This window comes from Canis aureus, chromosome 8 (genome assembly GCF_053574225.1).
Source record: "Canis aureus isolate CA01 chromosome 8, VMU_Caureus_v.1.0, whole genome shotgun sequence".
NCBI classification, from domain to species: Eukaryota; Metazoa; Chordata; class Mammalia; order Carnivora; family Canidae; genus Canis; species Canis aureus.
In genome coordinates this window covers 48,348,933-48,421,021 of record NC_135618.1, presented here as the reverse complement: position 1 = coordinate 48,421,021, position 72,089 = coordinate 48,348,933, and the positions used below count along the sequence as shown (strand labels likewise).

The 72,089-nt window shown below is 40.1% G+C and overlaps 1 long non-coding RNA gene across 2 annotated transcripts; it reads right to left on the bottom strand.

Moving 5' to 3' along the window:
- Positions 1-30,359: 30,359 nt before the first annotated feature.
- Positions 30,360-48,528, bottom strand: LOC144318113 (uncharacterized). 2 transcript variants are annotated; one of them, XR_013383957.1, is made up of 3 exons: positions 48,447-48,528; positions 45,654-45,684; positions 30,360-30,974 (listed from the first exon to the last, which is right to left on the bottom strand). It is a non-coding gene; the product is annotated as an uncharacterized LOC144318113 (long non-coding RNA). The 2 variants fall into 2 exon arrangements; XR_013383956.1 differs by lacking the exons at positions 45,654-45,684; positions 48,447-48,528 and adding exons at positions 31,217-31,399; positions 31,658-31,902.
- Between the last annotated feature and the right edge of the window lie 23,561 nt (positions 48,529-72,089).

The following is a 72,089-nucleotide window of genomic DNA, read 5'->3' as shown; positions in this document are numbered from 1 at the left end:
TTTTTTTTTAGTACTGAGACTGTGATTTTTTTTTATCATATATAAATGAACCACGAGTCACAGACGACTCATAATCTCCATGATAAACCCTCTTCATCTGACTCTGAAATATCATTTCCATTGGGTGACCTCTCACAGATGCTGAAGATGTCCTTCGTTTGGCCTTGTGGTTGTTGCTGAAATTGTTCAGGCCTGAAAAGAAACAACTAAACAAAAACTCCATGAGCCCCTCCTTGACATTGAGTGAGGAATTAATTCACTTTTTCTGGAATTTACCTTATCTTAATGTCTTTTTAATCTTTTAGAAGAAGCATAACAATTTAGTCCTGAGCTTGAAAACTACCCAACACCTTTCCCCAGTAGATAACTGTGTAATCGAATAAGCTTTCAAGGTGTCTCCTAGTTTTCTTTAAAAGCTGATGTTACAACTACTTAAAGTGTTGTTGCTTTTTTTCATCACCCTGCTGAACAATGAGAAGACCAAAAGGTAAGCTGCTTGAGACAAAGCATTATTGGTGAATAATACAATCGATGATATCTTCAAGATGTGTAATTATAAAAATGAAACTCTGTATGCTCAGATGCAAATGTTTCCACCCTCGATCCCCAGGGTAACATGTTTGATTAAAAAATATATCATAATATAAAAACAAATGTGGAAAATTCATTATAGTTTTATAATCAAGAATGAGATAAATTAACTGTTAATATAATTAACAGCCTGTAAGACAATACCTTTATCATCAGAGAAAGCAAAGACATTTAAGATGGCCAAACCATTAGTGGATTTTTACTTTATCTGCGGGTTAGAGATCTGCTTTCATCCATGAGGGGATGAAAAGGAAAAGCTGGGATTACGAGGACCTAGGAACTCAGAGGTGGTGTTGGGAATGTTGAAACTAGAGATTGGAACCAACTCCAGTGGTGGAAACCCTGATACTGATAGAAATAAACCAGAGAGAAGCCATCGGTATCCCTTCCTCCTCTAGTATCTATTAGCAGAACCTAAAAGGAAGCCAGCTGGCACAGGAACCTGTGAAGTTTGGTTTGCAGAGTCCCACTTAGATCACAGACAGAGTACAGAAGGGTGAATTTAGAGCTAAGAGGAAATAAATAACTGGCACAATAATAATCTTTACTGTGAATAAAACATCTTGGATCAGTAGGAGCCCCTTTCGGCTGGGCTAGCCTCTGGGTCCTCTTGACTTGATTCCATTAAATTCTGATAGTTTCCTTTCTTCCTGGCACAAAATATTCCAAGCTCATCTTAAACATTTCATGCTGCAGACCTCAAGTCAGCTATTTCTGTGTAAAGCCTAGATTCCCTTTTAACAGGGTATGGTATTTAGAGACCAAAATCTGGGCATCATCGGTATTCATCTAAAACCCTTATATATATTTTTAAAGATTTTATTTATTTATTTAAAAGAGAGAGGGAGGGAGAGGGAGAGGGAGAGGGAGAGAGAGAGAGAGAGAGAGAAAATGAGTGGGAGGGCGGTGAGGGAGAAACAGACTTCCTACTGAGCAGAGAGCCCGATGTGGGACTCCATCCCAGGACTCTGGGATTATGACCTGAGCCAAGGCAGACACTTAACTGACTGAGTCTCCCAGGTGCCCCTAAAACCTTCATTTTAAGTAGCAAAATTGGCTCTATTCATATTGTATGAGATTTTAATTGTGACCTACCACCATTTAGGAATGTTGTTTCAGAGTGTTATTCTTGTTTTTTCTCTTAACCTTAAGGATTCTGGGCTATTTAAGGTTTTCCTCACAGTTGTACTTGTTTTTACTGGTTTCATGCTTAGTCATCAAGCCTCTGGTTTTTTAAAATCTCAAGGCATATTCCAAGTTGACCATATAATTTAGAATTTACTATTCTGTAAAAAGATTGTTGAAGATTGGGGCACCTGGGTGGTTCAGTCAGTTAAGTGTCTGAATCTCGGTTTTGGTTCAGGTCATGATCTCATGGTCCTGGGATTCAGTCCCGTGTTGTTGGACTCTGTGCTCAATGCCAAGTCTGCTTCAGATTCTTTCTCCCTCTCTCTTTCTCTCTACCCCTCCCTACTTGAGTTCTACCTCTCTCGTAAATAAAAATAAATAAATAAATAAATATCTTTTAAAAAAGATACATGAAGATTGACACTAACTTCAATCAATCAGGTAAAAATAATAAGTTATGGTGTATATGTGTTATCAAGAGCTCACTATTGTCATGTCAAAAACCAGTGACATTATTCTGAGCTCAGCTCCCCTGTAGACCCTGTTTGCTTTGATGCATCTTTGGACTATATTCCCATAATTGAAAGAACTTAATTATCTGATTGCTTCTCTGCACATAAAAGTTACATGCTTCATAATTTCAAATGTGAAAAACTCCATGATATTGGTCAACCTGGAAAAATCCTTGGGTATGACTATGACGAAACCTTTTGAGAGCTCAAAAATTTGAAAATGCACTTCCCAAATCTTTGAGTAAAGTGAATGTTTCAGGAGGATATGTGACATTTATTTGCAGCCTTATTTTTATTTTTTTAAAATTTTTATTTGTTCATGAGAGACACTGAGAGAGAGGCAGAGACACAGGCAGAGGGAGAAGCAGGCTCCATGCAAGGAGCTCGATATGGGACTCAATCCTGGGACTCCAGGTCTTCTGTTACCTTCCCCAACATTAGGTCTTGAGCCAGCATCCACGGATAGCACTGTGTGGCAAAGCAACTTCTGAATATTCTCATCCAGTCAGCTCTGTGGATAATCTCTATCTGCTTTGGCATCTCAAGGTCTTCACAGGAGGGGGTCAGAGAGCACCTGTGTGCCTGATCTGGGGATGTTGACTGCAAGGAAGCAGAAAGGCATCTGAGAGCAATATGGGCCATTGAAAGGAAGTGGATGAAGCCTTTTTCCTTGCTTTTGAAGCAACTGAGCCCTACCCTGGAAGGCAAACCCTCATGAGTCTCACCAATCAGTTTTGTTACTCTCACCCTCAAGGGAGGAGCAAGGAGAAGATGGGATCAGAGATTGACACTGTCTCATTGGGGCCCTCCCCAAGAGGGTGGACATCTTGGTAGACATTCTTTCTTCTTTGGAAATCTTAGGATAGGGGAATAAGTAATCTTTCCTTTTGAGAAATAAGGACCACAAAGTCCAATGCATCCAATGCCTCCAGGAGCGAGGAAGGTGTTATGAATAAATGAAGGGTGCCAGGTGGGATATAGACCCAGAGACACACTCACTCAAAGCCCAGTAGTACCTATTCCAGTCCAGTGGGTGCTGGCATATAAAAATACGGGTTCAGAGTTGCCAGACCTTCTAATTTTTCAAGAGAAGCCAGGAATTTTTTTATATAAAAATTTTTAATTTAGAAATTTTAGCAAGTCATTCCACTTAAAAAAAAAATACCATGCAGCCCAAACAGAATATTTCTACATACCAGACTTGACACACAGGTCACCAGTCTGTGGCTAGTTTGTAGCATTATAAACTAAGACAATGAAACCTCATTTTTTAAAACATCTGGTTAGGTATGTGGAATGAGCCATCCTAACAAGGATAAAAATAAGAGGAAGGAGGCTTTTAAACATATTGTGTATTGGTATTTGTATTTCCTGGACTCTCTTCTATCTCTCTGCCCTATCTCTCACTCAAGACAGACAGTCTTGGCCTCTTAATATTGCTTTGCTGTGTCCCTTGGTGGCTTCTTCATTTTTAGATCATGTGATCCTGGCACCACAGCCTCAACACACTGACTTTGGCTGAAGTTTGCTGTCAGTCTGATGAGCATATGGAGGAACTTGGAGCTGCTGTCCTCGACAGCTGAGACATGGAGCCCCATTTTCAGCTCAGAAAGGCCAAGCCTTCATCCTGTGTCAGTACAAATGTCATTCTGCATCCTGCAGGGACTGGAGCCAAGAGCATAGGACAGCTTTGGACAGAACCCATCTTCAGCACATCAGTACCTCTTGCAGCTGGTGATGGCCTCGAAATGTTACAAGCAATTAGAGGGCTCCTCCTTAAGTCCACTTGACAGTTTGCATGTGGCTCTGTGCTTTCTGGAGAGAACAGATTTCAGATATTCATTCACCATTCAACAAACATTTAGGAAGTTCCTTGCTGTTAACTGGGGATTGTTTAAAGCATTGGATATTCAGCATTAAATGAGATAAACTTGGTCCCTACCTTCACATAGTGTACATTCTAGTCAGGGGAGACAGATAAGCAGACACACAAATATAAGATGATTGGTGATGTTAGTGACTGAGGGTAGGGTCTCCTTTCATTGATGGCTGAGGGTCCTCTCTAGGGGGATGACACTAGAGCTAATAACTGAATTATATATACTTCTTAAGTGCTCAAGTATGTTTATTTATTTTTTTAATAGAAACTTAGTCCAGAGTTAATGAAGAAACAAGATTCTTAAAATTTTATTTATTTATTTGAGAGAGAAGAGAGAGAGAGAGAGAGAGAGAGAGCATGTGTAGGAGGAGGGGCAGAGGGAGAGAAAGAATCTCAAGCAGACTTCCCACTGAGTGTGGAGCCAGACCCGGGGCTTGATCTCACAATTCTAAGATCATGATGCTCAACCTACTGAGCCACTCAAGTACCCCAAGAAATAGATTTTTAAAGTTAAATATGAATAGGGTCCAGAAATGGCACACACCAATGTATTCACTGTGGGTATCTCTTAGTAGTGGGGTTGACATATTCATTTAACTTAAAAAGCATTTACTGAGTGCCTAATATGACCTTGGTATGATACTGACTGCTGGAAATGCAGTTGTGAGTAAAAGAGATGATATTATATGGTTAAAATGTGAACAGGATTCTGAGGGAAATGGTGTAGGTGTATAATGGTAAAGAATAAAAAAGGGAAGCACCTAATTTATAATGGTGGCTCAGGGCAACTTAAACTGAGAATGAGGAATAAGAAGGATTCAGTCATGTGAAGAATGTTGAGGGTGTGGACTGGAAGAAGTATCCCAAGTGATGAGAGAAGCATATACAAAGGCCCTGGGGCTGGAAGGAATTTGTTATATTTGGAGAACTGAAAGAAAATTTGTTAGGATAGAGCAAAGGGATCAAGAGATAAGATTGGAGAGATTTTGAGGATCTAGGTCAGCTCTGGAGTCATGGGGATTTTGTGGGAAGAGCAATGAGAAACTATTGAGGGGTTGGGGTTTCAGTTGGAGAGTACTGTGACTTCATGTACATTTTTGAAAATATCATTCTTGGTTGTTGTTGGAGAATGAATTTTTAGGGATAGAGTAGAAGCATAGAAGCCTGTCAGAAAGCTGTTGCATTCATTCTGGTGAGAGATGATGGTACCTTGAACTAAGGAATCAGAAATGACCTTTATGGTCCTATAAGCTGATCATTGTACAACTCCAGGGGGGTACCATTCCTTAGAAAATAACATAAACAGGGGATCCCTGGGTGGCTCAGCAGTTTAGTGCCTGCCTTTGGTCCAGGGCGTGGTCCTGGGATCTGGGATCGAGTCCCGTGTCAGGCTCCCAGCATGGAGCCTGCTTCTCCCTCTGCCTGTGTCTCTGCCTCTCTCTCTCTCTATGTCTATCATGAATAAATAAATAAAATCTTCAAAAAATTGTTAGAAAATAACAAAAACAGGGTGCCTGGGTGGCTTAGTGGTTGAGCTTCTGCCTTTGGCTCAGGTCATGATCCTGGGATCCTGGAATCGAGTCCCACATCAGGCTCCCCACATGGAGCCTGCTTCTCCCTCTGCCTATGTCTCTGCCTCTCTCTCTGTGTCTTTCATGAATAAATAAAATCTTTTAAAAAATAACACAAACAATGCTTCCTGGAGTTAAGCCCTGGAGTGGTCCCAAGTGTGGGGCAGTAGCAGCAGGAGGGGGATGCGGAGAGAGGGAGAAATGGTTAGATTCAGGATGTGCTAATAGATTAGACTGGCAGGATTAAAAGGCGGAAAGGACACTTTTGGATGACTCCTATGTTTCTGAGTTGGATAACTTCAGGGATGTTGTTGGCATTTTCTTAAATGGGGAAAGAATGGATATGGAACAGTTTGCAGAGGAAAACGCAAGAGATTTTTCTTAAATTTGTTATGTGTGAGATTTTGGGAGCCATCCAAGGGAAGATATCAAGTAGGCAGTTGAATATTACAAGTCTGGAATTCAGAGTGGAAGTCTAGGCCAGATACAGAACTTTCAAGTCATCAGGATAAAGGTTGCATTTAAAATCATTGAGTTGGAGAGAGAAGAGATGAGATCCTGAGTTTATGATTTGAGGAACTTGATAGTTGGGGCAGGAAGAAGAGGAAGAGTTGATTAAGAAAGTGGAGGAAGACAGGTGCCTGGGTGGTTCAGTCATTTAAGTGCTGGATTCTTGATTTTAGCTCAGGTCATCGTCTCAGGGTTGTAGGATCCAGCCCTGTGTTGGGCTCCATACTCAGCATGGAGTCTGTTTGAGATTTTCTCTCCCTCTGTCCCTCCCCCTGATTGCTCTCTCTCTCTCCCTCTCTCAGTAAATAAATAAAATCTTAAAAAAAAAAAAAAAGAAAAGAAAAGAGAAAGTGGAGGAGGAGATGCTGTGAACTAGGAGAAAATTAGAAGAGCACAGTATCAGAGAAGGACCATGGATAGTTTTTATCCTATGGAGTTGTTTTTATTTTTTTATTTTTATTTTTCAAAGATTTTATTTATTTGTTCATGAGAGACAGAGAGAGAGAGAGAGAGAGAGAGAGGCAGAGACATAGGCAGAGGGAGAAGCAGGCTCCATGCAGGGAGCCCGATGAGGGACTCGATCCTATGACTCCAGGATCATGCCCTGAGCTGAAGGCAGATACTTAACCGCTGAGCCACCCAGGTGTCCCATGTTTTAAATTTAAATAATAAATACAAACACATGCATTTTTTATCTCTGGTGATGCAGTTGCATATACATTGTTTTTCTGTGCCTGGTGGGTATTAAGCTGACTTCACTCCACAGGGTGACCAGTTATCCTTGTGAGTGGTGGTGGGTATTAGTGAGATGTGATTCAAGGGTGTGTGTCACCTGATACTCTCATGTCACTCCCACGATGTGGAGTCAGGGCAGCTGAAATCTGCTTGTTGTAAGGCAGTAATCCCACAGGGGCACTTCTGCCCCCCAAGAATATTTGACAATGTCTGGAGACATTTTCATTTGTTACAGCTGGATTGTAGTGGTGGGGGTGCTATTGGCACCCAGTGTGTAGAAGCAAGGGACACACTGCTAAACATGCAGCAGAGCACAGGACAGTCCTCGAAACAAACAGCTGTCCAGCCCAAAATATCAATAGGGCTGAGGTTGAGGAATCCTGTTGTAGCGAGTGCAGAGTTATTTGTTGATATTTCATTGTTTCTTCCTGAAAGTCTTCTTTCAGGGAAGAGAGAAACCTGTCAAAGCAAAGGGTCAGCTGTCCTTATTTCCCAGGAGCATCTGTGTCCAGACACAGAGAATTGGTTGAAATGATTTTTTTTTTTTTTGGTGGATGCTTCACACATCGTCATCTCCAGGCTGTCAGAGGTTTAATTTGTAGAATAATATTTGTGGCTCAGAAATGCAGGATTTTTGCTGTTGATGTTGTTGATGTGTGTGTGTGTGTGTGTGTGTGTGTGTGTGTGTATGTGTGTGTTTCCTTCTGGAGAGAGACAGAGATGGAATCTTTGGGAGAGAATGAGACAAAAGCACCAATGTTGTATTTTGTGCCAATTATTCAAGATGCCTAAAACTTATCCTTTCTCACTCTAAAAAAATGGCATTTATCATCTATTCTCTTGGGGATGATTGAATTCTTCCTTTAGTTATGAAAAAAAAAAAGGGCTTGGTGCCTGAAGGAAAATAAAGTGACCAAACTAATCTTGGTCTCACACGTGGATTCAAAGGCAATGTGGCATTTTTATATTGCCCAAGATTTTTTCATAATGGGAAGTCTGCCTGTGGGGAGGGGGTGAAAGGCAATGGGAGAAAGAATTATGCAGAACTCAGAATTTTAGATCCATAGGGAACTTCACAAATCATTTCATCTGACCTCTCTACAACCAGATACCTTAAGTTTTAAGAGAATCACAATTGGCCTCATATGCTTCTTCCCCAACTTTGGAAGAGTTTAAAAGATGGCATGAAAACCTTGAATAATGATACAAAACTAGCCTGAACTTTCCAGGTTCTGGAGGAGATCAGCTAATAGGTACTGATTATGGAGGGAAGAGGGGGAACAGAGAATTAAGAAAGGCTTTAGTGCAGGGTATTAGAGATCATGTTAGCAGGTAGATTCACACAGGAATGAAGGTATATGGGTACACTGAGGAACTTTTTTCATTGCAGACTTAATCCTTTGAGATTGCCTACTCATAATAGGCATCTTAGTAAGTATCTGTTGAATGCATGACTCAAGGAAGTTGGTGCAAAGGAAAATTTGATTTGTGGGGGCAGGAAGGGTAGCAAGCTCATTGGGAAAGCCATTACCTTTCCCATTCTTTGCCTGATAAGGTAATTCAGAGAAATATATGGTTAAGAGAGACACTAGTAGTAAATATTTGTAGGCATTATAGATAACAGATAATATTAATAAATATAAATATTAAAATGCTAAAATAAATATCATATATAAAACATTACAGTTAATATATTGATGTTAATATTAAAAAATAAAATATTCATGAATAGATAATATTTGTATTTAACTTCATGAAACAGAGTACCTAAAAAAATAATGGCTTATACAAGGAAAAGGTGTGTTTTCCTCATGTAGTGGAAAGTTTGGAGATACTGAGGAAGTCCAGAGCTGATGTGGTGACCTAGAGATGCTCCTGGGGACCTGGCTCCCTTTGTCTTTGTTCTTCACCAACCATTCTTTGCCTTTATCTTTGTCCAAATGGATACAAGATGGTCATTCTGCATCCATCCTTCCACCAAGGAAGGGCACGAGTTGTTGAGTCTATTCTACATTTATCAGAAAACAATGTTTTGTTTTTTTTTCCAGAAGTCCCACCCAGTAGACTTCTACTTACATCTCACTGGCCAAAACTAGGTCACATGCTCATTCCTAACTGCAAGGGAGTCTGGGAAGGGTGTTTATAAGCCATCCTGGACAAAATATAAATTTTGTTGGTGAAGAAGAGGTTCTGTTAGTACAGGAGAGCTTGGCACACATCCCTAATTCCACAAGTGAAGGGAGCAAGGCTCACATCAGGGAATGGACTTGCCAGGTCCCTTCCAGCGAATTCGAGTCAGCGTGGAAACCTCATTCCAGGCTATGGCTTGGCTCCAAATCAGCATGCAGAGCAGCATGGAGCTTCAGTAAAACAACATCTGTTTGTCACCACCTGGGAACTGGGCTTTGGTCTCTGCAAAAGGTCACATGGTGGGGCCCAGTAAAGTCCTCAGGAGTCTGGGAGATATTAGTGCCCAGAGAGACAAAATCAATACAGTAGTGGCTATGCTGCCTTTTGTCATCCTGAACTCAGTACTTACCGCAGACACCACATTCGGCCAAAGGAGAATAAACCTGGGCATCATGCAGAGCCCAAGGGAAGAATGCCAGACATGACTGAATTTTTCTAAGTTCTAGAATGCAGCTGGCCAAGTGAGAGAAATGGTTTGCACGCACCAAGCACTCAGTACCTGGTAACTGTGGCTATTCTCATTTGATGGGTAATATTGACCAAAAGAGAAATCTGATGCATTGTAGGATGGAATTACATTAGAGTAACTAAGAAGGATGTAAAACCTGTGTAGTTAGGTTGGCTAGCATATAATTATAATTTTGCATCCGTGTGGAGAGAATGGAAGGAAGGAGCCAAGGGTTTAGGATTTTTTTTTATAAGTAGGAATGAGAACCACTGGGGTGAAGAAGGGAGGATGTCCAGCAGGGGTGTGACATGATCAGATCAGTGTTTTGGAAAGATCTCCCTGTCGAACTGAGAATGGATAGGAGGAGTGAGCGTGAAAGTAGGGAGATGGAGGTGGTATCAATAGAGCAATTGAGATATGATGGTGGCTTGGAGCACAATGCTAATGGTGGAAGCAGTGAAGAGTGGTCTGATTTAGAATGTATTACATATATGTATTTAAAGATTTTATTTATTTATTCATGAGAATCACAGAGAGAGGCAGAGACTTTGGCAGAGGGAGAATCAGGCTCCTTGCAGGGAGCCTGATGTGGGACTTGATCCCGGGAGCCCGGGATCATGAACTGAGCCAAAGGCAGATGCTCAACCACTGAGCCACCTAGGTGCCCCTCATATATATATAGTTTGAAGGTAGAACACACAGGACTAACTGATACATTTCCTGTGGGATTCGAAAGGAAGAGGAGGCAAACATACTTTTGAGCAAATGGCAGGATGTAGTTGCCCTTCACTGACGACGGGGGGCGACTGCAGGGGGAGCAGGTTAGGGGTAAGGGATGGCATCAATAATTTTTGGCCATGCTAAATTTCAGATGCCTGTTAGACACCCAAGTAGAGACTTAGCTAGGTAATTGGAAATTTGAATCTGAAGTTAGAGCAGAAGAATTACATTGTAAAGTCCTTATTATATTGAGGGGATTTAAAGCCACAGTGCTGGATGAGGGAATTGAGAGATTAAATGTAAAGAGAGGTGAGAAAAAGATCAAAGACTATATCCTGGGATGGTGAGAAGGAGCAGTAGTGAGGAAGGGGGAAACCAGGTGCGAAAGCCCAACAAAAAAGGATGCTCAACTGTGTCAGGGGATCCCGAAAGTTTGAGCGCAGTAAGAGTGGAGGTGATCATTGCATTGGCATCTTGGAGTCACTGGGGACTGTCACAAGAGCAGTTCTATTGGTGTACGGGGGATGCCAGCCTGATTGAAGAGTAGAGCTCCAATGCCTTCTCCAAGGTTCTCTGGGAAGATTCATGACAAGATTTGTTTGCTGAATAGAGGAATTTGAGCTTCATCATGAGGCAGTGGTGTTTTAGCAGGACGAGTGATGCAGCCAGAGTTGCATCATATTAACATTACTCATATTAACATCAGCTATGGTATGGTCAGAGGGAGGTCATTGTGGGATGATGGTGGTCAGAGCCAGGCTAATGGTAGCAGAGATGAGAGAATAATTTGACTTAAGGGAGATTAAGAGATGGAACCCATAGAACCTGAGGACGGGTTAAAGATAGAAAACAAGGAGGTGGGTTCAAATCCTCACTCTGATACTTGGTAGCTCTGTGACCTTGAGCCACTCTTAGTATCTCTGTGCCTCCGTTTACTCATCTTGTAAGATGAAGCTAATGACATATCTATTTCATAAGGCTGTTCTTGAATTAAACAAAATTAATGCATGTGAAATGTTTGGGACAGGGTCTGGCATGTGGCAGCTATTGAGAACCATAATCAGAACCTCTGAACTTTTTAGATGTGTTTAAGCCCTGCTACGCCTTCTCTTCTTGGGACTACTGCCTCCTTTTTCAGCAGAAAGAGCTGACTTATCATCTGTGAAGAAGGCACCATCAACCATTTGTAAGAATCCACAACTCAGGCATCACTCATTTTTGCAAGGAAGGTGACATGATTCATATTTAATACTAGGTGTCATAGAAGCTATACATTATTATTTTATGTCATTAGTGAGACTCAAATATCAAGAATCACTTGGCTAAAAGGATTCACTCAGAAAGAGGTGGATATGATTGGCTGTCCCTGTGATTGACATCCAGCGACAGTAGGGTTTAATGGGACAAAAATTTTACAAGCAGGATGATTTGCATATATCATGTCTTCAATTTGCCCACACAAATCGGGCACTTAGGTACACAATTACCCAATTAGTGGGTGTCATTTTCTAATTGCGGGGGCAAACATGATAATTGAGACCTCAAATGGCTATGCGCTCACAATTTGCTTCCTTTTAGGAAAGGTGGCACTTTTGAGTTTTATGGTAGAGTTAAAAGCATCTGATAGCAAGAATTCTTTTCTTGATGATAGTGTTATTCCAGTACAGGCTGAACATGGTGGTTAAGAAACTCAGGGAGCCATTAGATCTAGAGTTTTCACATGGGAGTTGATGATGTTTCTAGATACCATGTTGAAATTCCATGTTTTGGGATGCACCACTGGACCATTACTGGAATTTTGTCGGTAGATGCTGAAATGTCTTCCTACCTTGGGAATCGCCTTTATCCTGGCGGGGCAGTAACACCTTTCCTCTGGCTTGTGCTTCTCTATTGAGTGGATTGCTCTTGCCTCAAAAGCAGAGGTGTTTTCTCTATCCATCTGATATGGTGTTCTGTATCACTTCACTATTTCTTACATTCATATAGACCCAGAGGGGTTTCTGTCTTTGCCCGGCATAAAAGGAGCTCCTTGGTGGGACCAGGATGTAATATTAAACTTGGAAGTTTGAATCTGACTCCAGATCCCAGTTTGGCAGGGAAACAACTGGAGGTTTTTGTGGAGTTGCTTGATGGAAGAACTGATCTTCCTTCCTTCCTCCCTTCCTTGTTTTGTGTTTATTAAAAGAAACCCAATAAAGTAGAGCATAAGATTTAATAGATGCTATTACACAAGGAAAGACACACAAATGGCCATTAAGTACAGGAAAATTCTGAGCATCATTAACCACCAGGTAGAGGCAAATAAAAATCACAACAAGATACCACCATATTCTCTAGAATGATCAATAGTCCCAAATGTTGGTGAGAATATAAAGCAGCTAGAATTCTCCTATATTGCTGGCATGAGAGTCATAAGGTACATCCACTTTAGAAGATAGTTTTGACAATGTCTTAAATAGTTAAATGTACACCTAGCCTATGACCTGGCAATTCCATTTCTAGGTTTTATTCAAGAGAAACAAAAGCATATGTCCACAAAAGGTTTGTACAAGAATGTTCATGGAAGGGGATGGAGTTGAAAGTCCATGACTACAGAAGAGGATGGGGTTGAAAGTACATGATGAGTACAAGGGGGTTTTATGGGGCTGAGAGCAATATTCTGTATCTTGCTAGAGGTGTGAGTTACATGGGTGCATGCATTTGTTGAAACCAATTAAAATGTTGAGGTCTTTGCATATCACCATGTGTAGATTATGCCTCAGTAAGAGCAAATATACACCAAAGGGAGTTTTATTAAGCCTATGAAAATAATATGTATGGATGATTTAAAATCAAATGCTTTGAGAAATGAGATTAAAAATATCTCTCTGGATACTCAAACATAGGGAGGTCTTGACTCAGAAAGATTTGGGCTCAAATTTCAGTTCTACTTCTTGTAAGCTGTATGTCCTTAGGTATTGTATTTCACTGTTCAGAGTCTCAGTTTCTTTGTATCTAATATGAGGATAGTAATACTTACCTTACAGAGTTTGAAGGAGGAATTAAATGAGAAAATGCCAAGTGCCTGAAATATAGGAAACATTCTATAATTTTTAATGTGATTTATCTATTCATATTTTATTGAGTGATAAATATATGTCAGGCACTGGCGATAAAATGACAAGACATCCTGCCTTCATTTGGAGTCTCGTTGGGAAGATAAAAATTAATCAAATAATCACACAAATAAAAATAAAATTATTTTTTTGTGTTAAGTGCTAAGTAGGACAACCTAGTACTGTGAAAGCTTATGATGGGACCTGATTATCTGGGTAGTCAGGGAGGGGTCTCCAGAGGAAGTGATGTTGAACTGAGATCCAGAGGATAATTAAGAATAATATGGGTGAAGGGTCATGCAGTTAAGCTGGGATTTTAAGGGCACTGATAAGGATAGCAGAAGAGCAAGTGGAGAGGACATTGTTAGCTATATGTGGAATATATTGGACATGATGGAGCAGCACCCTGAGAACAGGAGGGTAAAGAAGAAGGTGATTTGAAAAGTGTGAAAAGCATACAGGTTTGTCCTGAATTACCATGGCCAAACCAGGATCATCATCATGTCTTCGAGTGTCCTCTTTTCTACCAAAGTGTTTTGCTTTTTGTACTAATCAAAGCAATATTAACTGTGGTAACTGATATTTCTCGGAATCTCAATGGCTTCATGCACGAGAAATTTATTTATTGCTCACTGAAAGACCTTTGAAAATGGACAGCATTCCAGGAAGTCACTCAGGGACCCAGGCTCTTTCCATTTTATAGCTCTGCCCTTTTCTTGGGCTTGAGTCCTTTCTGGGTGTGTTGCTTATGGGGATAATGAGAGTGGAGAATGGACACCGGCTTCTTATTCACTTTATATTGGAGGATGTTCCCATTGCTTCTGCTCACACCCAATTTGGTGAGAACAAGTCACATGCTCTCACCTAGATGCAAAACATGCTGGGATATGTAGTCTTTGGATGGATGGCTACTTCCCAGCAATAATTCCGCATTCTGCAAGCGAAGAAACCGTCTTTGGTGGCAGCTAGCCATTTGTGTCACAATTCAGATCTTTCAGTGAGGAGCACCCGCTCTGCCCCATTTCCCATCCAGTTGGAGCTCACTTCAGTATGCTTTATCTGGAGGCTTGCATGCCCAGAAGAAGTTTTGCCAATTGAAACAGAAGTGCCGAGTTCTCCAGCCAGACAAGCTCACCATGGGAACTCTGAGGTTCATAAATCACAATGCAGATGCAGTTCATCATCTGAAAAATGAGGAGGCTCTAGCTGCCAGAGCCTAGCTCATAAAACAGATGTTCTTTCTGTGGAGAAGAGCAATGGAAACAAGGCCACAAAAATTGAAAACCCAGGAAACTGGTCATCCTATCTTAAAATTAAAAAAAAAAAAACTCACTTTCTACTTTTTGGCATACCTGCCCTCTAGGGAAGAAAAAGTCTTTTTTTTTTTTTTCTGTTTAATTATGTTCCATTTTAAACTGGGGCGGTAGCTGTTTTTCTGTGTTTGCAAAGCCAGAATGTATGGGCCTTAATTTTTCTCAGTGCATGACAAATGCAATGATGCTGCAGTATACCACAGGTATGATATGCTTCATGATACACACTGCTCCGCTAACCTTTTCATTAAATCCCGCTCGGGATAAATAAGCCTCATTGCAGTTGGAGCCATTTGTTCTTGTTAGGGTGCTGCCAGCATGGCATGAAATATTAAATGACGAGGGTTAATTCTGTTCTCAGCAAAGAGCTCCTGTCCAATTTCCCATGAGATCGCACAATGGGTCAGTGTGTCAGGTTTGAAGTAATAGCCCATGCTGGCCTTCCCAAGAAGGTTTTGCACCACAGCTATGTTAATGATTCTAGATTTTGCACTACAAAAACAAAGCTGATTCCTGCTGCCCCTGGGAGGAACGGGAAGCACGGTTCCCAGGAAGCACTGTACAGCAGTGGCTGCGAAAATTTGTCTCTAGTGATTGGTGCTTCATCATCTTCTGCTGGCTTCCTTGTGACTAATGGGGATGTCTGGGGTCTTCCATCCTTTGGACTTGGGCATCTTATACTTGTTTCTTCCTGCTTCTTATCCAGAGATTGTTTGTGTAAAATGAAAGGGTTGTTGTTTGAAATTACACTGATGCTTTATTAATATGTTAAATGATCATACTCAAACTATGTTCACTTATTACAGTGCATTATACAATGCATTAGTAATGAATGGAAGCACTTTACTTAAAGATCTGCCTATAAATCAGTTGAACGTGGGGAAAAAAAGAGTCATTGTTTATTTATGAGGTCTGGGAGAGAAATTATAGAGAGCAAACCTTACATATCCTCCTATTCTGAAAACATTATGAAACATTGATTATATGTTTGCCATTAAGTTTATGCTCCTGTTGCCTGTATGTTCCTGATATATTATTAATCTTTCTTAAAGAATCAAACCTCTGAAACCTGCTTTAGATATGAGTGGAAAGCTTCAGAGCCTGGCAGTAGAGTTTGTTTGGGCAGAAATTAGATGTGCCTTTTTTTTCGCCGCGCTGAAGGTATACAGGAAGAGTCTTCAAAATGTGCTGCCCTGGTGGGAATGTTTTTGTCACTGCCCAGGGGCCATTAAAAGTCTGCTTCCCAGTAAATGCAAATTAATAGACATTCACTGGGTGTCTAGTCTTAGAACCAATGATGGGATCAAGGTGCTATTAGAACATATAAAATAAAAGCTATGAGAGCCAGGCATTCTGGGATATCCATCCCTACCCTGTAACAGTCCCTCTTCACAAGATTCTGGGAGTGAAATGCTCATAAAATTATGTGAGAAACAAGTCACCATTTCATCATTTTATTAAGATCCTACTGAAAGCTATTATTTTGAAATTTGTTGGTCAAGGGGGTTGAAATATGTGGCCTTGGATAAGAATCTATTGGGACCTCTATTAACTTCTAACCCCCCAAATATTAGTATAGCAACCAGAAGAAGTGATTAGCATGTTACAGGATGTGTACAAAGGTAAAAGAAAAGGGCTTAAGATGAACTGACTTGGCTGCTCGGATGGACAAAGTAGAGGAAGAATGACCTTATCCACTGGTAACCAGGGCCCAGTCATTGCCAAGGAACTTGGTCTACTCTAATGTTAGTAGTCCCTTCTCTTGAGGATGAAGAAGAGGGGATCAAATAAGAGCTGATCTGAACCCTCTATTCTTCCTGTACCTACTCTGCTGAGTTTGGTACTAAAATGATGGACATGCAGAATTTAATAGTAATCAATAACCATTCATTAAATGCTAAGTCTTGTAGTAGAGGTGAATATATACATAGTAAGTTATAACACTTTACAGTAAAATAATAAGAAAAAACTAAGAATATTCATAACTTATGGAGTGGTTATGATGTGTTGGTACTAAGCTAAGTACTTTATAAGTGTATATAAGTCATGGAAGTAATGCAGAGAAGGGAATTATTGGCTTTGGCAGGCCAGGACTTCTGGAGGAGGTGACATTTCTGTTGCAGCATAAGAAGGAGTAGGAGCTCTCCAAGCGGAAAGAAGGTAAAGGACATTCTAGACAAGTGAAACAGTGTGTGTGTAAGGACACATCCTTTGTACAAGAGAGATCCGTAAGTGTCTTGGGATCTCCGAAATGCATTGGGAGGACAGAGCTGGTCCAAAGTGAATTTGAGAACAGATGGATGGGATTGCATTTTATCCTGCAGCTGGTAGTCAGTCAGATAAGGCCTATATAAATAAAGGAGAGAAAAGATTGAGTGGGGTCTTTGAGGCTCCCTTGAGGAAGATGGCTAGAGGAAGGGAGGCAAGAGATAGGAGCTAGATAAGTTGACAAGGGTCTGAATTCCATAGATGTGATCACTGAGGGTAGAGAATGCTTTGGAAAATGTGAGAGAAGTAGATTGGATGGCAGGGAGGCTAATTGGGTGTGAGGACTGAGGAAGAGCAAGGAGTCATGATGACCTCATGTTTTATTTATTAGATGGTGGCCTTAGCAATAAAGGTGGAGTCAGAAGTAGTAGGCTGTAAGCCTGTTGTCAGTCTCTACCAGAGGTCTTTGGTTGGAATAAAAATGAATTGTTCTTCTGATTTTTTTAATGTAATAAAATATACATAACACAAAATGTATTATCTTAACCATTTTAAGCAGACAGCTAAGTGGACAGTGTACATGTTAAGTGTACTGAGCGGTATTAAGTACATTAGTAGTGTTGTACAACTGTTAGCATCACCCATCTCTAGAATTCTTTTCATCTGGTTAAAGTTGAAACTCTGCCCCCATTGCATGCTAACTCCCTTACCCCTCCCCTAGTCCCTGGCAACTGCCCGTGTACTTCCTGTCTCTACTAAGTTTGACAACTCTAAATATCACATCTAAGTGGAACCATACAGTGTTTGTCTTTTTGTGACCAGCTCATTTCACTGGGCACAATGTCCTCCAGGTTCATCCACGTGGTAGCAGGTGTTAGAATTTCCTTCCCTTTTAAGACTGGATGATATCCCATTGCATGGACATACTACATTTTGCTTGTTCATTCATTTATCAATGGACACTTGGGTTGCTTCTGCATTTTGGCTCTTGTAAGCCATGCTGCTCTGAACATGGCTGTATAGATATCTCTTTGAGAGATCCTGCTTTCAGTTCTTTTGGGTACATGGTTAGAATTGAAATTGCTGGATCATATGGTAATTCTCTCTTTAATTTCTGGGGAACTGCCATATTTTTCCATAGTATCCCCAATAGTGGACAACAGTACCTGATGAGAAATGCAGGTTTCCAGCGACTGATGTCTGGAGTTCAGTTTCTTGGTTCAATCCTGGTCCAACTGTTTATTAGCTCTGTAACTTTGAGCAGATCAGATCACCTTAACTCTCTCATATGCAAAATGTGGATTAAAAGTACCCACTGCTGAGTTGGCTTTGACAATTAAGAGGAATGTCTGGCATGTACTGAAAGGTCAATTAGTAGTCATTTTTATTATTTTATTTATGTATTTATTTGAGAGAGAGTGAGAGCAAGAGTGAGAGAGAGAGAGAGAGAGAGAGAGCACATGAGCAGGGGGAAGCGGCAGAGGGAGAAGCAGACTCCCTGCTGAGCAGGAAGCCTGATGCGAGGCTCCATCCCAGGACCCCAGGATCATATCCTGAACCAAAGGCAGATGCTCAACTGACTGAGCCACCCAGGCACCCCATTTTTACTCTTCTTAAGTTAAACAAATAACATTCCTTGTGGTGGGCCTTCAGAGAGGGAGGTGGGCAAAGATTATTGTGGTTTTAAGATCTGACCACCCGCTCTGAGATTTTACATTTTGCAGTGGTCCCTAACTCTGCCCATGTGATGATGTCTTAGTTAGTTCAGGCTGCTACAACAAAAATACCTCACACTGGGTGGGTGAAACAACAAAGATTTATACCTCACAGTTACAAAGCTGGAATTCCAAGATCAAGGTGCCAGGAGATCCAGTGTGTGGGGAGGGCTCACCTCCTGACTCCTAGATTACCTTCACACTGTGTCCTACAAGGTGGAGAGTCTTATAGGCTGTTCATTCCCTTCCATGACCACAAATCCCACCATTGTGGGGCTTCCATCCCCATGACCTCATCTAAACCTAATTCCTTCCCAAGGGCCTCACTTCGACATACCATCACCTTGGGGATTAGGCTTCAACACACAAAATGAAAGTGGGGGAGGTAAGCATTCAGACTATTGCAAGTGGTTCTTTGCCCTGTGCTTCATCCTCTCTTTCACGGAACCGTCAACTAAGAACAGGTGCAAACTCTGATCTTGCATACAAGGAACACATTTGACATTTTGAACACATTTTTCCTTCACCTCTTAGGTAAGAGCTTTCATACAGGATAGTTGTGAGTCAATTGCAAGATTGAGAGATTAGGTTGCAGCCACAGAGGCCATGATAAGAGCAGAATCACCCTAGCTTAGGTGGCCAGAAGCACTTGGAAAAAGAGAAAAATCAGCATTGTGTTAACCTGTGTGCTCCGAGTGATTATCCTTGTAAAACACTTGCAGAGCGTGTAATGAAATGAGTGTTGCAGATACTGTCAAAATCCCAGAAAGAGGAGAGGGAAAATATTTCTAGCACAGAGATTTTCATTTATTTCCATGTAAGGGAAGATGATATAGGTTCACTTCGTGATTTTTTTTTTTTTTGCCTGACCTCATATAGGGCAGTGCTCAGAATACAAATTAGGAAATCTGAACAATTCCTATTCTTTATGTAATTCCATGGGAACATATTACAGTGATCTGCCATAAATGCTTTGAAAATATAACAAAGATGTTATAAGCATGGTCCTCCTTTGGATGTCTAGTGGATTCTGAGAAGCTTAGTTTTTGAAGCTGGCACAATAAATCCGTGAGATGGCTCCCTTTAGTTGTGTCCTCTGACAATAACACTTATTATAATACTAACTCACTCCAGGAATTAAGATTATCTTTTATTTGTAGTGGTGAATAGAAGGTCATGTTTTGGTCTCCATAGGCTTTCCATCTACTTCTATGTAATAGAAATGCTTTTGATTCCTGCAGTAACCTGAGGGATTTCAATCTTTCTGGATTTATTTGGGTTTTGGACTCAGGCGAACTGGGTTCATATCTTGGCTCCATAGTTTATTGACCATGTAAACTTTATCAATAAACTTATCTGAGCCCCAGTTTTCTTACCTATGAAATGGGGATGATATCTATCTCATAAAGATTATGTAGTTTAATGTAAATTGCTTGGTGCAGGACACAGCATGTAGTGCATACTCAATAAATGTTAGGTATTATTAATTTGGCTCTGATGCTAGGCTCTTTTAAAAGGGAAATATGTGTTGATTAAAGAGGATGGAGTCAAAGGATGCAGTGGCACCTATCTTCCCTCCTCACCTCAGTGTTTACCCTTGGTCCTGGGTCAGGGTACTACAATAGTCTAAATATTCTTCCTTGAGATGGATGAGGACCGTATTGGATCATGGCTTTGACTACTCTAAGGCTCCATCTTTGGGGGACTTCCCACAAAGGGAGAACCAAGGCATCAAGAACCAACTTGAATCTCAATGGACTGTCTGAACAAGTAATAGGAGCACCTCTGTGGTCCCATCCGAGACTATGGCTTAATAGAAAGTGTTCCTCCCAGAATTCTCCCATCAGAATACATTCTTATATGCCCATATGCTCCAAGGTCATTACTGAAGAACTAGAGCTTATTTTGTACAAGCTTAGTCACTCCTAAGACCATTCATCATAGGCTCAATGTCTAGTTTTTTGTTGGTTCATTTGTTTTTTCCTGTTTAGGGGCAAAGCTCATTAGCATCTGGAACTAAAGCTGGATTGGCAGTAGCCAGTGTGGCATCACATCACTAATTTTCCTTTACCTTTATTGACATAGGGCATGTAATTAATAATAAAACTTGACTTTTGCTCTTCTATCTCCATCTTCCTTGGTATAATACTTACAAACAGAACTTCAAGAAATCACTTCCTTGGGAGATGTTTACACAAAGCTAAAGGACTGTTTTGGAGGCACTTGTCCATTCTAAACATTTTTATTTATTTTATTATTTTATTTTATTTTTTTAAGGAGTCCTCTTAAAGGCTCCTCCCCTTTCCTTCCAACTATAATGGCTGAATTGGGAGCCTGTGGGATAGGAGATGGAGTTTGAAAATGAGTAAGAATAAAGCTGCAATTGCTTCTTTTAAATTTGACTTTAACTCTTTATTACAATATCATGACCTAACTATATAAATAGCATTTGAAATTGTGAAAATCCATCCAGCAAATATTTCTTGAGAACTACCATGCATAAGGCTCAATGGAAGACAGGTTTAAGGATAGGAGGATGAGTAAGAAAGGGCCCCTGACCTCAAGAATATTAAAATGTCTTGGAAGGAGAGATGTGGTTAAGAAAGAGGCCCAAGACTAGAGTGTTGTACCATGAAATCCCAAGCACAGTTGGGCGCTCTTTGACTCTGGTATGTATGTGATTCCAGAAAGCCAGTCAACTTGCTTATTGTTCTAATTGGAGGCGTGTTTGCCTTTGCATAGAACTACAGACTCTCTATCCAGCTTTATCAAGATAAGATTTACACAAAATAAAATGCACAAATCTTTTTTTTAAATTAATTAATTTATTTATGATAGTCACAGAGAGAGAGAGAGGCAGAGACATAGGCAGAGGGAGAAGCAGGCTTCATGCACCGGGAGCCCAACGTGGGATTCGATCCCGGGTCTCCAGGATCGCACCCTGGGCCAAAGGCAGGCACTAAACCACTGCGCCACCCAGGGATCCCTAAAATGCACAAATCTTAAATGTATATCTTGGCTAATTTTTACATTTATCTTGAGTATTACAAAGATACAGCATTATATAATATTGGATCACATAGTGAAAAGTTATTTCTATTCCAGTTTTCTTTCATCCCAATTAAATCAAATGAACAGTTTCAGTTTGGTGTTAGTCTGATTTAACACCTTTCCACCACTTGCTAATCCTCCTTTTTAATAAAGATGGAACAGGACACAGGCTCTTAGTCTTTAGCAGGCAACATATCTAGAAAGAATTCCATGTTGTTTTGTCTTCCTTCTTTTTAAATTTTTACAACTTTAGAATTGGTGGCAAGTGATACTAGTAGTATTTATGGTACTGACTTAATATTTTAATAAACCATTTGAAATCTGGAAAGTGAATTGTCTGAAAGAAAGAAACATTAAGAAGATAATTTTACAGTAGGAACCCAGCTAGGGCAAAATTCATGAAGGTAGTTTTTATATGATTGAAATTTGGAAAACTGGTTCATAGGAGATATCTGGCAGATTTTTAAAAAATTTTTATTTATTTATGATAGTCACAGAGAGAGAGAGAGAGAGAGAGGCAGAGACATAGGCAGAGGGAGAAGTAGGCTCCATGTACCGGGAGCCCAACGTGGGATTCGATCCCGGGTCTCCAGGATTGCGCCCTGGGCCAAAGGCAGGCGCTAAACCACTGCACCACCCAGGGGTCCCTCTGGCAGATATTTAAAACCCTACTTTACTAATAATGATAGAACAAAGGCATTTGTAGCATGTTAATCGAATTCTTATGTTTTAAGATCTGATACTGACATCTAAGTTAATGAAGCAAATCAAAAGCTTAATTTTGTGATGGGATCAGTACTGGGCCTCCACCTCCTGACCCATTCTTTTCAAGATGTAATCCTGAAGATAACAGAATGTCCTTCTCCCCACTAATTATATAGCTAACTCATGCTTATTGATGAAAGAAAGTGTGCAGTAAACACAAAGAGAAAAGAGTTTGCCCCAAATCCCATCACCCATCCTTACATTTTGCCATCATCCATCCATCCATCCTCCATCCAATCACTTATTTACTCATTCATATATTCACAAGGAAATCATCTATTTACTTGACAATACTGACTAGCCATCCAATATGTACCAGGCACTGTTTTAGACATTGAGGCTACTGAGGTGTGCAACACAGAGAAAGCATCCTTGCTCCCGAAATGCTATCTCCTTTTCCTATGTATATATGCATGAGAAGGTTGGGTTTTAAAAAAATATTACTTCTATAATACAGTATTACTGTATTACCTACTTTTTAAATTAGTATATCATGAACATTTTTCTGGGCCAATGTGTGGATCAACATCATCCATTTTAACATCTGTAGAGCATTTTACTTAAGTATAATTGCATAGAAGTAGGATTATTGATGAGTTTGCCACTGTTGGACTTTAGGTGATTTCTGTGCTCACCAATGTGATGAAGGATACTGTACATGTGCACAGTTTTACCTGTCTGATGGCTTCTTCTGCCTGATTCCAGTCCCACCATTGACAGTGTGTGTGGCTCCGGTCAGGCTGTTTTAATCTCTTTGAGCTGTTGTGCCCTCATCTGTGAAAAAGGACCATTAAAATGATCTCATACAGGTTCTGCAAGGATCAGTTGCTTGGTCTCTTGACAAGAATAAGTTAAGCACGAAATAGGTATTATCTGACAATATTAACTACGATGATGATGGTGCCAATAATGATTTCTTCTGGGATGCCTGGGTGGCTCAGCGGTTGAGCTTCTGCCTTTGGCTCAGGGCATGATCCCGGAGTCCTGGGATCAAGTCCCACATCAGGATCCCTGCATGGAGCCTGCTCCTCCCTCTGCCTGTGTCTCTGCCTCTCTCTCTCTTTGTCTTTCATGAATAAATAAATTAAATCTTTGAAAAAAATAATGATTTCATCCTTGCATTTTTATTATTTATATCTTAATGGATATACTTAATGGTTTTGGTCTGATTTGTGTTTATGTCACTGCCCTGGACTCCTTTACAGTGCTTTGTGTGAAGTAGTAGCTCAATAAGTGTGATAATATGGGATGTATGAAATAAGTGTGGTAATATGGGATGTATGAGTGGTTGGATGAAAATGAAGAACAAGCATCTGATTAGGGACCATGATCTATGTTCTGGGCCTAACCTCAGACTCAGGTAGCTACAAGTGCTGCTCTGGTCATCTCAACAACATAGGTAGCCAAGGCTAGCCTTGGGTAGCCCAGGTGCTGCTCTGGGTTAAGTTAATCCCCTCCTGTGGGTCCCACATTCAACGGAATGCTAACCTCCCAGCACACCCTGACATAGGCATGTGAGTGTGCAGGGACACACATTCCTCATCTTTGGGTCCCAGTCTCCCTAAGAACACAATTGTTCTTGGTCACTGGAGATCAAGTTTCATGAACTTGATCCAGCCAAGTGAGATCAGAGTGGGAACAACTTCAACCTTTGGGAAAAGGAGGAAAAGGATGCTTGAGTAAACTTCCATGTTATTACTCATCTCCTTCACCATGAGATGCTGGACACAGTGCTGATAGGGTTTTAGAGTCAATAGAGTTGGGTTCAAATTGTGGTTTTGCAAATTATTAGCTGTGTGATATTGAGAAAATAAGCTTTTATGGTTTTAGTTTTCTTACTTGTAAAATAAAGATTCTAATGCCTTCTTATTTGAGCTGTTAAGGGAATTAAATGAAACAGCGTGTGTGAAGAGGTTTAATGAAGGGCTTCTGTCATTTGGGTGAACCAGGGCATAGTATAACTCAAGGTACTATATACAGGGTCTTCATTTATATTCTCTCCCCTGGGACTCAAGCATCACAGACTTTTCTGGGCTGATTGGATACTTCTCATATACCCTATCCTACCAATATTCTCCCCAAAATTTTCCATCAAAACTTGTGGGTGTTGTGTCCCATCCCCTTGGTCTCTGCTGAGAGAGTTATGAGTTAGTCCCTGTGAATGGAATAGCATGTCTGAGTCCAAGATCTGATCTAGATATTTCTGCCTAAGCTCTCATAGGTAAATGGAATTATATCTATCACAGTTTCTATGGTTTCATGCATGGAAATCAGCCAAACTAGATGGGAAGCTGCTTGAAGATAGGGACCATGACTTGTCAAGCTCTGAATCTGGGGAACCCAGCACAATATAGGTACTCAGTAAATAATAGTGGGGTGATGCCCTGTAGCTTCACTTAATTTCCCAGTAGAATATAAGGTCTGTGAAGGCAGGATCTTGTCTGTTCAGTGTGAAATCTCTAGTGCTTGGTAGGCTCTCAATAGCTCCTGGGTGAACAAACAAATAAGGCAAGGAGGAAGATATAGTTTCATTTTTCAGGGTTTGAGAATAGGGCATGAGTTGGTATAAACAGACCCACACAAAGAAGGCTCTAGCCACTGTTCAGTTCTGTTAGCAGCCCGTCTGCTCTACCCCCTTGGTTGGCAGACACTCTGCAACAGGTCCTGCTTGAGTGGCCCTTGCCTTGATTGATCATCTTCCTTGTGATAAACAGGAAGGAAAATCATTATGGCACAAGCGCCTTGTCATCCCACATGCTTTGCTTGTGATGGATATCCTCCACGTATAAAGTCGTCAGTGGAAACCCAGAGGAAATGACTGCTCTTCAGACCCAACCTGGAGCAAGTTCATCATCAGACAGCTCGTCTAATTTCCACTGCTCAGCAGTCATCATTTTCTCTCAGGGCTGAGGAGGAATGGGGTTTCGACTTAACGACAGAAAAAGCTGCCACCTAATTGCTCTTTTTCTCATCTGTACATTGTTGAGAAGATGTAGACAAAAGAGATCACTATCAAAAGAACAGGCACTTGGAGCTGCAGGAACTTTTAAGTGCTTTTGGTGGGAGCACTTGGCAGATTCAGCCAAGTGGGTAATATACATGTTCAAAACCCTCAGTAACTGCAGTCCTAAGCTTGCGCCCTGGAGAGCTGTGTGCATTTGTGCATAGGGATACTTGTATAGGATCTGCTGTGCTGAGAAAAGACTATTGTGTGTGTGTGGGGGGGGGCAGGGTAGAATCAGGAGACCAATTAGGAAGGTAGAGCAACCAATTCCACTTGGAAATGATGGTGGGTTGGCCTAGTATAGGAGCAATGGTGGTGGTGGTGGTGGGTGACTCAGCACTGCTGTGTACAGTTGAGCAAGTTGGGTACTGTGCATCTAGGAGACTCATTCCCATAGCTATGACGGGAATGGCACCCTTAGGGTTTTGCAGTACACAGCCGTGTTCAGTGGTCCCATAAAAAGGAGGTGGATTCCACAATGGTAGGGATTTTACTTTGCTCCATGCTCCATCCCTAGGCCTCAGACAGTGTCTGGCATAGAATAGGTACTCAATAAAAATGTGTTGTGTGAATGATACGTTTCTTCCATCTCCCGCGTTCTTGGAAACAGTGGCTGCAGGTGAAGCGGTGCCGTCTGATGTGTGTTTTGACAGATCTTGTAAAAAGTCTCTATTTTACTTTGATGGCCACTTGGAGTGCCCTGGTATGCAAGCCCCTTTGTGCTTCAAAACCCCATCATTTTATGCCATCGGGTGCAAAAAGGCTTTTAATGGCATTATTTGAAGAAAAGAAGGAAAAAATAAACTTTATTATACTTTGTCATCCCCCCTCCTGAAGAATCACGTCTGAGTCACCTCTCACTCACTGATCTGTTCTGGATGCAATTAAAGTTAAATCACCTTTGGGACCAGAGCAGCCTCATCTTTATTTACAGCACCTGCAGATGAAGCAGCTCCCTTCTAATTTTAACGGCTCCTCCAGTGGCAAAGATCTCTTTTCCAAAGGAGCTGGTGGAGAAGCGATAAAGGATGGTTACCAAATATTTTCCTCTGGGGACAGAACAGGGATGGGGCAAGGAGAGGGAGCGAGTCTGTGCTATGGCAGTAGATGTCCCGCACATTCTGGGCTCAAGTGCGGGCGCTGCCTTTTCTCAGCCGAATGACCTTGGATGGGTCAGGGAAACTGGCTGAACCTGTCACCTTCTCAATCAATAGGGTGAGTGGGGAGGACAATGCCTGGCTGGCCAATCCAAAAGACTGTAAGATCCCAAGGAGATCATGTGGAAAAAGGTGTCATATATTTAGTAGCTGTGAGAGGGAGTAAAAGGTGGGGAATCTATTATTTTAATTATCAGGCACATTGCATTTTGTTTGAGACCCTTCTTGTCATATGTCATTGTGTTGAAAAGCCTTGCTTCCACATCTGTCTCCCTATGTCTTCTTCCCTTCCCCTTGGCCTTCAAATTCACTCAGCGAGTAGTTGTTAAATGTCTACCATGTGCCAGGCACTGAGTTTCTAGTAGAAACACAACAGATGTGGTTTCTGCCTGTTAAGCAGCTTATAAGCTACTGGGAAAGAGGCCTGGAAAAAAGTTAGATTGCCTGTATGATTATGTGATTAGCCTTGTGCTGCATCCCACGAAGGGAAAGAATGGATAGTTGGAAGAACATATCACAGAGAAGCTAAATCAGACCAAAGAGTCGGAGAAACCTCCCTGCAGAAGTAGTCCTTATGTGGAGACACAAAGGATGGCTGGGAGTTAGCCAGGTGGAAGGAGGGCATAGTTTTCTAGGTGGGTAAAATGGCATGTGTGAGCATCTGGAGGCTGTTGGACTGGGATAAAGCAAAGGAAGGGAAAGATAAATCATGAGGGTGGAAGAATTGGCAGGGGCAAGATCAGGAGGCCAAGTAAGGGTGAGAGCGACAGCGCATTGACAAAGCTCTTCCAAAGGGAGGCTGATGCAGTGTCCTGGCAGTGATGACCCACAGCCAAACCTAAGCCAAAGAAAATAAGCAAGCAGACTAAACAACAAGAATCAACCCCAGTTCTGCTTCACCTGGAGCATTTGCCACGTTTCCCCTAGAAGGTGTAGGCTGGTGTGTTTCTCCAGTCAAAACGCTAACCTGGAGCTTGGTGTATGTCCAAGCAGCTCCTTCTGGGAGGTTAGAGAATGAAGTGATTCCTTGCCCTTCTGTCCCCAGAAGGAAGATCCAGGGAAGAGAGGAAGGCCAAGACAATTTCTAGTTCAGTACTGTGTTAAGCTCTTCCTGTGGGGAAACAGAACTCTTAGACACAGAAGCGTGGTGCTCTGGCTTACCCATTTAATGAGGATCTTTGGATGACAGTCCTTTGGAAGTTCCTATCAATCAACCTATGACAATGTTCTAATGAACACCTTCCCATCCCCAGCTGGACTCCAGAAGACAGACAGCTTTGCCCCCAGGGGATGGGTGGCCTCCCTGCATTGCCTCTAAAAGCTCATTATGGAGGCCAGCCAATCATAGTTACATTGCTAATTGAAGAAGAAAGCTACAGTCAGCACAGAGTGAGAATTATCAGACAATATCAAGGAAAAACTTCCTGAGTGGCCCTGGAAGTGTCCATCAGCAGCCACCGCAGGCCACTGTGCTAGATGCTAATGAAAGAGGGGCTTAAAATGCGCACTGAGGAAAATCGGCTGTCTCCAGAGATTCTCCGCGATTGCCTGTGATGTGGAATTTTGAGATATTTCACTGCAATAGGACTTAATTGAAGTGGAGTTATGGCAAACAGGACTCATTTCTTGGGAGGGGTTTCATAGGATGGACAGGGATGCCTGGCCTGAACTTTTTCCACCATTAATCAAGTGGTGGATCTGGCTCGGGAAAATACAGCCTTCAATATGACCTTCACTTGACTGGGGACCTTATGGGAGGGTCGAATTGCTCAGTTAAGTGTCATGAAGGATAACAGAGCAAGGAAACAACAGGTCCTCCCCTCCCCATGAAAGGCTCACCAAAAAGAAAAACCACCCCTCTCTCCCAAAACAAAGTGACAACAAACTCTCACATTGGCTATAGAGGATGCAGGTGTTTCTTATGAATTCTCCTTGCATTCAGTGAACAGCCTGGTGCAAAGGCTTCAGTGTGGAAGAGTTTGGAAAAAAATATTAGTTGCATCCAAGGAGTATGGCCAAACAGGATGAATCTTGCTGTTGAACTTCAGCAGGGATGATACACTTGGCCCGGATAGGAGGGCCAGAGAGAAAATTCATGAATATGCCTGTGGTCTTCCAGCTCCATTTTAACTTGGGCAGTCCCTTTTTGTTCTTTTTAAAAAGCTTTTAGTTATGGAAAATTTCAAACATAAGTAAAATATCAAGAAAGTATAATGAAAGTGAGTGATAGCCGCAAGATGGTGGAATGGGAGCTTTCTACATGAGCCCCATCCACAGAACATTGACTTTGACGATAACCCACTGAAGGGAGTAACTTTATGGGAATCTGGGAATCCAGTGGAGAAGTTCCGGCATACGGCTGGTACAGAAAACCCAAGAACAGACACAATGAAGAGGATAAGAACTGTTTGACTCTACCCTCTACTCCATGGCGCACAGCTCAGTGGCAAGGGAGACCCCTTCAGTAACTGAGTTCTCCGATGGGGGAAAATGAGAGCATGTGAGCAGGAACCTGGTTTTCCAGCCACATGAGACATTGCCCAAGAGGACTTCTGTCTCCCTCATCCAGAATGCTGAGGCGAGCTGAGTGACAGAGGGCCAAGGAGAGGCTGGGAGCATAGCAACCAGGGCTCAGAATGCACCAAAGGGACACAAGTCCTTCTAGCGCCTTCATGGACTCCATCAGGAAGCCCTCACCCTCCCATGAGCTGCTGGTGATGCCTCATCTATGGATCCTCCAAACTGGCCCATGGGCACCCCTAGTGCTTTACCAAACCTGTCCTTCTCCCCTTGTCTGGGCCCGTGTCTGGGTCCCTGCCAATGCTCCCATGGTTGGAGAGTGTGAGCCTTTGCAGACAGCCAGTGAACAGGTGCAGAAAGCCTGCCCAGTTCTGCAGGATGGGGAGAAAGCACACAAACCTGAGCATTTCATGGCACCCCTAGGGAAAATAGGAAGGACACTTTCAGCACTAGGCTTGTTTTCTGGGGTTCACGAGAGGCCTAAGATCTTAAGAATTCTCCTCTCTACAATTTCCCAATTGCCTCCTGGTTCCCACAGCCCCTTCTTCTCTCCCTGCTTTTCTTTTTAGAAATCCAGAACTTTATTTTCCCCTCTGCTGTGCACTTCTCATGACTGCGCCTTACTCTGAGGCGAAAAGGTAGTAAAAGAACAGTGGAGATGGAGATGTTTCAGGTACTTACCCAGCTGTGGCCACCATCACTATAGCTACTGCTGTCAGAGGATTTGTGGGGTGGGCTGGGGTGCCAGATAATGGAAGAAGCATAAAATGAGAAATCATCCCCCTCCCCAGACCTTTAGGAGCATCCTTCCTCATTAGACTAGAAGGAGGGCTCTCTCTGAGTCTGCACCCACTGTCTAGGCATGCCTTTGGGTCCAGGCTGGGGATACGAGTGGAGAAAAAAGAAATCCCAGAAATTCACTGCTGGATTGGTCCTGCCTTGAGTTCTGTTTGTCCTTTCAGCCTGCTACCTGTGCTGTCCAATCAGCCTACTATCATTTCCTTTTCAGAGTCCTCGGATGCTGTCTCAAGTATTCTTAGCAAGCTTTTTAATTGCATGGAGAGACAAGGCAGGCTATGCTTCCTCCACGGCACCCACAACTGGAACCCAAATGATTCATATTTAAACATTTTTAAAAATATTTATTTATTTATTTATTTATTTATTTATTTATTTATTTGGATATGAGCAGGGGGAGGGGAAGAGGGAGAGGGAAAGGGAGAGAGTCTCAAGTAGACTCCCTGTTGAGTGTAGAGCATGCTATGGGGCTCGATCTTATGACCCCGAGATCATGACTGGAATTAAAACTCAGAGTTGATGCTTAACTGATTGAGCCATCCAGGTGCCCCCAAATGATTCATACTTTAAAACCCTATTTATTTATTAGGCTTTAGTTCTGCATTTTAAAAAGTCAGTTTTATTAGAGTATAACTGACATACAATGAAGCATACACATATTATGTATACATTCGATGGATTTTGACAAATTTGTAGAATTTGCATATAAACCTCATGCCGGTGGAGATGTAGAAGATTCTCATCACTTTAGAAAACCCCCTCATATTCTTGATGCTTAAAAATAAGTTTGAAAACTTCTGGGATTGAAGATACCGTTGGCTCTTAAATTTAGGAAAGTAAAATCTCTCATCTCCCAATTGCTTAACTCCACTTGAGTGGACTCCCAAATAAGGCAGCACGTAGAGTGGTTGTGCACAGAGGGCAGAGAAGGTGAGAAGCCAAAAGAATAGCCCATTGTAGGAGGAAATGTGTTTCTCTTGGCTTGGGCAGGCAGGCCTCCCGTAGAACCCTGCTGGCCAGTCATCCAGACGGCAACTCCCCGGGAGCCTTGGCATTCTGTGAGCCTGCCAACAAAACAAACACAGTCAGAGACAGCAAGCATATTTCTCAAAAGTCAAGTTGATCTACCTCCTGGTGGGGAGGCTGCGCATCCGTGTGCCAGTCACATTAGAGTAGTCAATTTCCTGCCAGCGGTCAGGAGAGGATGAAACACATGTGGTATGTGTGGGCACCCCACCTGCATGCTACCCTGCCTAAGATGCACATAGCCCAAATCTTCCTGGAAAACAAGCCTGCTCTGACTTACCTGGGACAGATGTGAATTTAGAAGAACATGCTCTTGGCATAATTCATTTTTATATGGGTGGGACTTCTCTAGGGGCAATCAGGTTGAGAACACATGTTGTAGGGCTGGCAGATCTTTGAGATGCATAGATGGTCTCATGTTCTCTTGGTCCATTTACAAGGAAATTGTTACCCCTGGAAACAGCTATCAGATTGAAAATAGTAAGTTATGAATACCCTCAATCCTTCATGTTTGAGTTCATGGAAACTGTTACTAAACTTTCATATTGGTAGACTATTCTACCAATAGAATTCATGGTTGTTCGCACTAAAGGGTGTTACTAAAACCCCATAACTAAACCCTTAAGAGTGGAAGATAATCAGGGGTAGCCCATTATTAAAGAATCTCAGTATTTACCAGTTACACACATATAGTCCAGAAGAAGGTTAAAGAAATATATACCTTTTTCAGGTCAAGTCCTCTATCAAACTGGACAGAGGCCACTGTCAACTGGCGTGGGTGGGAAGTGGCTCATCCTTTCTACTCAGTTTTGTCACCAGCACCTCAACAGGGATGAATCCTTATGTATTGATTAAAGTGCTTACTCTTCATGGTTACTATAGATATCAAATGTCTTCTGCTCCCTTTATGATATCCTGCCTCTTCTACTCAGTATTTATTTATTTATTTATTTATTTATTTATTTATTTATTTATTTATTTTTTAATTTATTTTTTATTGGTGTTCAATTTACTAACATACAGAATAACCCTCAGTGCCCGTCACCCATTCACTCCCACCCCCCGCCCTCCTCCCCTTCTACCACCCAAGTATTTAAAAATAATATGTCACTCTCTCAGCTACGTCTGGTTCCACTGAGGATAAGTGCAGGATGGGGGTCTGGGTTGAAGGTGGATGGCGAGTTTGAACCCTGTGGGTGGAGCACTGGCAGTCTTGAACATTGAAACTACCACAATAGCCATCCTCCTGGCTCTGGGTTCTTGGCATTATGATGTTAAAAGATTTTTATCCCCTCCCCCACCTTGAATTACAGTATCAAATGTGCCCTGCCCCCACTTGTTTAATTATCTTTGGAATGTCCAGGCCCCAGGAAAGAGGGTAAGGAAAGAAAAACTACATGGGTGCAAGCTATATTAACATTAGCTAAAAGTAGGAAATACACTTTTGGGGAATGTATCCCTTTTAAAATAACAAAAGCACAAGGAATTTGAAATGCAATGATTTCTTTTTCTTTCTTTCTTTCTTTCTTTCTTTCTTTCTTTCTTTCTTTCTTTCTTCTTTTTAAAGATTTTGGTTATTGATTTATGAGAGACACAGAGAAAGGCAGAGACATAAGCAGAGGGAGAAGCAGGCTCCCTGCGGGGAGCCTGATGTGAGACTCCATCATCCCAGGACCCCAGGATCACAACCTGAGCCAAAGGCAGATGCCCAACCACTGAGCCACCCAGGTGTCCCAAAATGCAATGATTTCTTGAACCACTCAGTCTTTTAAAAAATATATGGATTTAGAGGCACCTAGTTGCCTCAGTTGGAAGAGCATGTGACTCTTGATCTTGTGGTCATGAGTTCAAGTCCCACATTGAGTGTAGAGATTACTTAGATTAATAAATTTTTAAATATATTGGGTCCCCTCCCTCATCCTACAACATTAGGATCTCTGGAAGCAGTCCCAAGTACTATATTTTTAGCAAGTTTGCTAAATAATTCCTAAAGGATTCAGGAACCACAGTTTTAGAGAGCTCGTCTGCTCCCTACTTGGGAAAGAAAAGAACAGCTCTATCCAAGGAATGGGTGACTAAGAAGGCATGTGCCTCTTGAGCAATGGATGAGAGTAATCATACCCTCCAAAGATTTGATGGGAAGCAAGAAGCTGATTGCAATGAGTAAAGTGAAGAATGTGCTATTAGTGACAACGTGTGGATAATTAATTAGTTATTTAAGGACATTGGATTGTTGAATGTTGGATTAAGAATTTTTAGAACAAAAAAAAAGTCCTATTGATTTAAAAAATGAAAAGCTAGGGAGACAATACTCACAGCATTGAAGATTCCCTAAGGGAGCAAAATAACAAGAAAGATTTTCTACTGAGCTGAAGCACGATATAATATATGTTGTTTCCAGTACCAGGGACACATTTCTGTTGATTTGGAAGCTTAATTCTTTCAAACTTTACACTCTGTGCAGATGAAAATCTTGGTGATTATTGCAAGATAAACAGGATTCCTGGTACTCCACAGAGTACCAGAGAAGGGAAACTTTTCCATTGTTCAGTCAATCAACTCTTCCATTGTTTATTGATCAATCAATCATTCCACAGATATTTACTGAATGCTTAGCACATGTTTAATTTAATGCTCTGTCCTAGAGCCCTATTAAACAGACTGGTGGACAATCCTAATTATCTGGGTTTCCGTGTTTGAATACTGGCCCTGTGTATTTGTTATCTGTTTCTAAGTAACAAATTATCCCCAAACTTAGCTTAAGACACCAAACATTTATTATCTCACAGTTTCAATTGGTCAGGAATTCAGGAGAATCTTAGCTGAGTGGGTCCAACTGAAGGTCTTACATGGGATCAAAGTCAAGATTCTGGCTGAGGATATGGTCATCTGAAGGCTTGACTGGGGACAGGTGATCCACTTTCAAGATGGCTCGCTCACATGGCTGTTAGCAGGACACCCCCAGTTCCTTGCCACATAGGCTACTCCTTAGGACAACTTGAGTGTTCTTACCACATGGCAGCTGGCTTTCCCCAGAATCAGTGATCTGAGAGAGACGGAGCAAGGAGGATGTTTGTTTTATCTGACTGAATTTTGGAAATGACATCCTGTGACTTCCACCACATTCTGTTCCTTAGAAATGAGTCACTAAATGTGCCCTATGCCCCCCCCTTCCTTTTAATGGAGGAAGATCAAAGAACTTGTGGACGTCTTTATCACACCTCACTTTATCTAAAGGACTTTGTTACTTGTGTTATGGCTAGGTTTGAAGGCATACTTTAAGGTAAGGTATAAGCAAGCTGACCTAACCTCATCATTAAACCACTTCCACATACTAAGTCTGCAGAGATTGTTGACCATGGCCATACATTAGAATAACCGGGAAGTATAGCTTTTCAAAAATATCAATACCTGGATTTCATCTCCAGAAATTCTGATTCAGATGGTCTGAAATGTGGTCAAGAATTGGCAATTTTTCAAAGCTCCCCAGGTGATAAATCACTGGCCCAATAAGCTGAAAAATTGATTGATAAACCTTTAAGCAACTAGCTGCTGGATGCCACCTTAGTCTTGATTTAATTGTATGATTTGATGAGCTTTCGAAGTGTTTTGACAAATAACCTTTGTCACCATTTTTCTCCATTCGTTTTCATTTTCTACACATTCTGGTTTGGTTTTCTTATTTATATTGGATTCATTTTCTCAACTATATTAGAGTTTGACATAATGATATTTTCTTACAGCTTCATCATGCATTCACACATCTAAAGGAAAAATCTTAACTCCAGCAAAATTGGCTTGAAGCATGTGTGTGCTATGTAAAAATGTCAGGAATGCTATAATTATATTTTATCAGGTGAAGCTTAACATTTTAATAGGCTGTGTCTAAGTCTGATTTGACAGGGTGTTTTTGGATGGTGAAATGGATGCTCAAAATAAGAAAACACCACTCAGGAACTAAATGAATCACTTCTGCCAGACAAGTAGGATTGGAGTTTATTCTGAAGGGTCTGGGTAATTTTTCTGAAGTGCTGTCCTCTTTTAATGTATGTTTATTGCATCTGATTTGGAAGGGTGGGAAAATCACCCTTCTGTGACTTGTTAATCATTAAAGAAGAGTGAACATTGGCGACATTCCAGGAGAAGCCCTTAGCTGGATATTTATTTCATCTTACCATGGGTATAATTCACCAAAATACCAAGAGTTTAAGCAACTTCATTAGCTACACGGTTCCATCCATTCCTTTTCTGTGTCAAGACATAATATCATCAAATTGGAGGAATTGGCTCATTATGGCCACACTATTATTATCATTCTCATATGGGAGTGAATTTAATGTACTTGGGTTATTCTGCTGATATGTGTATTGCCTTGGTTTTGTTTATAAACAAGACAGTCATGAGTACTCTGCATTGAGTTAGGTCCTTTTTTGAAGTATAATTTTGCACATTAGGTGGAAAATAGATGAGCTACATATTTTACATAGGAGCGAAGCACTGCCAGCTCTTCTGTGAAATGTTGACTTTTATCTCTAAGAAAGATTGTTTTTTTCCCTGGAGTCTAAAAAGATCTCCCTTCGGATAGGTGGGTGATCAGGCTGCAACATCTGCCATCCAGGACTGCAGGTTTGACTCAGACAATCTGACTGCCAGCTTCCTTCCTTCTTTATAAGGCATTCTGTGGGGAATATAGGTTAAGGGTATGGGATTGGAAGCTAGACATGGCTTGGAGTTGCATCTTGACAGCTCCCTGCATGACCTTGGGCAAACTATTTCTCTACCTTCCACAGAAAGATGTCATGAGGATTAAATCAGTGTATAGATTATTCTTATTTCTGCTTGCCTTGTATATTTCTTCTCCATCTTTTCTACTGGTTATGGTTCTTGTTTCCTTTGGGAAACTTATTCCATAGTGCCCAACTTTATGCAGGGCTGGGCATTTGGTCAAAGAAAGCCCATGCAGAATTTTATCTATAACATTTTTTTCACACTTTAAAGATATTATTCCATTGTCTTTGGGCTTCCATTGTTATTGTGGAGAAGTCATGTATAATTCTTTGAAGGTAATGCTTCTTTTTCCTCTGGCTGCTTTTAAAGTTTTCTGATTGCCATTGGATTTTGGAAGTTTTACTATGATGTATCTAGATTTAAATTATATAATATATATAATTCTCTCTCTCTCTCTCTCTCTCTCTATATATATATATATATATATATATATACACACACATATATATATATATAATTATTATGCCTGCTTGGGACTGATAGAATTTCTCAAAGTTGTAGTTTGATGTCGTAAGTCATCTTTGGAATATTCTTTTCAAAATTTCTTCTCCTGCCTTCCACCGTTCTTTCCCTCCTCCCTTACTGGGCATCCAATTACATGAATATTAGAATTTTTCCAGAAGTCTCATATACTTCTGATGCTCTGTGTTCCATTCTTAATATTTTCTACTGATGTATCTTCAGATAGACTAATTCTCTGTTATTTTGGTTTAAGCTGTTATTAAATTATCTATTGAGTTCTTAATTTTAATTCTTGTATTTTTAGCATTCTAGGGCCTCTGTTTGATTCTTTGATGTAGATTGCAATTCTCTGATTAAATTCTTTATCTTGCTATTTTTTAGTAGATTAAAGTTATTTTAATTTCTGTAGTTGATAATCTAACATCCCATTCTTCCTCCTTTTTATCTCATCACTTGATGTTACTGGTATTGTTTTATTAAATGCAAGAAAAATGTATGAAACACTGTAGAAATTCTGGATGATGTAATTGGCCTCTAGAAAGGGCATAGTTTTGATTTTAGAAAGCAACAAAATAGAGGCAGATCACCTTTTATCTGGGGTAAGATCGATCTGAAAAGAAGTTGGATTTTCCTTTGTATGGGATGATCTATATTCGGTTTGCCCATAATTCAAGGGTAGACTGCTTCAGGGCTCCCAATGAAACCTTGGTGTGTTTACTGGAAACTCTTATTTTTGACTAATCCTGAACTCGTGTTTTTGTCTCACCACCATTGTGAGACCACTATAACTCTGCTTAGCCTCACAGGATTTTAGGATCTGCTTTTTTTTGGCTTCTCAACCTCCCAGCAGCTGGTTACAAATGTATAAAGGCCTCAGTAGGAAATGCAAAAGCCAAATGTCAAGCTTACTTTTATTTTCTCCATGACCTTGGCCTCTCAAGTTATGGCTACTTGAGTCACCATGAATTATACTTTTTATTCAGCTCCCTAAGATTTCCAAAAGAGTCGTTCTTCTTTTTAACCCTCTAGATATTACTTTCTAACTAAATTCTCACTTTTAAGCTGCTTCCGAGTTGGCAAATGCCTCAGTGGGAAACTTGGTACAGAATATTGAACTTTTCCTTGCATCCTGGCCACTTTGGTAGATTTCCAATGGCTTCAAACATGTATAAAAAATTTCCAGCTTTTCTAGTCATTCTCATTGGAAATATTGGTCTAATACAAATGAGACCATTATAGCCAGAAGCAGTACTCTCTCTTGGAAATCTTAATTTTGGTCTGAGTCAGAAGAAGTGGAAAGGCCAGTGGTAATTTCCAGGGAATCAATTCTCAGACTTGTTCTGATATGATCTCTTGTGATACCCTAGCTATGGCATTTCCCTGAGACTAATTGTTCATCCTTGCCTTGAATATATTATCCAGCCACTATATTTTCAGTAAAAACTTTCTCAAACCTAGTGTGAGTTTCTGTATATTCAAATAAACCATAAACATAAAACACATCTGTCAACCATGTAGAATGAGAAGACTCATTTGTATTCATGCAAGAGTGTAGTTGTGCAATGTATTTGGTCGGGGGCGGGGGCAGGGAGGAGTTTTAAAAAGAACTCTGTGAGGTACCTGGGTAGCTCAGTCAATTAAGTGTCTGCCTTTGGCTCAGGTTGTGATTCCAGGACCCTGGAATCTAACACTGTATCAGGCTCCTGCTCAGCAGGGAGTCTGCTTCTCCCTCTCTCTCTGCCCCCCTTCCCTGACTCATGCTCTCTCTCTCTCAAATAAATAAATAAATAAATAAATAAAATCTTTGATTAAAAAGCACAACTCTGTCACTAGACTCCTTAGCAAATTTGGAGAATTCATCCCCTTGGGTCTCAGTTTTCTTATCTATAAAATTTTGTTTGGACAAGATTACCTCTGAAATTCTTTCAAGCTGAAAATTTTGTTCTTTTTAATTTGTAGCTAATTGATCCCCATAGGAATTGAATCCACAAACTTTCCCTTTTAAACGCTTGGTCTTACCAATTGATCAGGCTAATATTCTATATACAAGGTTCCTTGTTAAAAAAAAAAAAAAAAGGCGGGGGTGGGGGAAGGTAGCTATAAAACTTTCTGTCCATGTAAAGCAAGGTGCATCTGAGTAGGAGTAATTTTTCTTTCCATAACATTGTGCAAGGCATAGGCTTAGTTGGAAAGATCCCTTTGATACTGAATGGCAATGATTGGTTCTATCTGACTTAGATGTCACTTTACAACCACACCTCAAGGTGTTCTTTTAACCTGAGGACTTTACAAAGAAAGGTACTAAAAAAGTTAATTGGGGAGATCAATCCTCCCATTTTGGAATAGCTCTATATAGTTACTTCTAATTAACATAAGCATATATATCCATAACTTTATAGTTATATAAATATATCCAACATATACAGCAGAATCTTTGGCTTTTCTAACAGGATGTGAATTATTAACTGTGCTTCCAGCTCAGCGAGAAACTATGCATGCCACTATTAGCTCTGTGGATGTCATCATCTCAGTTCTTGGTAAATAGTTTAAATTTGAATTCTAGGCTCCCTTGAAAGCTTAATAACAAGATACATTTGTGAAGTATTACCAATCTAATTTACAGGTTCTCGAAAACTTAGATTTTATTGAAACTGACTTATTGGGGGAGCTGTGTACCTGGCACACTTTTTTGCCCCTTGGGGAGAATTCCTTTGGCCCTATGATATACAGCTATGTCAAATATGCTCCCTTATGTCCATACTCCCATCATCGCCATAGGCCAAAATGCCATCGTTTATCATCTAATATTATGTCAACACCTAACCTCAACTCCTGGCTGATTGGTCTTCCCATATTCTCTGTGGGTCCCCTACAATCTATTCTCCCTTAGATACCAAGTGATCTTTTCAAAATAAAGGTCTGATTGTTTCATCCACTTGCTAAAAACCTCTATGTAGCTTTCCATTGGTCTCAGGTTACATTGCTTCATCATCTGACCGCTGTCTATCTGCTCAATCTCTTAATCTACCACACTTCAGCCCCTTATCTCAGCCACAGTGGCTCAAATTTACCATAACAATCTTCTTCCATGAGGCAGTTACATGTGTTATACCTTCTGCTTAGAACAAACACTTTTCTCTGTATCCAAGAGAAGTCTACTCAGCCTTCAGATCTCAAGTCAATCAACCCCCTGGTGGAGATTAAATCATCAATCATAATCTTTTATGACTGCATGCATTTCTGCTTCACTGCACTTAGACGTATTCCTGTGTCTTACTGACTTGTGTCTGAATCTCTCTTTAGGGGCTAAGTTCCATGTGAACAGAAATTTTATATCTTTCTATTTACCACTTTTTTCACTCCCCAGAGTACAGCAGCATGCCTGTAATATAGTAGATGCTTAATAAATATGTTCAAAATAAATGAAGGAAACAACTAGTTTATATTCATCATTTCATTTATTGCGAGGATGGTTTCGAGGTTGTTTCCATTAAAATCTCCTCTCAGTGAGCACACAGTGTTGAACATTTTCTCTGGTTTCACCCCCTGAGATGAGCTACCTCAAAAATAATTGATTATTGTATTTGTTTCTATTGAGAATTAAGTAGCTGGCAGTTTTCCCATTTTGCATGGCTTTTAAGCAGGCCAGAGTGAAATTTAGCATTGACTTTCAGCTGGTTATGTTCATTAACCATGATCTATTTACTTAGCAAACCTTTTTTGAGCACTTGCAGTGTGGAAAACACCGTCCCAGGCGCAAAAGGTACAAGTTTAAGAAACTAAAAGGATGTGTAAACTGTCTCTAGTTTTCTTCCCCAGAGGCAACCACTGTTAAGAATTTCTTATATAGGGGATGCCTGGGTGGCTCAGTGGTTTAGCGCCTGCCTTCGGCCCAGGGTGTGATCCTGGAGTCCCTGGGTCGAGTCTCACATCAGGATCCCTGCATGGAGCCTGCTTCTCCCTCTGCCTGTGTCTCTGCCTCTATCTCTCTGTGTCTCTCATGAATAAACAAATAAATAATCTTAGAAAAAATAATTTCTTATATATCCTTTCAAAAGTTGTTTCTATGTATCTATCTCTCCCTTTCTGTAAATCAAATTATAACATAGTACACTTGTTCTGCACATTGTTCTCCTCACTTAAAAATGAAAATTACAGAGCATTCTGTATCAAAACACAGAAGGTTGCATCATCATTTTTAATGAATGTAGAGTACTCTATTGTATGTATGTACCATAATATAGTCTTCTTATTTTTTTCATTTAACATTCTTTATTTGGATGTACTATGCATATATGTCTATAACCCACCTCAAAAGCTTGGAATAGATTAAAAGGCAAATAACTAAAACTAACATATGGGATCTCATATCCTATGAGAGTTCACTTGGAAGACCAATTGTAGGACCTGGAAATACTCACATTCAGAGAAGGAAACATATCTTTTCTTATATGACCCTATAGAGTCCAATCAGTGATGGATAGTCAATGTATTATGGCTGGAGGACCAGGGCTGAAACTCTTGTCATTTCATCTAAACAAGGCAGAAGTCCCAAGGCAATTTCAGAACCTATTTAATAGGATTTCAAGGGATCCATTTGACTACATACAAAGCTCTCCAAACTTTGGTCCAGACTTTCTTCATTGATTTAATGTAAAGCCTAATAAAATTCTATGGCTTAAAATAAAACAGCATGAACTTGATTCAGGCTCAAAGGCAACAGTGTCAGTGCCTTTTTCTATATCTTTATCTTTGGGAATTTAATTATCTTATTAAGTCATGGTTTAATGGAGCCCAAGGACTGAAACTGTTCCTGCCTGGTTGTGTTACAAAGTGAACAGCTGACATTCTTACAAGATGAAGAGCTGCTTCGAATGCTAAAGACAGAATCTTGGCTTCTCCCCTGAGACAGCCTGAGTAGTCATGATTCACACACTGCGGGCACCAACATGGAGCTGGGCTGGGGTTGGGATGCTGGTGTTTCCTCAAGCAGAGCCTCCCTGGGTTCCTTCTTCCATCCTTTCCAAAGAACAGATGCTCCATGAGTAAACTTGTTCTCAAATGTAATGCAGCTCTGTGATTTCTATTTGATTCTGTATGAAGTTATGTGGATAGAGCCTAGATGTGTTTTTTTTTTCCTCAAACATATTTTACCAAGACAATTACCACCTAGAATTACATCTATCTATCTATCTATCTATCTATCTATCTATCTATCTATCATCTATCTATCTATCTATCTATCTATCTATCTATCTATTTATTTTAGAATTGCATTTAAAATGTAGCAATCAGGCATAGTATTTTATATTGTCCAGTGTCCAGCTTAAAGTGAAGGCACAATGCAAGTCTTGGAAAAAGCTCTTTGTTGTCTGAGGATCAATGGATTGAGGTCAGGTGATTGTTACCTTGTACAAGATTCACAATGGTTTTAGGTTTGTTTCCGTTCACTTTCTCTTTGGAAGAGAGAGAATTGTTGAGCATATGTCGACTACATTATCCAACACTGCTCAGTGAAGGTATTGAATAAGATACTCGTTATTAGCAAACTGAATTTTTAAGTTGGTACAGTGTCATATTGATGTATTATATGGAGATGGTCATTTCTCCTTTGGAGTTTATATTATTGATAGCCTACTGGTCTTGGAATCTATCCAAGACACAATGCTTCATACTACTCTACTAAGCCCCATATTTTTCATATATAAAACAGTCACAAGATTGTTGTAAGGACTCTGTAAAATAGTTCATGTAAAGCCCTTGGCACAGTGCTGGCAACAAAGTAGTCACTCATCCAGTGTATTTTCAATAAACATCTAATAAATGCCCTGCATGAGTTAGATGCTGTTCAGACTACCAGAGACATATGTACAGACCAGGACCATTATGCTTACATTTTGATTTGGCAATATAAATAAGCAAATAAACATGATATGTATGAGTCTTATGAAGATAATTACTCATATCTACTAATGTAATTGAAATCGAGCATTTGAGGAGAGATAGTAAGATGAAATGGGGTAGTACACTAGTCTTGGGCTGTTTGCTCTCTGATCCATCTTTTCCATTTCCCTGTTGTAATCCTTATGGTGTGTGTGTGTGTGTGTGTGTGTGTGCACATGTGCATGCGTTGTAGCAGGTGTTTCCCAAGATCCTATGTCATCTGGCTTCCAGATGGATTCAGCCAATGGGAGACACTAGTGGGAAATTAGAGGACCAGGGAAGAAAGAAACCAGGATATTTCTCCCCCTCTCTCTGCTGACTGGGTGCCTAGCAATGGTTGTGTTTCTTCTGTGGCTCTAGCTTCTGCTAGACTGTCTAAAGCTTCTTCCAGCTTCCACTTAGTAATCCTGGCTCATGAGATCTAATAATATCACTTCTTTCTTTTGGCTTTCCAGGCTTGGGTGCATATAGTTTTCCTGCTTCTGTAAATATTTGGGTAGTATTTATTGTGTAGCTCCAAAGATTATCCATCATATGTATAACTAATTGCCTATGTTAAATTCCCTCTGTTTAATATACTTAGAAAGGTTTCTGCCTTCCTGGTTGGATCCTGGCTTGTACAAAGTTAGAGAAAGTCTTTCTGTTATGCCATTTGAGATAAAACCTAAAAGCCAGGGAGGGAGCTAATCATGTGTTCTGAAGGAAGAACATTCCAGGCAGAGGGAACAGCTCGAACAAAAGCATTGAGATTGGGATGAACTTAGAGCATTTGAGGAACAAAGAAAAAATAAGTATGATTGCAGCATGGTGAATGGTACAGAGAAGTATAGAGAAGAAGCTGAGGCTGGTGGATAGAAGATCTTGTAGGCCAGAGTAAAGATTCTGGATTTTACTCTAATGGGATTGGAAGCCATTGGAATGTTTAATGGTGAAAGAAGGGGCTGATCAGTAATATTATTTATATTTGAAATAAATTGCTCTGGCCACTCTGTAAAGAATATTATAGGTTTATAAAAGTAGGACAAAGACCAATTAGTGCTTATTGCTTATGATCCAAGCAAGAAATGATATCAGCTTGCACTAGAGTGGAAAGAAATAAAGAGAAGTAGGAAGATTGCTGATATGTTTTGGAGGAACACCCCACAGAGTTGACTGATGAGAGCTATGAGGAAAAAAAAGGAATCAAGAATAACTCCTAGACTTTTGACCTTGAAGTTTTTGTTGATAATATAGTTTACCCAGATGAAGACTAAGGGAGTCACAGATTTTCAGAGGAAAGAAAATATTTGATTTTGAATATGCTAGAGATGTTTTTTGATGTCTAGATTAGAATTGTCACATAGGGAGCTGTAGAACATGTCTGGCTCTCAAGAGAGAAGTCATGGTTAGAAGTATAGACATGGTAATCAACAGCACCAATCCATGGACATGGATAAATTGCTAAGGAAAAGAATATAGACTTAAAATTAACCATTATGATTATTGTTTTTATTGTTGCTATTATTATCTTATAACAAGGTTTCATCCTTCTTCAAAGTTAAAGCTTTGACCAGAGCTTGAGGTATGCTGAGTTGATAGAAGAATGTGATGAAAATGTGTATAGTGAGCAGCAAAATGGCCAATTTGCCTAGAGTTTGTTAGAATATTCTTATCCTTTTCTCTGCAGACCAGATGGCTAGCTGGGTAAGTAGTAAGTGTGATGGATGGTCTGGGGCTGTGAGCATTACCTCCATGTGCAAGTTTTCTGGAGAGAGGCCCAGTCTAGTTCATTATAGAGTAGTGAATAAATCTGCTTCATATTCATATTTGGTATGAATAATTGAATCATCCATACCAAATTCCCTTATATATGAGTGTTTCATCAAGAATAAGAGAAATTGTGATGAGTACATTTGGATGTATAAAGATTTAGTTTAGTTTTTTCAGTTTTAAAAAAGAAATTTGAAACAGTTTGTTTTTAAGGCCAAACCAGTTCTTTCCAGAAAATTCTCCATAAAAATCTTAGGAAATACTCATTTACTTCAAAGCAAGAGTTTAGCAAGGCACAGTGAGTTCATAATTTGACCTCCTTCTTCTTAGGTCATTGCTTAGTGAGTCTCCAGGAACCTAACTGACCTGCTTCTGGTGTTCTTCAGTGCCTCTTGGGCATATGTGTGGGGAAACCTTGATAAGAGAAAATGTTTTGAATATTCACAGAAGGTAGAATTAGGAGTGACCTTGGTGCTACCATATGGAAGTCAGATATACCCAAGAATAACACCAAAAGCAGAGTCTACAAGATGTTGTTTATTCACTCTTTATCCAAGTCTTAATTTAATGCAACATAAATGTATGGTTAAAAACCTGTTTTGATTGTCCATTTCCTAAATTGATAGAGTATGGTTGGCTCTATTGATTATAGGCAAGGATACATAGTGTGACCTGATAAACAGCAACAAGAAGATGACCCAGGGTGATATTTCATCTTCTCCAGTGCCAAATTCAGAGCATGCTAGCCCTGAGGATGGTTTGGCAATCTCCATCATATTAGTGATAAACTAACTTACACAGTCCTAAATTAGGCTAATCAAATCTATCGGAATTCTGAACATCAAGATTTTAGTCCAGGAAGTCCCTCTTGCCTTGGACAGTGTCAGATGGAAGCCCAAATAATAACTTAATTTTGTTTCTACCCATGGATGCTATTTATCTATGGCTCTCTCATTTTTCTCCTATTTTTATGCTAGTAGACCAATAATACATGATAAATCCATGAATCCATAATAATTGCATGTTCATATAGCAGGGGTTGGTTGATGGTAAAGACTACAAATCAAGAAATATAAGGCAAACTGAATCTAACAATAAAAGACAAATATCCACCAGTTTTGTTTTTGTTTCTGTTTGTTGTCTTTTCTGTTTGTTTGTATTTTGCATACTGGAGGTCCTAAAGTGATTTCTCTCGGCAGTCCTCAGCATGGTACTTATTTTCAGTTTTTAGTGCTGCTCTTATATCTCAAGACTTGTTATGAATCTATAGTAATTAAATCAGTGTGGTACTGGCATAGGTATAGACAAAGAGATCAATGAACATGCTAGATAGCCCATATAATAGAGGTGGTATAACATATCAATGGAAAAGATAGGTATATTAATTAATGGTGCTGAGATATTTGTTGTCTATATGGAAGAACATCGAATTGGACCCCTACTTCACACACTATATACAATGATTTCTGAATCAAATGCCTAAATGTACAAAGGGAAACAATAAAGCTTTTTATAAGAAAATAGAAGTGGATGTTTTCATCAACTTCAGATATGGAAGGATTTCTTGAACAAGACACAAAAAATCCATAAAGAACATGATCAATAAATTTAGCCATGTGGAAACTAAGCATATGCATTCATCAAAAGTGAAAATTAAAAAGTTGGGGATGTCTTCCTTTGATTCTATTTAGTAACGTTAGTATATTAAGACCATCACAAGCTATTAGAATGTTGAAAGATGTCAAGGCTACTCATATGTGACAACTTATACTGACCTCATTTCTGTTATCCATGATCCTGGCCCTCCTATCAAAGTAATAGAAAGGATAAATTTAGCATAATTGCTATTTCTTGCTTGTTCTGCAGAGTGTCAAAGTACTTTTGAACTACTTGAGTTAGAAATATGCTCTGTGGCTTCTCTCACTGTTGCTAAAATATACAGTTTCTTCAAAGAGCGGGACTTTATAACTTGAAATCATTTGTATGAGTGTGTATTTGTGTGTATGCCTGCACATGTATTTTAGAAAGTCCAGAAGCACTAAAAATGAGTGTCTTCCCCAGAGTTTAAATGTAATATATGGTCAGTGTAGAAAAAAAAAATTAATACAGACTACAAAAGAAAACTTAAATCACTCAATTTTCCTACTGTCCAGAGTCAAATATTATTAGCACTTTGGTGTGTATTTTGTTCTATATGTGCCACGTTGTTGGCAGAGTATTGAATTCTGATCAGTTCACTTAATAATCCAAAATTCCTCTGGGTTGTTATAAGCTCAGTAGAAACATTATTTTTAATGGCAGCCTATGGAAAGTATCATGCCATAGGCTCCAGGACCATATTGCCTAGGTATCAATCCTATATTCGTTACTTACTAGCTGTGTGGTCATGGGCAAGCTACTAAGTGGTTTTTGCCTCAGTTTCCCCTTCCATAAAATGGGCTAATAATAGTATGTACCTCATAGGAAGGGCTGTTGTGAAGGTGAAATTTGATACTTATAAAAATGTTTAAAACTGTGCTTGGCAGGTAGTAAATGGTAGTTGTTATTATTGTATGTTTGAAGGAACCACCAGTCCTACTCAAATATTTGTGCTGGAGCTTTTCTTGGTATCTTCTCAATACTCTCTATACACAGAAGACCCTACAATCTGGATTGAGCGGCTCATGAGTGTCCTAAAAGGTAGTTCAAATGGGGTAGTTTGGAGGTCTTCAGAGGCTCAGGGCACAGATGATCTTCTGTTTGCTAGGGAAAAGCCACTGGAGACCTTCAGGGAGCTAGAAGGCCCCCATTGACATCAGTGAGAACTACTCACTGGGACTCACTGTGCCTGCCCTGAGCTGGGATTCCTCCAATGGGATGTTTGGCTTGTCTCTTGATGCTGACTTTTCTTCATATGGTCCCCATAGGTCCATTCTCTATTCCCTTAGCCTCAGGTAGCATCCATGCCCCAAGATTATGCCCCATCTCTCCTCCCAATCAGGAAGAGAGATGAGGGGGCATGATCGCCTACATTTTTCTTTCCAGCCGGTTATTTTGCATAAAATCCATCAGCCAGATTTCTCCAAAAGTTATTCCTTGTGATCATCAGGCTTATTTTGGAAGTTACAAAGACTGGATGTATTTCTTTCTTTCCATTCTTACCCTAATAATCCCAAATTCCTTCAAATGCCTCTGATTAACTAGGAGAAGGGTCATGTATAATGGAATGCAGAACAAAAAAAGCACAAAGATTAATATTGTAAGATGTTAGTTCATCATAAATGAATGTATCATAATTTGCTTAGTCACTGTCCTATTGCTGGACATTTAGATTATTTCTAATTTTTAGCTATTAAAACGACACTGTGATTAACATTGCTAAAAACCCTTTCATATTTTGGGTGACTTAGGATGAATTACCAGAAGTGGTGATTCTGGGCGAGATGATACCAAAACATAATAAATGCTTTAAGAATTTCCTTTTTTGTGTTAGGAATAGATTACATTGAGAAAATTAAGCATAGGAATAGTTTTTTTTTAATATTGCCATTTAACTGTCTAGATGCCTGTAATATCTATTGTATTAACTAAAGGAACCCACAGCAGCTTGTTGATGTCTGTATTTCTTTGGCTAAGGGCTTTGTTCTCTCTTTAAACTATTAGTAGCCTTGGTAATAGTGAAAGTTTAAAACTTTTCACTAAAAGAAAGACTACATTTTACTGGATTTTTAACCGAGAATTGACTAGTGTAGGTGGCATGGCTAATGGGAAAAGGAGGTAGGTAGTGCCACAGGGTGTCACCTGTGGTATTGGAGGGGGTTCCTGGAGGTACCAATAACCAAATTATAATCTGCGAGTCTTAATAGGGAAATGAATTGTAATATTCCATTTTCATTATAATATTTTCAACCAGAGGATAGCAGATCACCAAATAAACACCAAGAACAGAGATATCCCCTAATGTTGCTTTTGTAGTGTCCAGTCTCATGGATAGACTGAGCTTTGTCCAGTGAAGGATTCTGTAAGGGGTGCTAGGAGTCTAAGCCTACCATAGACACCAGGACCTTATTTGTCTGTAACATAAAACTCTTTAATACAAAAGAGTATTCATTGAAAATAAAAGAGGTTATGGAATATTATAAGCAATGTCATTGTCCTTGTGACGCAAGCATAATTATAGATAACAAACTAAAAATGCTATCCGATAGGCTTGTAATTAACATCCCGTTGATCCTCACCAGGAACTGCTGAGAGATTTAGCCAGTGTTTTTATTCTTATTTGATCTGGATTTTTCTCTCTTCTATAAAGCCTCTAAGATCTGTGAATTATTTTCTGCATATCTCATGTTCTTCTTGCCTTATGTGGACCTCTGCTGGAATGCTTGCTTCCCTGAGTTAGAGAACTTATCACCAAAAAGTACAGGAAATCTTCAGTTTCTGAAAGTGTAAAGGCTCAACATTTAGTTTAAATATGGAGCCATCATCAACTCTGTTGCTATGGAGATCCTTCCTCCCATGTGCTCTGAAACATGTCTGCTGCCAATTATCCAGAAATAACTTCTCTATTTCTATGGAATTTTCTCTCTTACCTACTGCTGCCTCTGTATTCTGTTTGAGCTTTGGTGGAAGGAGGAGGGCTTTTCATTTTTATTCCTTGCAGGCAGGAAAGATAATTTTCAATGTGTCCAAGCTAAAAAGGATCCCCACTGTGTCATTTCCTGTGTAACACTATTAAACATCCCCATTAGCGACAGTGGATGAAGGTTATTTATTTACTTTTATGCATTTCATACAGTAGAATAGACTACCATGTTGGTAGCAGTGGTGGGAAAGGTGATTATGGGTCAATTGTACATTATTAGTCAACCTAATGTGACAGACGCTCAGGTCTGTCCCCAAGCCCCCGGCCCAGGAGTTTGATGAGCCATACGATTTTTCATATGAGCTGCCACTCAGATACTCCAGTGAGCAGTTAGGAGTTAAGGATGGGGTTTATCTACTTCTCAATCTTGATTTGGTTCATTCATGCTTGCTTGGGAACTAAAGAGTCTTCAATGTCACTTGGGTAGATTTGAAAGCACTCAGTCTATAACCACAGAGCTAGATCCAGTTAATGACTTTACACAGCAGCAGGATTTCAGTTGCTCAAATCCCTATCTTACCTCTCTCTGTAGGTCAGGAACTTCTGCTGCCCCTAAAGGAGCATCCTTTATCTGCTGCTTCATGCTTAACCCTGGTGGCATCTTTGTGGTTGACCATTGCTTTCCATAGGCTTAATCAAGTGGTATTCCAAGAACATCTCAGATTAACAGAAGATCTCCGTTGTATTTTTACAGACTTGCTTTTAGAGAGTAATTAAATGAACACAGATCTGTTCTGAAGTCCTGAGTTTCCTGCATTCACAGCAGGGATGGAGAAACAGGGATAGTTCTCTGAACACTTTGCCCATTGGAAGCCTATATATAAAAGGAAATAAAAAGTTTGTTTGCCCCCACCTCTTTTCACCATTTTTGCCATAAGTCTCGGAGAATATTATGGAACAGATTCCAAGTATCACTGGCGGGGTCTGTGACAGAGGTGATAGATAGCAGGGGAGGGGCAGTGAGAGACTTTCCAGTTTTGTACTGCTTATAGGTTAATCTACAACTTCCCAGGCCAGCAGGTTCTGAATCTTTAAAACCATTGACATTTTCCTAGACCAGAAACCCTAGGGAAGCTGCATATAAGGGCCTGCAGATATGATCATTGAGCTTTGGTAGATACAATGACTGCCCACATTCAGTGATCATTTAACACGATAGAAATCACCATGCCTCTTGATAGCATCACCCAAACAATTTTCTTCCTCCTTTCCAAAACTGTACCAAAAGCTATCGTAGAAGAATAGGGATTGCAGGAGGGGAATACTAGGCAGTGCTGAGGAGATGACAATCTGCTAAAGTGCTGGCTATAATGCACAGACGGGCATAGAAAAATATCCAGACATAGCTACAGATAGTCCATGTAGAGGAAGATTTTTACTCTCTACTGGATGTGTTATATAAATGCATATACTACTTATATAGTAAAGTATTTTTTAAAATGTCATGAAAAATCAACTCTTCATATTTGTTTATGAGTTTGCTTGATAGTCCAGTCCAAATCACGGGTAAGGATCATGTCTATAGCACACTTTGACAGATGCCCTCAGGTCACGCATAGTTCTCAAGTGAAAGCTCCAACCTCACCTCCCATTCAAGAAAGCACCTAAAATTACTTGAATCATGATCATATGATTAAGGGGATAAACTTTTACATGCCTTAGTTTCCCTTTAAGAGTAAAGGTATCCATAAGCTTGATGTATGTGTCAGAAACAAATTATACAAGATGCAATGTTTTGAAACAACGTGTTTGAGAACCGCTAATATCGATGGGCAGTCACTGCATTTGGGTGAGATGTACTAAGGATTGTGTGTGATACCAAGAAGATCAAAGTGTCATCTTTAACCTCAAAGAGGGGAATTCTGTATCACAAGACAGCTCATGATGAGTTTCTGCCTTCATTTGAGTGTCTAGATATTCTGAGGACAACTTGCAGCTGGGAGACTGGGAGATGTCTTCATGAAGGGGGTGTCTCCCCAAAGTGGTCTGATTAAAAGATCTGGAGGTACTTGTAGGTGGGCTGAGGCTGGGGAGGGCTGTGGTTGGCAAAAGTTGTCTTTAGAGGACATTGCAACCTCTCTGATGACAAGGGATTTGTTTCATCTGCCACTCTATACTTAATGTCTAGAGCCAGCCATAGAAAAGGTGCTCAGGACTACTCACTGTGTAAATAATGAGTCAAAGGGAGCATCAGCGATAGAAATTGAGCTGGTCTGGGATACAGCCTCGGAATCTCAGTGCCATGCTGGTAAAGCCATAGCTGTTCTAATTTTCCTGGTGTGCTGGGTTCCTGGGAGCACTAACAGAATCAGTCCTTCAACAACAGCCTTGGAAGATTGATTATTTCTAGGGTCCAGAGCCCCTTACCGGTTGCTGAGCAGGAGACAAAGAAAGAAGACAAGATCTCTGCCAGGAAACAGTTTACAGATTCCTTTGTGTGACCGGCTTTTAATAAGTTGCACATTTACAGAGCTCCAGACGCTTATCTCTGTATTCATGTGACCCTCACCCTTATTCCTGAGTGTTGATGGATGACTTAAATTATCATTTCCCCTTTTACAACCGCTTCGGGATCCTGAAGTGGAAGGACTTGCCTCTGGTCTCCCAGCCCAGGATTGCAGAGCCGGAGAGAAAATCAATGTCTCTCCACCTTGCTCTGGCTCTTTCCTCTTGCACAGACTGGGACCCTATGAGGCCTCCGTGAGCTGCCTGGTAAGTCTTAGGAGGCCCTGCCTGCTACTGTAATTAACGTGTGGATAATAGATTTCCCCTCCTCTGGGAAAGAGGAACAAAACAAAACAAAGCAAACAAACCAACAAAACCCTCTGAGGTTTTCCCTCTGCTTTGTGCATTGACTTGAAGGTTTCAAGGTATAGTGAGGCTTATAGGAGTTAAGATCTGTGCTTTGTTTGAGTTTCTGGCAATCCAGGAAATGAAATTTGCATTTTTCCACCCCTGACTGGAATTCTTGTCAGATTTCTTCTGTTTAGTTCATCTGCATACAACCCTCTTTAATTTACAGTGAGTAAAACCCATCCTTCCATGTCTATTTGCCCAATAGTTCCTTCTCCAAGTGGTCCAAGACCTTTGGGCAAATAAGTCATGGAATATATAGGCTGAGCTGTACTGGCAGGGCTCACCCTTGGGATAATCATGAAGCATTTGTCCATCTTTGGTTTCTTCCTTTTGTTTTTCATGCTCCCAGTCATACCCTCACATTTTCCCTTTTTTTCCCTCCATATATAAATATACTGTCACTCCAGAAAAACGTTTTAAAACAATTGGATATTCCATTCATCCAACAGTATTGACCTCAGGTCTGCTATGTGCCAGGCACCTTGCTATCTGTATCAGCTTTCTATTGTTGCAAAAACCCAAAAATACCACAAACTTATTGGCTTAAACACATTTGTGAGCTTGTACTCTCTGGGTTCAGGAATCCAGACATGGCTTAGCTTTAGGTCAAGCTGAAATCTGGGTGTCAGCTGGCGCTACAGTCTTTAGCTATGCTTGATGTGCTCTTCCAAGATCACTGGTTGGTGGTAGAGTTCATTTCTTGGTGGTGGATGATGGAGGTCCCCTTTGTTCATTAGCCATTAGCTGAGGCCTACTCTCAGCATCCAGAGGCTATCCTCAAGTCCCTGCCACGTGGCTTTCTTTCATAACATGGGAGCTAACTTCTCCAAGACACCAGGCAAGCACCTGCTGCTGCTTATCTCTCTGATTTCATTTAAAGACTCACCTGATTAGATCAGGAGCATCTCCCTCTCGATTAACTCAAAGCCTATTGATTAGGGTCCTTAACTGCATCTGGGGAATATCTTCATCTTTGTATAATGTAATTTTGTCATGAGATTAATGTCCCATTACACTTATGAGTCCTGCCTACGCTGGGGGCAGGAGGGGATTGATTGCACAGAATGTGTATCCAGGAGGCAGAAATCTTGGGGGCCGCCTCAGAACTCTGCCTACTTAAAGCTATGCAGGGAAGATGTAACTGTGAGTACAACAGGCCTCCATTACACTTAGATTTAGTGGGAGAGCCAGAAAATAATACATAGGTATTTTTAATTTGTGATATGTTCTCTGAAAGAAAGAAACATTGATATGAAAAATACTATGCACAAGTAGCATTTACATGGGGTAACTTTTCTACAGAGCTATATGAAATGAAAAGGAACAGTCACATAAAGATCTGGAGAAAGAGCATTCCATGCAGACGGACCAGTGAATTTGAAAGCATGGGGGTCAGGAAGACCTGTTCTGTTTTTGGAGAACAGACAGGAGGCTGGTGTGGTGGGAGCAGGGTGCAGGAGGAAATGAGGTCTGATAGGTAGGCATGGGCCAGGTGAAGCAGAGACTCAGATGTCATGGTAAGATGTGTTGGAGCTGGGAAGCTAAAAGTCATTTTAACCAGGGTGAAAATAGGATCTGATTTAAGATCTGCAATATTGTGATTTCTAATAAAAATATATTTGATTTTCATCCCAATTTTTTTTTGACACAGAGCTTCTAAAACTCTTAGAATTTGCTTCGTGCAGAGAAAGACAAAACTGTCAATTGTTTGTTAATAAGGTGACTTTTGACCCTACCCAAGGATGGGAGCTTGTTGCCAGTGGAGTCAAGTATGTGATTATAGGTTAGAACTTTAAGTCCCAATTCCACCCCCTGATGTTAAGGGAGAGGAGAGGTGCTGGGGATGGAGTTCAATCACCAAGAGCCAATGATTTCACCAATTACGCCTAAGTAGTGAAGCCAATATAAAAGCCCCAAGATAGGAGATTCGGAGACCTTTGGAGTTAGTGAACATGTGGGGACTTGGAGACAGTGGTATGCCTGGGGAGTGCACCGAAGCTCTGTGCTCCTTCCCACATACCTTGCCCCACGCATCTCTTCCATCTGGCTGTTCCTGAGTTATATCCTTTTATAATAAACCTATGATGTAGTATGTAAAATGTTTTCCTGAGTTCTGTGAGCCACTCTAGCAAATTAATCAAACCCAAGGAGGGTCCTGGGAACCTCCAGTCTATAGCCAGTTGGTCAGAAGCCCAGGTGACAACCTAGACTTTCAATTGGTTTCTGTGTGTATGTGTGTGTTTGGAGGACAACCTGTGGAATCTGACATTATCTCCAGGTAGATGGTGTCAGAATTGAATAGAATTGTAGGCCACCCAGCTGGTGCTGGAGGATTGCTTGGTGGTGTGGGAGAGCCTCCCACATGTTGGAATTGGGTGTGGAATTATAAGATCACTTTATGTGAAAATTGAATCATAGTAGTCCAAGGGAGGGAGCAGGGAAACCAGATGAGACAATTTTAAGAGTCCAGTAAAGAGATGATGGAAGGCTGCAGATGAGTGTTGGCTGTGGAGATAGAAAGAAGGAAATGGAGTCAAAACATATTTTAGAGACATTCAGAAGGACAGGAGTTGCTGATGGATGGGACGTGGCACCCAGCAGGGGCATTTCAATTTTAAAAGGTTAATCACTTCGCTTGAGGTCACACAGTTAATAAGCATCTGCAAGCAGTTGTAGATGTGGGTAGTTTAGCTCCAAATCCACTATCCTTTCTTCATCCCTCTAATTCCTTAGTGGAACCACAACTCAAACCAGGCAGTAGATGCCACTAATTGAGATTGCTGAAAATATGCTGCAGATCCACTTTTTTCCCCCTTAGAAAATGTAGGTAGAAATAGTGGGGCATTGCTTTATAAACTCAGCACATACTCAATTTTATTGCAAACCAGAGTAAGATGATGCTGGAAGCCATGGTCTACCAGAGTTGAAGATCCTTTTTCCCTGGAATTTCTCCAGAGGAACGCATCATGGGATCTTGGACACTGGTTGGTTACCATTGTGTTGTTAAAAACACTTTTGTATAATGATCAAGGGAAGAAGGCAAAGAGGGAGTAATTGCAGTAGATTTGGTTTATGATTTTGGCTTTTTTATTTGTGAGTCAGGTTTGAAGGCTGAGATGACCTACAGAGGCACTCAAATGATCATAAAAACAAGCTCTCTCTCATTGCCTGCCCTCCTGACCACCCCATCCAGAGGTCCAGGGGAAGACAAAAACATTTGCATAAGCGCCAGACTGAATGATTTGGTGTCTATTAATCTACATACTAGAGATAATAGTTTTGTTTTTAAAATGGCCATAAATTGTACTAACACAGACAGGGCCAGTGAGAAATAAAGGGTCTTATAGTGTTGAATAAGCTAACTTTTTAAAATTTAAATTCAATTTGCCAACATATAGTATAACACGCAGTGTTCACTCCATCAAGTGCCCTCCTCAGTGCCCATCACCCAGCTACCCCATCCCCTCACCCACCTCCCCTTCTGCAACCTTTTGTTTGTTTCTCAGTTAGGAGTCTCTCATGGTTTGTCTCCCTCTCTAATTTTCCCCACTCAGTTCTCCTCCTTTCCTTTATAATCTCTTTCACTATTTCTTATATTTCACTATGAGTGAAACCATATGATGATTGTCCTTCTCTGATTGACTTATTTCACTCAGCATAATACCCTCCAGTTCCATCTACATCGAAGCAAATGGTGGGTATTCATCTTTTCTGATGGCTGAGTAATATTCCTATATATATATATATATATATATATATATATATATATATATAGTGATATATATATATCACAATAGCTAAACTGTGGAAGGAGCCATGATGTCCTTTGACAGATGAATGGATAAAGAAGATGAATAAACTAACTTAAATGAGTATTTGCACCACAGTTGTTTTTTTTTTTTTTTTTTTTTTTTGTACCACAGTTTTTATCTCAGGATGTCTGAGAAGCTCTTGGTTTTTTTTTTTTTTTTAAGATTTTATTTATTTATTCTTGAGAGACAGAGAGAGAGAGAAAGAGAGAGAGAGAGAGAGAGGCAGAGACACAGGCAGAGGGAGAAGCAGGCTCCATGCAGGGAGCCTGATGTGGGACTTGATCCCAGGACTCCAGGATCACGCCCTGGGCTGAAGGCGGTGCTAAACCACTGAGCCACCCAGGCTGCCCAAGCTCTTGGTTTCTAATGGAAAACAACGAGATATACCTGTAAGGATGAGAAGGTAAGAAGTTCTGCCCTATTCTGAACAATATCTGGGCAGGTGTCACACAAGATGAGCATCACTGAGGATGGATATCAAAGTCCTCTTGCTTCTTAGAGGGGCCAAGAAAAATCCAGGTCTCTGAAAGTCAACAATAGCACCAGTGTTTTAGAGATTATGTTATGAATACATCAAATTAACACTTGTTAAGTGGAGCATAGGGGGACAGATATTGAGCCAAGTTTCAGAAACAGACCATAAGAAGAATTAAAATAGAGAAGTTTATTACTGCAGGCCGTAGAGAAGTACTTGGCACACCTCAAGGAACCGCATGGGGAAGTCAAGGCAGAGTATGGGCAGAGAGAGCTAGAACCTGGAACACATGCTTTTAATAGGGTCTGTGGATGAAGCACTTTGGGGTTCCTGGGAAAGGCTGGATTGGTCAATTCAAACTGGAAGAGCAAGAGCAGGATTTTGGTAAGCCCCATGGAGGCCTTATCTAAGAGAGACACAAGAAAAGACTGTTGATCACAAGGGCAGTTGGGGAAGTCATGTCAGGAACTCCAATTTCCTGGTGACTCTGCAGGTTGTTGTCTGGGGCATGTGCTTGCACGAGGGGCTATTGTCAGTTTAAGATCCCTGCAGACCCCTTGGCCAAACAAAATGGATGTTGAGGCAGCACCACCATGGAGCAGCTTAGCTAAACTCTCAACAGCTAATTACCACCTCTATTCATACAATTCATAACAATAATATGATATACGAGAGCTAACAGTTGTGGAAGACTAATCATGGTCTAGGCATTATGTTAATTGTTTTACATGACTTATCCCATTTAATTCTTATAATAATCTTGTCTTGCAGATAATAGTATTATCTTGTTTAAAAGGAATGGAGGCTTAGAGAGATTGAGAAACTTTTCTAATGACTCATAGTGAATGGCAGAGCTAGTATTAGAATACAAAAGTATTTCACTCTGTGTTTAGTGCTTTTATTTGTTTAATTAATTAATTAATTAATTTATTTTTGAGAGCATGACCTGAGGGAATGGGAGAGAGAGGGGGAGAAAGAGAATCTTAAGCAGTTCTACACCCAGTATGGAGTCCTATGCAGTGCTTGATCTCAGAACCTCGAGATCATGACCTGATGTGAAATCAAGAGTCAGGCATTTAACTGACTGAGCCACCCAGGAGCCCCTTAGTTTAGTGCTTTTAAATATAAAATACAAAAATAAAATGAGTGCCTTAGATGCTGGACCTCCAGAAACTGGCATGTCAGTTCAGCCCCCCTTCTGTCCCTTCTCCCTATCATTTTATGGGTGAGGACATTGTATTTTACAGAGGTGAAGTGACTTACCTGATGTCACTTACTTGTGTCAATAGTCAATGATCTGGAAGTCTGAGGGAGATTTAGTTGGCTAGGGAAAATTTCTGAACATTATTGGCATTCTATTGGCGTTGTCCATGAGAGAATTAAAGAATAAAGGGCTTTTGGATACCTGCTAAAGAAAAAAATGTGGAAGGACTATAGCTATGTTCGTTTGTGAGGTGGTTTTAGTCTTGATGTGCAGAAAATCTGCTTCAGTGGAAGAAAACCTTCTATTGAAACCTGAGAAAAAAATGTTAAATGAAACAGTGATTTAAAATCAATAGTAAATGATTTTTTAAATTGCTTAGTGACACAAAGGAGTTTATCATTTTATAACATTTTAAAATCCAATTACAATAGAATCTGTTTGCTGTTTTTCAGGAAATAGCTCCTGAGATGTTAATTTATAAATGATCCAGATTTGCAAATTCCAACATATCAATTTTTTCCCCATAAAACTTCTAAGTTTTGGCTAAAGATTGTCATTCTCTTGGTGTTCTAAGCTTTGTTTGCTTAAAGCAGCATTAGCAGTTGGATTTTGCTGGAGAAGACTTTCTTTTCTTCAGAGTAACATCTTTTCATAACTCACAGGAATTACTGCATCTTTGATGACTAGTGGATGGCAGTGTTTGGTGGTCAATAAAGTCCATTCACTAATTACAACTCACAGAGGTATAATGAGCTTATGGTTGCTCCTTCAAATCATAAATGGATCAATTCAAATAATAGATATTCAGGACAAGTCATAAATTGTAAGAATCAAGAAGGGTAAATTGCAACATTTCACTGTTTTAGCAAAATTAACCGTTATTTCTACTTTAATTAAGCACACATTTTAAAATTAAAACCATTTGAAAAGAGAAACATTCCTTTTAGCTAAGGTACTTAGGGGAGTGGGAAGCCTCTCTTTCTAGAGTATGGAGCTATAATCCTGTTTCCATCCCTCTTCAGCTTGTCAGGATTCTTAGCTGCAGACCAAGTTTAATGAAAGAAAAGCTTAGAGGTGTCTGGCCTTGCAAATCCATACATACGGTTTTCTAACTTCTGTGATAATGGGGTACTTGTTAAAAATAGATATTTTTTTCCTTTAGGAATTCTCATCAGATAGGACTAAGTTGGAACATAAGAGTCTGTGCTCTTAATAAATACTCCAAGCCATTCTTATCATTGAGGAATTTTAAGAAATCCTGTGATGTGAGAGGAAATGCCACTTTTTTTTGCCCAGATTTTGATGATTTCAACAGGAGGAAGATTCCAGCAGAAATCTAATAGACCCTCAAACAAGTTCTTCATTGGAGATGCTGTGAATCCTTCTTCCTCTTTGGGCACTTGGTTAGCTTTTGAAAATGACTGCATTGGTTTACTCCTCTTATAGATAACACACTATCTCCTCCCTTCCCCATGTTTATTAGAAATAAGGAAGATATATTTAAATTAAAAAATTGAGCTTCTGGAAGTGAATACTGTAATTTCTGAGATGAAAAACATACTGGATGGTATACACAACAGGTTAGATGTTGCAGGAAAAATGATTAGTGAACTTGATGTAGTAATAGCAACTATCTAAAATGAAATGTATGTAGAAAAACACTGGAAAAAAAATAGCCATGAATGAGTTGTGGAAAACTTTAAGGGGTTCAATATATTTGCAATGCCAGAGTAGAAGAAGGGATGGGCAGAAAAAGTATTTGAGGAAATGATAGCTGAAAACATTTTAAATTTGGTGGAAAGTATAAACTGAGGTCTAAGCTGTTCAGCAAACTGCAAACACAATAAATATTAAGAAAATTCATTTGAAGGTATATCACATCAAATTGCTTAAGACCCAGTGATGAAAGACAATCTTGGCAGCCAGAGGAAAGACAGACATTGCCTACAAAGGAGCAATGTTAAGAATGACAGCCAATTTCTTTGACACTGTGCAAGAGACGTGCGGAGCAACTTCAAAGTGTCAAAAGAAAAAAGCCATCAACTTTGAATTCTATACCTAGTGAAAATATCTTTCAAAAAAGAAGGTGAAATAAAGACTTTTGTGGCATTTGTAATGGCTGATTTTCCATTTACAATGAGGACATAGTTTTTGGAATCTTTTTTTTTAAAAAAAATAGAAAACAAAGTCTGTCCTTTAAATAATTTTTATTTTTCCGTTTTGGATGATGCTTTTGCAGCTCATTTTTATAAATGAGAGGGGGGGAAATGAATTTTGGTAAAGTTTGAAGGAAAGAAAATGTTTGGTGTCTATACGAGTGTCCACCAAAACCCTAAATACATTCTTTAGATTCTGCTCAGATCTCTGGTGAGAATACAGATTCTTGGATAAGTGGTCAAAAAAAAAAAAATATCCGCTGTTACCTATGGGAACCCTATAATGGGGAAGATGATTGTGACCTCTGTAACCTTGTTGGGCTTCAAGCATCCATTCTTTGGGAAGTGGTGGATTCCAGATTATTCAAGGCAGTTGTTAAATAACCTCTGAAGAGATCATTCAGGGCAGTGGGCATTAATGGCATTAATCCTGTAACCAAGTAGAAAACGTTACACGCTAAAAGGGAGTCAGGTCCAAGGCATTTTGTGACTCACACTTTCATTGTAAAATTTTAACATCACTGAAAAACGAGATCACCTCTAAGACAATGAGTACATAGATCTATACATAATTTCAGCAAGCATTTATGAAGCATCTGCAATGTGCAGCTACTATGTTAAGCATTCAGTTTGTATATAATCAGTACAGGCTCTCCTTGAGGAAGTTACAACTCATGTAAGAGGCAGACCTGGAAAATATTTCCAACACTGTCAGTTGAGTATTAAAGGAGTTTATCAAAGAGTTATTATATTAGTTGAGCACTAACTATATACCAGGATCTCTGACAGACAGTGGAAAACAAGACAAAACTCTATAAAGTTTATAACATAGCTGGTGGGGTGCTATGGTAACAGAGAAAAAGAGATTTATCCTTTTATTTACCTTGGTCGCTTTGAACTATGACAATTTGTTTGGCACATGTGACTTCTAACATTCCTTGGGTTAAGCTAAAGTCCTTACTACTTCTGGATTTTTGCACCTATTTTGAGAAGAAACACTTCTGATGGCTTCAAAGAGAATCATGCACATAATAAATGATGGATGACTTATTTGATACTTAATTCACTGTTGTAATGGCAACTCAATTATTTAAGTGGTAGAAACACAGATGCTTGTGTCTGGATGAAATCTTAGTTATTTAACCTTTTCTCCTCTTTCTCTCCCAATGGAAGATGAGGAGAGTGAGAAACAAAGCCTCTCTGATATCATTTGGTTAATGGAAGAGTTGGGAATAGGGTTCCTTGTCCCTTCCTGTAACACTTTTCAGCTTCCAGTAGCACAGCTATGAAGTAGAGGGGATGAGAAATAAGGACATCAGGTATTGAGACCACAGATTTACTCAAAAAGTCTGAATTGAAGAAGCCTAGAGATTGAAAGAGAAGGCTTTCAGGGATGAATTTACAGTGCAGGGTACCAGATTACAAATGACAGAACCACAGACAACATCAAAGAGAACCCTGAGGGGTAGTTTTGGCTTCAGTAAAGGGAACCAAGAATACTTAACTCCAAAGATCACACCATGCCTTTTTCAAGTAGAGGATTTGTGTTTTTTACTTTAGGAAATTCCATACTGGGTGATGAAGTGGGAATAGCATAGCATTGGGAGTTGGAAAATCTGGAGCCAATCCTCACTTTTTACTGACTATGATAGTTTGAACAGTCATTTGGTACTTCTGGACCTTAATTTCCTCATGTGTAAAGTGTAATAAAAGTAAAATGTGACTTTCAGAGGCTCTGTAAATATCAAGTGCGATAATTTACTTGAAATGTATATTTGAAGTAATAGATTACTATGCAGTCTTTTTTATTTTTCTGTATATGCTTCCTGGTGTGGTGTTTCTCATGGTATACTGGGGCCCAGTATTTGGGTCTTCTTGTCTTTTTTTGGTTCTGGGTCCCCAAGAGTTTATGGTGATATATCGAACACATTCCTTTATGTCTGTCCTCATGAAATCCTCTCAAACAAAAGTGAAAATGAGAAAAAAAAAAAGGCAAAAACAAAAACTACAAAGACAGAGAATCCTAGAAGACATAAAGGTGGGCAGGAAATGCCAGCATAGTTTTGTTGCTGGAAAAAAGGATGAATACAGGATAACTAAGGGAGCAGAATGAGGAAGTTGAAAACTAGGTACCTCTAAGGTGAGGGTGGGATGAGGAAGGCTAACAAGAAGCAAGCATATTTGCAACACAAAAGCTCAAAAGGGTTCAAAAAATTAAAAAAAAAAAGATGTGGGAATAGACTGGAAGCAGGAAGGCCAAGTAGAAGTTTTTATACGAAGTTAAAAATGAGATATCCTTCCCCCCACTATAGACTTAAGAATAATTTTGCTATGCCTCCCCCTCCACAGAAAAGTGCAAGTTTATTCCACAGGGAGATATAGTCAGAGAGTTCCTAGATGAGATGATCAGATTCAGATGAGGTTGGTGTAAGATGCTCCACTAAAGATAAGGCACTGAGAAACACTGAGTAGTGAGGCTTAAACTACTGAGTAATGAGTTTTCTTTTCCCTCTTGGCTCCTAGAATGTTGTCAGCCAAGCTTATACCACCTAGGTAGGAGAATGGAGAAGTCATCTCTGAGAAAATTGACCATCTGGATAGAGAATATCTACAGACATACTAGTGTTTAGGGGTACCACCCCAAAATAATTAGGTCCTTAATTCTAGAGTGAAGTCCACAGATTGACAAATTCTGTCTATAAATACAGAACTACCCACCAACATCAATCAGCATCTTAGTGTCTTACTATTGAATGAAATCCAATTTCAAATGGATTCATGAGTCAGTGAAACCTTCAATGGCTAGAGATGTAAAGAAATCCTCTAATATAAACATTGAAAATCTAAATAAATGGAGAAAAGGGATGAAGGGGAAAGGGATCACAAAAGCAGCAACTAATATTCTCAGAGATAACAGACTATAACCATTGCATTTATGAAGCAAACAAGAACAGGATGCTTTAGAAAAGGAATAGAAAAGAACAAGAAAGAACTCTCAGAAATTAAAATACGAGATGATATTCACCAAATTATAAGGATGTGAAGATAAAGTTGAGATAATGATTCAAAATTTTAAAAACAATATGATGGAAAAAAGAGAAGAAAATAAGACTAGGAGAGGACCATGAAAAAAGAACAGAAAACATGGTGAGGAAGAAAATATTGACCTCTCTTCCTCTCTTTCTCTAAAAAGAATAAATAAATCTTTAAATAAGAAAAAAATAAAATAGGCAAACTCTTACAAATAGAGTGGAAAGGTGGTTGCTGGGGTTGGAAAAAGTGGGAAATAGGGAGGTTAAGGGGCTCAAATGTTCAATTATGCAATAGAAAAGTTTTGCAAGATACATAAGTTGTGGAGATCTACTATACAGCATAGTGTCTATAGATGACAGTACTGTATTATGTATCTTAAGTTTGCTATGACAGCAGATCTTATGTTAAGTGTACTTACCACTAATGATAATGATGATGATGATGATGATGATGATGATGATAGGGTGAGAGAAAACTTCAGGACGTGTTGGATATGTTTATGGTGTTTATGATAGTGATAGTTTCATGAGTATATACCTATCCCCAAATGCATCAAGTTGTATACATTAAAAATGTACAACTTTTAATACATCTGTTATTCCTCAATTTTTAAAAAAAGATGTTTATGGAATTTAGGAAACTAGGGCTCTGCTTTAGGAGAAAGCCAAAGGGAATCTCCAGGTTGATAGAAGGGATTTTCAGGATCCTCAAGACCTGTGTAGGTAACTGGATAAAGAAAGACTCCTAAAGGGTTGTCTTCAATATAAGTAGTAAAAGGAAATATCTTTTTATTTTATTTTATTTATTCATAAGAGACACACACAGAGAGAGTCAGAGACATAGGCAGAGAGAGAAGCAGACTCCACGCAGGGAGTCTGATGTGGGACTCGATCCCAGAACTCTGGGATCACACCCTGAGCCAAAGGCAGATGCTCAACCACTGAGCTACCCAGGCATCCCAAGGAAATATCTCTTTAAACATTTCTGACACTCTTACCTGCCTCCTCCCCTCCCCCACTGGAGATGACTAAATTCATGTAGTTTAGGAATTCTGAACCTGGTTGACATTCCTCCCATATTAGGAAAGCCAGAAAAAACATTATTACTATTTCAAGCTTCTAGATTCATGGACTCCAGGTCAACTGCCCACTCCTGAGATCTATAATTGAAACACGATATTAAAATTACTCTTCACTACTAAATGCACAGGAATTAGAAACATTCCGGATTCATTTAAGGTATTATAGACGATCAAGATGTCATACTCTTGGGAATAAATGAGTAGATTTAGGATTATCCTGGATTTAAATCTGAAGGTGAAATGGTAACAGAATCTTAAAAAAAATAAATCTAATAAATCCCGCTTAAGATTGAGCACTGGGAGGGAAGAAAACTGAAGTATATTGGTTTCTTACTATGTGCCAAGTCTTTGCTCAGCATGTAAACTCTATACATTATGATGTTTTTGTAGAATCGATGGAGATTTAGAATGCCTCCCCAAATCCTTGTGTTATTTGGGTTGTTTTCCCAGCTGGAGAGGTATTGATTCATTCCTTGTTAGGTATTTTGAAGACATGGTAGGTAAGGGCCAAGTCAGAGAGATGACCTGCTTGGAGAGATTATGACTCTTCCTGGAAAGTTGTAGGATGTGGGCCTTTTTCTTCTTCACCTATGATGTTTTCCTGTTTACCCAGGAATTATTATGCCTCCCCCTCCCGTAACTCCTCCCCCTCCCCTGTAGTTTGTAATGATATAGAACTTACAACTTCTAAAAGTATTTACCTATCCATAGCTTCATTCTTTATTGGCTCTGTTTTCTTCTGAAGCAGAACCACCATATCTGCCTTGAACTGTCAGCCTCTAGGTTTTTATAGGAGAGAGATAGACATGACTCATTTTAAATCACTGATAGTTTGAATTTCTGTTACAGTCAAACCTAATTTAAGTCAAAACTAATTGAAGTCCTTTTATTCACAGTATATTCTGTTATTTTATTCTTTTAATAAATATTGAGAACCTACCAGATGCCTAACACTGCTGCTTTCTGGGGATAGAATAATGAGCAATAAAAAATACAACTTTAGTGGAGCGCCCATTAGGAAATATCAAAGAAAGAAAATTTGCTATTCCAGGTAGTTAGGTCATTAGCTTGTTAACTAATATATAAATGTAGATTTTAAAAAATCATAAAAGCAAAATGAAAGTGGGGCTACTGTGAGAGTGAGATGTGGGGTGGTGAAGAGATTCAGTGTTGGAGAGCTCTAGACATTCTGTGGGAGAGAGATGTGGGGCAGTGAAGAGATTTCAGTGTTGGAGAGCTCTAGACATTCAGGAGATCAATAAAGGCGGGAGCTACAAGGCAAAGTGGAATAGGGTAGTTGATAAAGACAAATTGTTTCCTTTCTAATTTTGCCTCAGTCTTTGGGTCCACTGACACAGGCTTCCAATGCCAAGTGTGAAGTGAACTTTCCAATTCCACCTGGGTACCATTACCTTTTCTCTCTGAACTTGTCTGAGACATTTTGGGAAGGAAGAGAAGGTTCATTACCTAGGGATCCTTGAATAGCTAGCCTATTATACAGTTCTGGGAGTGCCCATACAGCTCATCTTTGATTGCTAAATAGATGAGATATCACAGGTTTAAAATAACTTCATGCCACCAAGGGTCACTTCAGAAGATGTTCTCAGCCGAGAGCTGCCATTCATCCTATGGCAGAAAAAAATCCACAAAGCTATTAGTAGCACAGGAATAAAGGCAGATGGAGAGAAAGAGCTCAATACCCAGCATCTCCATCTAAAAATATCTACTGTCAGGGTGTTGTTCAGATGGCTATCACCTCAGGGAGGGAAAGAAATGGAGTCAGGAGGAAGGTAGGAAGAAAGAACAGGTAACAACACCAGGTTCCTTGTGTTCTTCTGGAAGCTGATGCTTATTTTACTTAATCCCCACAAAAACTGTGAAAGACATTATTATACTGTGTCTGTTGTAGAGGAGACCAGGGCTCAGAAAGTTTAGGTAATCGCCCAAAATTGCTTGCTGCTTAGTAAGAAGCAGAAACAGAATTCTCACCTGGGTCAGTCTGACCCTATTATTTAACTAATTGGTGCTTGGATGAATGTTGCATGGTTTATCACCAGTAAGGTTTGTTCTGGGCTGACTTCCCTCTGAAGCTCAGTACAAACAAAAACAACACAGTATGGGTGGGATCCATACTCATTTTATTATTAACTACAATGAATATTATCTTATTATTTTTAAAATTAATGTATTTATTTTAGAGAGACAGAGAGACAACATGTGTTAATGGGGGAGGAACAGGGTGAGGGAGAGAGAGAATTTCAAGCAGACCAAGCTCAATCCCACAACCCTGAGCTCATAATCTGAGCCAAAATCAAGTTGGGTGCTCAACTACTGAGCCACCCAAGGGCCCCTACAGCGAGTATTAATAAGAGGATGAACTTGCCACAATATATTAAAAAATGTTAAAAATCAAAGTCATATAGAAATGGCATCAGAAATGTTTGGATTAGGGGCACCTTGGGTGGTTCAGTGGCTGAGCGTCTGCCTTTGGCTCAGGTCATGATCCTGGGGTCCTGGGATAGAGTTCCACATTGGACTCCCCACAGGGAGCCTGCTTCTCTCTCTACCAGTGTCTCTGCCCCTCTTTCTGTGTCTCTCATGAATAAATAAACACAATTGTTAAAAAAAGAGAAATGTTTGGGTTATGCTTTGGTAATTTAATTGTTTGTATTTTATGGTCATGGCATTGGAGTTGGCAAATGGCTACTAAGAATTTTTGCTACTCAGAGTCCATGGTTTAGATCTTTGGATTTTTTTCCTGACAGCAAAGTAATGGAACAAATTTTAATAATTCAATTGAATCAGACCTGTCCGTGCTATTGGAAAATACTGGCATATGAAGATCTAGCTTATGTTTAAGGGCTTTATGTTTATCACCTCATGTAATGTAATGTAATGTTCTCAACATTCCTCTGAAATAGGTTTTACTAGCATTATTCCCATCTTACAAATGAAGAGATTCCACCTCAGTGAGGTTAAGTAACTTCCTCCAGACCACACAGTTGGCAAATGACAGACCCAGGATTTGAACCTAAGAATTATTTACACCAGAACTTAGTGTATATTTTTCTTTTTTCCCCCCCTACCTTCCTCCAATGGAAAAGGAATGTCTTTTGCCTTTAATCTAGTTATGCTAATTGGGAATTAAACAGTAGTTGTTGAATACTATTCTGGGAAGTAGATTTAGAAAATAAAAGATTAGGGCACCTGGGTAGCTCAGTCAGTTCAGTTAAGTGTCTTAGTCTTGATTTTGGCTCAGGTTGTGAAATCAAGCCCTGGGTGGGGCTCCATGCTGGGTGTGGAGCCTGCTTAAGATTCTCCCTATCTCTCTGTCTCTCTTTCCCTCTACCCCTCCTCTGGCTCTCTAAAAATTATAAAAATAAAAGATCAATTTCTCTCTGGTTCTTTTTTTTTTTAAGATTTTATTTATTTATTTGAGAGACAGCGAGTGATCACAAGTAGGGGGAGTAGCAGGCAGAGAGAGAGAGAGAGAAGCAGACTCCCCATGGAACAGGGAGCTGGACATGGGGCTCGATCCCAGGATCCCGGGATCATGACCTGAGCCAACGGAAGACGCTTAACTAACTGAACCACCCAGGTGCCCCAATGTCTCTCTGGTTCTATTATTCACATCTTCACATTTGAGCATCTTAATGGAAATTGAGATCACAATCTGGTTGGACTTGGGAATCCTTCAGTCCAGGTGACCACAGGGCTTCCTATGAGTGCCAGTCGATTACATACTGGTCTTCAGGGTCAGCAGAGCTGTGGCTCCCATAGAGGGACGCCTTGGTCCCATTCTGTGCCACTGACTACCATCACGTGCATGGATGGGAACACAGCTAACTACTCTGCCAGGCTGGTCAATTCCATTGTTTTTTTCCGTTCTTCTTTCAAACATCCAGAAATGATTTTCCCTATAATGCCCTGAACGGGTCAAAGCAAAGCTAAGGCATTTCACTTGAACTTGAGCCTCTCCCCAACATGCCTCCCTTGTTGGGGAGACAATGCATCAGCTCAAGGTAACCCCTGAGGAGGTCTGTTGCACAGATGAGGAGCAGGATTTCACAAACCCCACACACTGGCTACATGTTAAGTGGTTCAGATTAGCTCCAAACTGGGCAAGCTTGGATGTTTTCTGGAGGAAGATGAAGAAAATGATTCTGGACTATGTGAAGAATGAGGGGAGACAATGCTGGGAAAGAGGGGCTTTTATTCTGAATGGAGGAGTCACTGACAGAAAGAAAAATCTGACCTTTTTCAGACATTGAATAAGAAGTGTGAGCTTCCTGCAGACAAAAAAAAAAAAAAAAAAAAAAAAAAAGATCTCTTTGTAGTTTGCTGGGTATATCTCTAAAAAGGGTGCAGAGGGTACAGAGGGAACAAAAGAGAGAAAGAAGTGAGGTTAAAGTAGAGGAGAATGGGGGGAGAGGAAAAGAGAGACTATAAATACAAACATGAATAAATATGACAAAACCAGGACTTCCAGAACATACAGGAGCAATTATTTTACTTCCCTTTTTTCTGCCTCTCCTGTTTTCCCCTGTGCTGCTCAGGACCATTCACACAAAATTCTCACCAAAACATACCCTCCTTGGATATCTTCCAGTGTTTCTGATTGCTTCTACCTGTATACCTCTGTCCCCGACCATGCTTGGTGGTCCCAAACATATTAGAACAAAGGAAAGTGCCTTGGGGGGTCAGGAGATATGGGTGCAAATTTCAGTTCACCATACCTACGTTATTTGACCTTGTACGAGTCACTTCTCTTTACTGGGACTCAGCTTCTCCATCAGTAAAATGAAGGAATGGTATTGAATAAAATCTATCATTCTTTCTTGTTGTGAGATTCTATGGAACTATTTGGAGGGCCATGTAATTCCTGTAGGTCTCTTCTTTTTGGTGGCTCCAGTAAATATGCTAGTCTCCTTAGCTTTCTCAAGCATCAGAATCACCTAAAATGTTTGCAGAAGATTTAAAAAAAAGCCAAAAACAAATCCTACCTCAACCCCCTATCCCAATGCACTGCTTCAGAGTCTCTAGGGCTAGGTCCTGGGAAGTGGGGAGAGACACGGGGTGTCCCAAGTGAGTTTTGTTTTCAAGGAAGTTTGGAAAATAAGATGCTAAGCTAATTGGATGTCATGGCTGATATGGTTTGATGTGCTGTTTGTCCTAGTTAAAATATTTACATTTTAAAAAGGGCCTCAAGTGCCTCAACCCAAAGTTTATTAGAGTTAGTGAGAATAACAGGGTAAGGGGGAAGTATTTATTGAAAGCCTCCCTAGTGCCTGGAAACAGCTAAATGTCTCATGTTCTCACCAGCTATGCGAGCTTGGTTACACAAGTAACTCAATTTCTCTATGACTCTGTTTCCTTGTCCAAAAAATCTTGTACTAGAAGATTGAAAAACTTGTGAAAAAACTTGTAGTAGAAGAGTGTGTCGGTTGTAGGGATCATTTAGCTTAGTGACTGGCACATAGTAAGCACTCAACATATATTCTTTCCAGTGGACCCTAGGAGAAATATATTGTTATCACCATTTTACAGATCTGGAGAGTAAACTAAGTGTGTCAAATTCATCACCAAAATGGAGTTTATAGGCAATTTGTAAGTGATGCAATTGGATTTGAACCCAGATCTCTGCTGACCCTAAAATTTCTGTTCTTTGGTCTATACTATTTGATCACCGACTACTGCTAAGTGGGGAGCCAGTCCTGGCTTAGTCGGATAACTGGTCAATTCAGGATTTTATTTAATCAAAGTCGTAGTTGAAGCTAGGGGGATGATCCATTCCTATGTGGAGAGTAGGCTTTCAGGTGGTGAAAGTTCTTTCTTCCTTGTCATGGTTTAGCTCAAGAGAGTTCTGCTGACTCAGATTATGCTATGGAAGATTCATAACTCACCATATTCCCCTCCTGACTGGCCCAGCTGCATCAGATTTGATATGCACTTCTAGTTTGGTCTCTTATTTATGAGAGGCAGTTTCCACAGACAAGTCAAGAAGTGGGGTTTTCCATCTCAGGTGCGCATGTTTGATTTACTTTTTGGGCCTGAAATGGGTGTTGGTGGTTTGGCTTCTCTGGATCCATGATGTATGGTTATGTCCAGATGCAGAATTTACACACTCTATAAATCTCACAATCATCCCAGTATCTCACCTTGGTGGCAGTGGGTTGGCATACTTGCAAGCTCAGCTGTGACAGTCACATTTATAGAGTGCTATGGACTGAATGTTTGTCCCCCACCAGATTCATTTGTTGAAGTCTTAATCCCCAGTATGGTGGTATTTGGAGATAGGGCCTCTAAGAAAGTGATTAAGGTTAAATGAGGTTGTAAGGGTGGAGGCATCACCCCTTATAAGGAGTAGTGTCTTTATAAGAAGAGGAAGAAAATACATATTGCCCAAGAGATGTGTATTTCCAAGCATAAGTTGGTCATTCCATTTCATGTGAAGTATAGTACTGAACTCATTGTATTCCATGCTCTAGAACCCTTAATTTTTTAACTGGGGGTGGAGGTCAGAAAAAAGCTTCAGTAAAAGGTACATTTGGTAGCAGCATAAGTAGAAAGAGGTCTCAAACTGGGACCTAGGGGACTATATTGGTCCACAAAGATGTGTGTTTTGTTTGGCCTGCATGTTGTTCTTTAATTTTTTTGATAGATTAAAAATAGGGGCACTTGGGTGGCTCAGTCAGTTAAGCATCTGACTTTGGATCAAGTCATGATATCATGGTCCTGAGATTGAGCCCCATGTCAGAGGGATTGCTCTCCCCGCGGAGCAGTGAGCCTGCTTCTCCCTCTTCCTCTGCCTGCCACTCCCCCTACACTCTCACTGTCAAATAAATAAATAAAATCTTAAAAAACAAAACAGAACAAAAAACCAAACCCCATATGCTCTTTGACCTTGGGCAATTCACTTTTCTGAGTCTCAGTTTTCTTAGATGTTAAAATATTTGTAAATTTGTTTGAGCGCTAAATGAGATCACACATACAAAGTGCACAGTACAAAGAGGGGCACATTCCAGATGTTTAGGATAAAGTAGCTTCTATTAATGAACATAGTAAGTGAGCTAATAAATGTGAGTTTTCCACCATGGAGAGTGTCAGAGTTTTGTACTTGGCTGATTCACAGTGAATCATTTTTCAGTTCGATCAGTTGAGAAGTGTTGCTGATGAATTATTCAATCCACGTAATGGTCAAGTACCAGCCCAGTATGTCCACCCACCAGTTGTCATGAAGGCTTGATGTTGTTCAAACATCATTTGGAGAAGCTGCTCCTGCTTTGAGTGACAGTTCAGAAGCTGTGATGACTTGCCCTGAGGAATGTTGGCTTGCCTACCACTCACTGCCTTGGTCCATATCAGTTGTCTAAGACTTGCCTACCTTTGGATTTCAGACAGTATTTCCCAGAATGGCATCTCATGGCTGAAAATTCTTTTTTTAAAAAAAGAAAAAAAAAGATTTTATTTATTTATTCATGAGAGACACACACAGAGGGGCAGAGACACAGGCAGAGAGAGAAGCAGGCTCCATGCTGGGAGCCCGATGTGGTACTTGATCCTGGGACTCTAGGATCATGCCCTGGGCCGAAGGCAGGCATTCAACCACTGAATCACCCAAGAGTCCCTCATGGCTGAAAATTCTTTGGGAGTGGGAAGGACAACTGTAAGTGGCATCTTTAAAGGAATGCACAGCTTTCCAGAGTCCTCTGTGTGGGAACCATCACTGGCATGCCCCTGTGTGGTGATTGCTTCTTCACTCCTTCAACTTCTGTCTCCAATGTAAGATCCTTCAAGTTTGAATCCATGAGCTACTCCCCTTTGTATCTCTACTCCGAGCACAAAACCTGGTACAGGGGCAGAGCCCAGTAAGGGTACTTGAATGTGCTTATGAATAATTATTTTTTAATTGTAGAATCTTTTTATGAAAAATTTCAAATGTACACAAAAATAGAGCTGCCTTATAATGAACCTCCAGGTACTCATCACTCAGCTACAATAATTATTAATATTTGCTACTCTTGGTTCAGCTATTCTCCCCAGTTCTGTTTTTCACTACAATAGTTTAAAGCAAACAAGATATAGCATTTCACCTATAAATACTTTAGTATCCATCAGTATTGGATGCAAAACATGATTATAATATTGTTATTAGACTCAAATTTAAGAATAATTCCTTATGCATTACCTATGATCTGGTTTATTTATTTATTTATTTTTAAATTTATTTTTTATTGGTGTTCAATTTACTAACATACAGAATAACCCCCAGTGCCCGTCACCCATTCACTCCCACCCCCTGCCCTCCTCCCCTTCTACCACCCCTAGTTCGTTTCCCAGAGTTAGCAGTCTTTACGTTCTGTCTCCCTTTCTGATATTTCCCACACATTTCTTCTCCCTTCCCTTATTTTCCCTTTCACTATTATTTATATTCCCCAAATGAATGAGAACATATAATGTTTGTCCTTCTCCGACTGACTTACTTCACTCAGCATAATACCCTCCAGTTCCATCCACGTTGAAGCAAATGGTAGGTATTTGTCATTTCTAATAGCTGAGTAATATTCCATTGTATACATAAACCACATCTTCTTTATCCATTCATCTTTCGTTGGACACCGAGGCTCCTTCCACAGTTTGGCTATCGTGGCCATTGCTGCTATAAACATCGGGGTGCAGGTATCCCGGCGTTTCATTGCATTTGTATCTTTGGGGTAAATCCCCAACAGTGCAATTGCTGGGTCGTAGGGCAGGTATATTTTTTAACTGTTTGAGGAACCTCCACACAGTTTTCCAGAGTGGCTGCACCAGTTCACATTCCCACCAACAGTGTAAGAGGGTTCCCTTTTCTCCGCATCCTCTCGCAAAAATTCTCAACAAGATACTGGCCAATAGGATCCAACAGTACATTAAGAAAATTATTCACCATGACCAAGTAGGATTTATCCCTGGGACACAAGGCTGGTTCAACAT